At 41.5% G+C, this 61,604-nt stretch overlaps 3 protein-coding genes across 3 annotated transcripts; 2 read left to right on the forward strand and 1 right to left on the reverse strand.

Moving 5' to 3' along the window:
- Positions 1–18,347: 18,347 nt before the first annotated feature.
- chrna4b (cholinergic receptor, nicotinic, alpha 4b) lies at positions 18,348–28,213 on the forward strand. Its single transcript, XM_070968146.1, has 6 exons — positions 18,348–18,711; positions 21,435–21,586; positions 23,219–23,263; positions 23,353–23,462; positions 24,812–26,249; positions 27,167–28,213. Exons 1-6 carry the CDS (start codon positions 18,639–18,641, stop codon positions 27,290–27,292), a joined length of 1,944 nt encoding a protein of 647 aa, XP_070824247.1. The 5' UTR covers positions 18,348–18,638; the 3' UTR covers positions 27,293–28,213.
- A 6,418-nt stretch (positions 28,214–34,631) lies between these two features.
- zgpat (zinc finger, CCCH-type with G patch domain) lies at positions 34,632–38,977 on the reverse strand. The gene is made up of 7 exons (XM_070967518.1): positions 38,814–38,977; positions 37,805–38,459; positions 37,419–37,552; positions 37,009–37,173; positions 36,767–36,877; positions 35,526–35,937; positions 34,632–35,104 (listed from the first exon to the last, which is right to left on the reverse strand). Exons 2-7 carry the CDS (start codon positions 38,401–38,403, stop codon positions 34,966–34,968), a joined length of 1,560 nt encoding a protein of 519 aa, XP_070823619.1. The 5' UTR covers positions 38,404–38,459; positions 38,814–38,977; the 3' UTR covers positions 34,632–34,965.
- Positions 38,978–39,308: 331 nt separating this feature from the next.
- tti1 (TELO2 interacting protein 1) lies at positions 39,309–60,584 on the forward strand. The gene is made up of 14 exons (XM_070968729.1): positions 39,309–39,447; positions 40,000–40,739; positions 41,639–41,976; positions 42,081–42,339; positions 42,486–42,663; positions 42,961–43,253; positions 44,844–45,260; positions 46,043–46,202; positions 46,771–46,938; positions 47,035–47,186; positions 48,877–49,017; positions 49,719–49,923; positions 57,385–57,472; positions 59,857–60,584. Exons 2-14 carry the CDS (start codon positions 40,014–40,016, stop codon positions 60,041–60,043), a joined length of 3,312 nt encoding a protein of 1,103 aa, XP_070824830.1. The 5' UTR covers positions 39,309–39,447; positions 40,000–40,013; the 3' UTR covers positions 60,044–60,584.
- The last annotated feature ends 1,020 nt before the right edge of the window (positions 60,585–61,604 follow it).

The raw sequence follows: 61,604 nt of genomic DNA on the forward strand, positions 1-61,604 counted from the left end.
CAAAAATTTAGGCCAGATCAGAGGAGGAAGATAAGATCTCAGCCATTTTGAATTGGAAAATGTCAAATATAAAGGATATTGTGCATGTCCATGGTTCAAATAAGACACATCTCCTTATGTCACCTAAATATGATCTAAAACATACACAATACACAACTTTCTGAACCTTACCACATTGTACCAGGCAAATAATGGCAGTGCTGTGAAGTGTGCCTCCAACCACAGTGGGTGGTGAGGGACCACCCGATGGGGAACCCCAGGAAGTCTTGTCAAGCTCTGCAACACAATTATCGCTCATCTATCTTTAATATCTCATCCATCTTCTCCATCTCCACTGATAGAGACATACTCACCTTCTAATTATTATCACAGCTGGCATCCACAATGCTGAGTATGAACTTGTTTATTTTGCTCAAACACGGTAATTTTGTTATACGTTCATGACCACGATTCCTAAAAGTTGGAAACATAAATAAAATAGATCATTTGCGCATGAACTGTGTTTCCAAGCCCATGTATTAAGTAATATCTTTTAAACAATCATGTGTTTTGACATGGGGGCAGGTTTATCTGTGAAATAATTACATTTAGCATGTGTGGACTACTGCTATTACCAGACCTAATGCCAATGATGTGCACTGTAAATTTTACACATGGTGATGCCATATCCCTCTTCTTTGTCACTGAATTCACTAGTTTGAATTTACCCTCTGTATGAAATATATTATGTAATAATGTTGTCTTGCTTTGAATAGATTGGAAAGTGATTCTTATTTGAAAGAAGAGCAAAGAAAACCACTGAAGGCTTTTCTCATTGGAAAAGATGTTTTCACTCTTTGATTTACCAACCACTACATCATATGGTTCATTGATCTGATTGGTTAAAGGGAGCCTGTAGATGGGAGTATACGGATTGTTCATTCGGTCACACACCAAGAATTGTTTCGACAGTGTCTGTCCTTTTCCAAACATTTTCCAAGGAGAACCTCCCAGATGGTTTTGTGTAACAAACCACGTGACATGTCAGGTTAGTGAAATTTGGGCACAAAATTGGAAAGAATGGCTCTCACCAACCCCGACTCAGTTCCCTTTGTTGGTACCAAAGAGCCATTAAAGAATCATATGCTTTGTGAATGTAACATCTCAAGTGGTGAACCTTGCTCCATCCTTTCTTGTGAATGACTGAGCTTTTCCAGGATGCCCCTTTCATACCGATCATGATACTCTAACCTGTTACCAATGAACCTCTTTAACTGTGGAATGTTCCAAACAGGTGTTTTTGGAGCATTCCACAGTCTTTTGCTGTGCCTGTCCCAAATATGTTGCCTTTGAGGATTAGCAAATTATCACATTCTATTTTATGTATGTTTCACACAGTGCCCCATCGTTTTTCGGAATGAGGATCGTAGCCTGTAAGACGAACAATTCATGAACATTGACTGTGTGGCGTTTCCTCTGAAGCCACAGTTATGGAGGCATGTCTCTGCTTTAGGGTGTCGCATGTTCTGCTGCTCTGCAAGAGGTACCACAGGAGCTGTAACTGTACCTGAGGGCTCTAGGGGCTGTGACAGCACAAGAACTGTGACTGCTCAGTTGTGTGTTGCTTGTGATTGTTGATGAAGACAATATGGAACTAGTGTGAAGAAAGGCTGAGCAATCTTGTCTTTTTCAGTATGGATACACACATTGATATTTTCTGATATAGTCCACAGCCATCTTCATCAGAGAGGGTGGCAGCAAGATCAGAATGAAAGAATACGTGCAAACATAATCACTTTGAGGACACAATGAATGCTTGGCACAGTCGGATAATAGTAGTATATATGCTGTTGTAGTGGTGTATAACAGCAATTGCCAAGTGAAAATTCTGAATGAACTATAAATTCAGTTGTATCTTGGTTGTGAACACCTTCATGGAGAAGCATAAATTCAACCCCACTCTATGACGAGACTATTGCTGCTAATGCAGAGAGAAGGACATGATCCCTCCCTGCTGTCCCATCTGTGAACATGTCCATCTGTGTTGGCTGAAGAGCACCCTGGGTATCTGTGGTGCCCCTGAATCCCAGTTTGCCCCATAGCTTTTTAACAAATTGTTACATTTTGTTTTTAGGATGTTTACCCCTGTAAGTGTAGACTATTTGTAGAGATTTCTCACAAGCCTCTGTTTACCCTCATGTTTCAAAATCAATTTGTGTCTTGCTTAGCACACCAAAGATTAAACTTTTTTTTTTTTCTTTTAAAGCCTTTGAACCAGAATGTAAGATTGGTTTCTTGCTGCCCTATGGGATTAAGATGAGCATAAAAAGCAGTTGGCCCTTCAATTTGGACACCGTTGAAAGAACTTCCATTAAATTAAAAGTGCCACTGGATAAGAGCCTGAAGGCATGAGTGCCCAAGACTCATCGAATGAATTAAGAGGTGTATATAAAGACAGAGGGCTTTGGTTAAACAGCACTCTGAATTAACTGCATCACAAAGTAACATGCATGACTAAAAATAGACTGATTGGCCAAAGCTAATTGTCATTAGCAATTGTCATTAGCATTAAAAAGTTATTTTTCTAAAGACGCCAGGATGGGTTGAAATTTTTGACCGCTCTTGTCATGTGTTCATTTGTCACTACACAATGTTTCTGTGTCTCTGGGGAGCAAAACCTAGCACTTATCTATTGAGAATATGTTGGGGTATTGACAAGCTGACCCGCACTGGATCTCGCAAGGTGACCTTGACATCAGGGGAACAGCATTAGTCACTCAGGCTGCACAAGTATTTCCAGTTTAATTAAAGCTATTAAAATGGGGCACTTTTTAAATTGGGCAATCTGTAGGCATAAGTGAAAGACTCATAACAATAGGCAAATGAAAGATGAAGCATTAAAAATGTGGGGCACCAACAGCAGTTTGGTTCAGGTAATATGTTGTTTTCAGAATAGGCAGAAAATGAAAATTTTTAGTCTTTGTACGTACAGTAATACAGCACTGTAATGTAATAACAGCAATGCCAGTTACAGGGAAAACTATTTTCTTCTATTTATTCTGTTTGGAAAGATGGTAGTTGTTATATGCATTCTGTCTTAGTGGTTCAATACTGCAGCCATTCTAACTGATGTATGCATTCCACGCTCAATAATGATATACATATGCGATCCTGAGTTGCTAAACCATCAGAATAGTTGGTGCTTAATTTTCTATCGATGCACTTAGGTGCAGATTGAGCTGCATGAATTACATAAAAGGTAAATGAAGTCACTTCGCAATTTGGTCAAGGGGTGTGTTGGTTTTCTCAATAGTTTGCAAAAATTATAATTACAAATTAAAAATAAGCATTAAGAAACTCAATACCTGTACACTTTAATTTGTTTCAGAAAACATTTCCATAAAGTAGCAGGAAAAAAACGAGCACGGGGGAAAAAAAATGTTTTTATTCCAGTTGTACACGATGTAAGAGTGCAGCAAGAGCACTAATACCAGCAGCATGCTCTTAACTTACCTTGGCTTGGTACCACACAGGGGATTTACAGCTCTGAGGTCCTATTCAGAGGCAGGACACTTGATTTATTCATCTTTTTGGCCAGTTGTTTCACACAGAATGGACCTGAGCAATGTCATTCCAGAGGGATTTATTCTTATAAATAAAAGATCGTCATAAAGCAAACACGAAAACCAAGCAAACAACAAAAAAATAAAAAATCCTCCTTGCACAACTACGGTGTCTAGTCTAACATTTGATGCCACAGACTGCTGAGAGAAATACATAAGACACCAGACTGGACAGCTCATGTGACGCCGTTGGAAACGCTGCCGATTTCACCACATTTGCAACCCAGACAGAGATAGTTGGTGGTCAAGATCAAATTCAAGTTTGATGAACCCAAACCACAACATCATTTCAGTATTTGTTTGTGTTATAGCAATCAGATATTGTGTTCATTGAAAATTCCATAATTGCTTTATTTTTTCTCCCTAATAATCAGTTATATACAAGTCTGTATTTAATGCATGTCTCATTTGCCTCTTCTGTCTTCCTTGTGGCTCTTGTAAATCCCATCTGCGCTGTGTTTACACCTCCTTATCACAGGCGGAGAATTTTCCCCACAAAATTGACAGTTGCAAATGACTTGGTGTCAAAAAATCCAGTGGAATAAATAATCAGCGTCTGCTAACCAGCTCCCTCCGATTATTTGTGTGATCCTCCCTTCAGTGAATATGCAATGAGGAGACAGCTGCGTACAAATGACACGCAAACCCCAGCCTGGTGCATCTGCTCAATAAATGCAGTGTTTTTAGGGCAGAATACATCACGTCTGCATCCTCAGACGTGATGCAGAGAGTGGAAGGAGGAGGCTATGACTCCTTCAAGAGAGGAACGGATATAAACACTTCTGTCTTAAGATATAGTCAGACGGCATATTGGAATTTGTTTCAAACATACTGAACACTTTATTGCAGCCTTGTCCTGGTTTGAGTCTGAATGGGGATCATTGTTAAATATCATAGCGACCTTTTCCCATGTCTCCAATAAGCCATTCTCAGTGGAGGAAGGAAACAACCTTTTGTTTATTTCATAAGAAATTTTAACATAGGTATATTACAAATAATTACACACTGGAGCAGAAGAAGTATTCATGAATTCAGTGTTGCATCAATAGTTGAAAACCAGACGGCAGGAGGAGAGGAGAGAAGAAAGCCATGGTTACTCCTGACATGAAAAGCATGAAGGCCAATCACATTACACCCTCACATGATGTCGAGAAACTCTTTCATTAGAGACTGCCTACAATTCCCAGAGTTCCTTTGTACAGGTATGAGCTTAAGTGTGGCATTTTGTCTTCCATGTAGCACATGTAGCCGACAGCAGCAGCACCAAAAGTGAAAGCTGTAACATGTACCTGGAGCATGTCTTGTGATTGCACTGCACTCTGGTCTACTGAGGCTGCTGGTGAAGCGTTTTCTGTAACCTCCGCTTCCTCTACAACAGATGTGAATGCTGATCATTACGAGTGATTCCACAAACAAGACCTTGCTCTTCAGCTGTAGGGGACTAGCCCCTAAATCTAATATTTACTCCGCTTAGATGGATAATCTGAAATATTTAAGAGTGGTAAGCAGAAGGACAGCAAGGCTTCATTACCGATCAGTAGTAGCATTGAAAAGACTCTTACAATGAAAGTGAGTGACTCAGTCTTGCTCTCAAAGGCAAGTGTGTGTCTTTAGTGTGCTTGTTGAAAACACTACAGATTTTATAGATTTTATTTTAAATATTGAAGTGTGCTACACTGTTTTGAAGCACCATTTTCTTTTTTATATATACAACTTTCACCTTAGTTTTACTGTTGTAGATGTCTGTGCATTGTTAAAAAACATGACACACACACACGCACACATGTGGACACACACTCCCCTGACCCTCCTTATACTGAAGAGGCGACAGCAGGTGGATTTGGGAAGACAGATTGAGATGGATAGTCACCCAAAGAGGGACAGATAGTGGAAGGGAGAGGTGGAGTGGGGGAAGTTGGGACTAAAGTGGGAGGCAAAAGGTAGAAACAGAGGAAAGGCAACAACAGGACACACTCCTACCTTTGCTTTGCTTCTTTTGCAGCACTGATGCTTGATTTGGCTCTCTGTAGCCTCAGTTACTATGGAAGTTGTCTGCATGAGAGTTAGACAGCAAAGAGATATTGGAGTACAGTCAGCAGTCCGTGTTCAAGGCCTCAGTGTTCCAGACCTCCATGTAGGAAGTATTTGATATGGAAGAAAATACCACTTCGATTGGTGACGTACAGCTTTTAGGTACTTAATACAAGAAGAAAGATATTCTGCTCGTGCTGAGGCATGCACAGTATGTTTGGCTGCTTTTCAGGAGCATAAAGAGAGAAAACATTCTTCAAGTGATAAGGCTGTATATGTGCTTTGCTGAACTTCCACACTGTCGTCAACTGTTGGATAAAGTGGATATGGAAGCTGCAGACAACAAGCTCTACAGCTGTTACACCCCAAAAAGCTCAGCAGCACAAATGACTTCCTTGTCAATCACTGATGAGCCTTGCTGCCTGGAGTCAGACAGCCTCCTCCTCCTCCTCCTCCATTATTATGGAGGACGAGAAAATGAGATGGGCTCCATTATGTTTATTGTTGCTCCAGCTGGTGGGCACCCATTTGAGATACATGTCTGGTAATAAGAGCAGTGCTGAATATTATTATATTCTGTGTTTCAGTGGAGCAGGAGGTGAGGCTGTGATGGGGCAACAACGTAATATCGCCTTCGCACTAAGATGCCCCCGACCATCAGTTCCATACAGTAAATACACACTGCAGGATGTATTTTTAAAGTTTTAAAATTATGAAAGTGTGACAAAAAATGAATGACAGCCAAATTAAGGAGGTTCACAAAACCACAAACCATAGTAAAAACAACAAGGCCGTTTTCTGCAAATTGACATATATTCAAATACTTTGGATTATTCTAAAACTTAACATCAGTGTTTGTAGCTCACTAATCGCCCACTTTATATTAGGGCAAATACTGTATATTCATTTGATTTTTTTTTTTTTTTTTTTTACCAATTATTTGTGCGTTAGGGTTATTGAAAACTCACTGGGGAGGTTATTGACATTCACTTATTCACTCACATCTAGCTTCTATGCATCCGAAGCAGCATGAGTACAGATGAGACTGTGCTAACATCACACACTGTAGGTTTGTCTGCTTTATTGTGAATAAAAGCTCAGACAGAGCAGCAGAACCTCCTCGAAAGATTCATCATCACCTCTAAGTACATAAAACCTGCAACCTACTCACACTGATATAACTGGGAGGGGGAGCAATTAAGTGTGTACAACTAATTATATCTCATGTTCACACATTTGACAAGGAGACTGATGCTCCACTAGCCACTGCAGTGACACACTGTTAAGATGTAGTCTACATCTCCTCCAGCCCTAATGCACAACACAGTGCAGTGTGTGTACGTATCTGCTGCTGTGAACTGATTTCATCCTGCAACTTTTGGAAGAAATTCATACCATAGAGCCAGAATGTTTGACTTTTTGACGTATGATTTATGACATAATTAGAAGAATACATTTGACTCACACAATGATCTTAAATATATATATAATATATAAAGTAATATTTAAATATCTGGTGGGGTACCTGCCCCCCCACCTGGGCATGATGTATGTGCTTTGACTTGTCATAGTACGAAGAGCAGAGGTGTTACTCATAAAATCTGTTCTATTCCAGTGTCCCTGGAAGGTGTGACATGCAGGATACCAGGATCCTGAAACCACAGGTAGCTGGAATTCATTATTCATTTTATTTCCTTTTTCTACTGTGATGTGTCAAAATATCTTAAAAATATCTGGAAAAAGCTCTGTTATGAGAAATGCACTGTTTTAGGAGTTTTTCATGTTCTAGTACTGAGCACTCTGCCCTTTGGCCAGCAATACAGTACAAGCTAAATAAAGTTAGGGAGTGTGTGAACAGTCGAAACATTAGTTCAAGGAGTTGATCCTGCCTCACAGGTTGACAATATACTGTACAGTAGAATTGCTATAGTAGCAGTAATTTATCATTTCTAAAATAGACTGAGAAGACTAAACAATAAAAATACATTTAATAACATCACAACAACGGATTGCGGGATTAGCTCAAATTTGGCCCTAGAGCCTGCCTCACCGCAACCCTCTCATTGAGATGTCAGTAGGGCACCAGCATGGTTAAATGTTACCTGTAATAATAATGTCATTGATGGATCACCTTTTGGAAAAAAATCACATATGGCTTGCTGGGAAACACAGTAGGATGGGCGTGGAGGGATCAGAGGCTAATAGTCATAGAAGTCAGCCAGGCACATTGTGTGCTGTCAAACTGACTTGTGATGGATTACGGAGCCTGCTGCTACATGCTAGAGATAGCCAAGGATGTTCAGGCTCCTGGTGTCACCCTCTGGGCCACTCACTGTGGCCGAGACAAATGACTCTTAATATGCATTGGAGATTTCCCCTAATTCACTTGACATTTCAGAGATGTCTCGTTAATTCCACCCCGTCTCCTATGAATTACATTCATATGCAACAATCCTGCAGTACCAATTTACGCTCGGCAGAGTAGATTGGGGAATACAGAGGAAGCAGTGTGATGTTTATATAGTGGAGCTAAAGGTAAAGATACCTTCATATGCATCATGGTGTGAAAATAAAATTTCAAAACATTCACTGCAGTCACTGGAACATAATCAATTTATCTCCAGTAGTTTCTTACTTACTATATATAGTTTCAGTCTCCTATGGCTTTGTACTCCTACTATATTGTCATAGGGTATCAGGCCTATTGGCACGCTGTTGCTGAGGTTGGTGAAACAAGCTGCTGAATAACACACATTTCAATAATGTTTCCATGATTGTAGTTGGTGCATGTGGTGTATTTTGTCTTCTTCCTCATGAAGCATGACTTTGGCCCACTGTATATCACCCTTTAAGTCTGAAATTGTCAAGGCTAAAATGTGGAGAGTCTGCTTTTCTGTACTGTTCTGTGATGATTTTTTACATCTTGTATAGGAACTGGTGAACTGACAAGAAATGTTAAGAATGCAAAAAAAATGTAGGAACCTATGCAACACTGAAAATACTGACAGAGGGAGCTGATGCATGGTCGATACTCTCCCATAAGTTTGACAAACTTATCCTCACTGCATTGTTTCCATGGGAACCTTCTGATTCCTACCTGTCTCATAGTAGCAGAGATATGCAGTTTTATTTTTTGTTGTTTATGTTTACATAACTTATATGAGATATTTTTATTTAACTAGTAGATTCATCATAATGAAGAGATGGTCATAAGGAAATCACAGAGCAGAGAATAAGGGACATGATTGTCTACCTCAAATTTGTTGAATTCAAACCTTGAAGCCAAATTGTAAATAAATGTATTAATAATTATTTTGTACATTTCAATAGGAATTTTTACATTTCTTTACCACTAAAAGGCATTTCTAATATAGTTTGCATACATAAAACAATGTGCCAAATAGGGTAAAATGAAAATAATGATAATATAATAATGAAATTGAATATCCCCGACAGAAAACGTGAAACTGTGCCCCTACACTGTTTCCCCGAGGAGCCTCCTCAGCGGTTTCTACTGATATGTTGCTGACACACCAGGGACTTCACACCATACTCCCCCACATACACCACAATCCTCTAAACACATCCTCCAGATATCTCACATTCTGCAGCCATATCATTGAGATGATATATGGAGCAAATATTTATCATAGCAATTTACTGTGTGAACATCATTGGAGGGTGATTTATGGCCATGTTGTTGCCTAATGTTAGCTTTAATTGCATCATAAGGCAATAAAGAAATGTGAGAGGAACATGCAGTATTTCCCCATATATCAAAACATGCATGCCAGCCTAACCCACATATTATTATTCTCTCTTCTGCTGTTGCTTTTGTAATCACTTCAGTTGGACTCCTCTTTGATTCAAAGAGGAGCTGAAGTGGGGGGGTTGCATATCAGTGCCTCTCTCTTTGTGAGCTCTTTGAATGAGACTTGTGCTGGTAAATGACAGATGGTCTTTGTTCCAGCTCATGTTTTGTCACCTTTATAGAAGGAACATACAAATTCTAAACAAAGGTGGCACCTACATAAAACAATCTCATTCCACAGGCAAACTTTAGAAATGGATGGACCTGTGCAAGCTACTTCACACCATTATTTCTGTTATAGTTTTTTAGTGAAGCATCAGTTTTTTACTTCTCCTGTGGTTAATAAACAGAAGTAGGCGCAGCATCCACCGTGATTCAAAACCTTGCAGGAACTAGATAACATCAAGTGGGTGTGAATTCACAGTAAGAATAGTTGACATCATTTCTATCTTTTGATGACATTACATAAGATCTACAGCATACCACGCTTTTCAAACAATTTCTTTCCAAATGGGCTAGTTTATTCTTTTCAAGGTGTTTACACGGAGCATTTTTATTCTCATGAGGCTTTTATTTGAAAAAAATTCTGAACAATTCGTCTGAAAATCCAGGATTACCTTGCACATCAGGCTCTGTGGCTAACTAAGTTGAGTTGGCATATATATATATATATATATATATATTTATACATGTACTGAGAGCATACTACAAACACACCGAGACACCAAGATGAAGTAAGACAGAGTGTGACTTAAAGATAAAAGACAGTAGGTTACATAGAACATGGGTGGTTCCATCACTCAAAGAGTTAGTCAAATCAATATTGTAGTGGGTGGTCCCACCCAAGGCGGATGAACATGCATCTTTTGGGATCATGACTACAGTGTCACACTGAGGGTTGCCTCTTATTTCGCATTTGTAATTATGTCACGCCCCAAGCGTTCACGTACTCACTATGATGCAACCGTGTGTCATATAAAGCAACGCTGCGTTTATGCCAGATTATCTCCGCTCCAGGACCATGCTGATACCTGAAACCTCAAAGAGAGAGAGTGAGGGAGTGGAAATGGGAAGGGCATGAGGGGATGGATCTCATGATTAAACTCATTAAACAACAGATGAGGAAAGTTAGCCCACAATGTCGCTGAATTTACTTTGTGTTTTACACATGGCGTCCCTCTGTGTGCAGTTCAGTGGAAATTAATAGCACATATATGCCCTTGTGCTGAAAATACTGAGTCAGCAGTGGCAGCTGAGGCTTGTGGGGCTCAAATCCTTTTGTGTATAATAATTAAACTGTAATTGAATTTTTCTGCACCCACCCACACATTTTACTGTATAACCTTAAACCTCAGGTGGCTGTAGAGTTAATCAAGTCCAACGTGGATATTGCATAACCTTAAAAAAATCACTGAAAGCATATTTCCAATTACATTTTAGGGCAAGACAACTTCTAATTAGACATAATAATTATGGTTAACATGATTTTTCCATTAGTTCCATAAAGCCCACTGATGCATAAGCTTTCAATAGATGTGCTCCACTGATTAACTTAGTTTTCTTTGTGGTTGAATTTGTAATTGCTGTTTGTTAATGGATTGTTCACATGGCTGCTGTACATAGAGTAGATACATATAGAGATCTATTGTATTCACCAATCAAATGTACTATAAAGAGTTGTGATTGCTTACTATAGTATTAGGATTGAGTTTATCTGATTTAGGTGATATTTAGGTGGCACGGTGGAACGGTGGTAACGCTGTAGCTGCCTGCTGCTTGAGGAAAGGGACCTTTCTGTGTGGAGTTTGCTTGTTCTCCCTGTGTTCACCTGGGGTACCCTCCTTAAAATACCCATGCAAGAAGATCACCACCTGACCAATGGTGATGAAAGAGTCTGGTGACCAGGTGAGCAGGAAGGGATTAAGGCAGAGGACAAGTTTCACCAAAATCTGCATGGCGTGTGTGTGATGTAGTTGTTGTGTGACTAATAAAGGGGATTGTCCCTCCGATTCTTCTTCTTCTTCTTCTTCTGATTTTGGCCCATGAAGGATTGTTCTGATGGGAATGTTTAAGTCTGACCCTATTTGTGGTTATGATATTGCAGTCTGCAGTTTTTTTTAAACAGCCAGCCATGTCTGTAATTGTTGTTTTGATGGGGTGGAGGGGTAGTTACTGTATTGACGTTTTCATTGACAATGGGTGTTCTCGTAAGAGCTTCAAAAAATTTCAAACTTCCATCTGAGATGGTTTGATTCTCCATATGTATCAGTAAAGATTTGTACAGGGATGCGATCCTCTGCCCGCAGTGTTTATTTTTCAGTATGGAGAACAACAAACAAAGCTGCCTTCTGTTTGGCATGTTTGAATATGTTGATAGAGAATAACTCTGTATCATATGGAAGGCCAAGGCCATTCCCCTCCCGTTCCTGTAAAATTAGCCTGAAACGCCTCTCCAAGGCAAACCCAAAGTAAATTGAAAACTGGTCTTGAACCATTTGGAGTACATGCATGTTTTTGGCCTCGTTTGAAAGGTAACTCTCTGAAGTGTTATCCCCAGCAGTTGGAATCACTTTAAGTGCTCCTGGCACTTAAATAAAAGAAGTTTGAACACACTGAATAAGAAAGTTTTTCTCTCTGCCTCAATATTTTTTCTGCAAATAGATGCTTGCAGATGACTATATCTGGGCCTTAGTAACTGGAAAGCACAACGGGGCCACAGCTCAAGGCCTTGCCCTAGTCCAACTTCAATAAATAATTCATAGTCATACATATAAATTGTTTTCCTAATGATATGTCGAGGCATTCTCCAATTGAAGCAGCGTGTCTTTGTTTTTGGAGTTTCATTGGCCATTCAAAGTGCCAATCATTTGCCCAATGGTTGTATTTGGCTGACCCTACACGAACGAAGAGAACAAGGCACTTCTTTGTCAGCTGTGTAGATGAAATGGAAAATCCTAATTAGTCAAGTGAAGTGTCGATGAAAAGGAAAGAGTGCAGTCTCCATTTTGCTTATTGGAGTTATAATGGAGAAAATGTGGGAAATGAGCACATCTGCCAGCTAATTTGAAGTGATTAAACAGCTTTCTGCTGAAATTAGGATGTTTGAGACCATTTTTTCTTTTTTTTACTGGATTGGGTTGTATGGACCTTTGCTGATGTAACCAGAGAGTTCATATGTCAGTTGCCTGAATTTTATAGTTGTTTCTCTGTTTGTTGGCATTGGTTGAATATTCTTTCCAACAATGGATGACATAAGTACAAACTGTAATGTAGCAGTTGTGTCAATAGACGGGCAGACCAGCTAACACGGCCCATGGGCATTACATTGGCAACAGCTCAGACAGTCCAGTAAAATATTTAATCTTTGGATGAGCGGTATATTGCTAGATGTTTGTTATAATTTGCAGCCATGAGAAAACAAAGGGCATTCCAGCATCCACACTAAGAAACAAGCCAGCTCAAACTTGTGAGGATTGAGTCTTATAAATTCATGTTGGTTGTCTCCATTTTCAAAATGAATGCTCTGATTATAACATTGCACAGGTGCCATTATGAATGAAAAACATGCCTCACTGTATTGAAAAAGAATCTTTTGTTTGTATTGGCCTCCATCATCTTGGAGACGTCAAAGTGGAACCAAGTAATTTAGAAGAATGTAGCAAAACATTTTGCCAAGCAAAAATACGATACCGAAATGCAAAGATCTCTGATTAGCCTTGGCCAACACCAATGCAATATGATGCTTTTAGAAATCTTAATTGTCTTATTTTTTCTTGAAAAGTGCAGTTGTGACCTGTGGTGAAAATGGTGAAGGCAGTGTAACAAAAGAAATACTCTCCCTCAAGGTGATCCATTTCTGGGTTTTATTCCATTTGTTGATCAGTGGTTGGCAGCTGCTGAGGAATTGCTCTTCTTTTTTAGGTGAAGTTTTGAAAATGTATAGATTATGGTAAAAGAATGGAATTCCTGGGATGGGTGTGAAAGCATCAATTTATAGTTCGACAGAATAAAGGCCGTCTTCCTCCAGTAATGTGTGGTTTAATGTGAGGTGCCCCAACAATGGCATCGCAGCATTCGACTATGTGTAGTTATCATTACTTTTACTAACCTGTGACATCCATGAGCACCATGATGATGTAGCCCTAATGGGTCTGTAATATAATGCTGATGATCAGACTATTAACTGTCAGTGAATGCAACACATAAGGACAGGACTACTGCTGTTCCTGGACAGAGCATCATTTGGTTTAATGGTGTGTGTGTGTGTGTGTGTGTGTGTGTGTGTGTGTGTGTGTGTGTGTGTGTGTGTGTGTGTGTGTGTGTGTGTGTGTGTGTGCCTATTGATTTTCACAGTCAAAATAATATTGATCTCAAACAGCACAGATACCACTATCAGGCATCAGTCAGTGTGAACAGAGAGCACTGAATTGAAATGCCATTGTCTATTATCCTTACTGAGTTACATCAATGTAAGCCTTTTCAAAGAGATCAGCAGAGCTGGTGACATTACGGATGTGTCTCACAGATGGTGTTCACAGATGCTGCCCCATCTTTGCTGGTACCTGTTCACCGGCCATCTCTGCTCACCCCTGGGCTGCTGCAGGTGGATTCACAGTTTGCATCCAACTATGTCAATATTTGCCTTTGCCCACAGCATTCAAGATGACTTCGGCACTCATCCACTGCTTCAGTGCTAACTCCATCCAATTTGACTCTAACCTAAAAGCAAACTTGACAAACAGAAGACAAAAGCATTATTATTATTTAAGCTTGAAAGATCTACCCTTTCACTCAAACCCCTACAAGGCATTCACAGAGAAGTAAAAGTGAAGCAGCTTTAGTTTACACAGATAATCCAGGAAAAGTGCAGATGGGGTTTTTGTCTCGCCTTTAAAGAAGCAGTAGCCATGATTGACAGGTGATCTTGGCAACTCTAGTGTACTAGGTGTTTATGCATGCATGGGATGAATCCCTGTGTCTGTGTGGGTTTGTCTGTATGAAGGTGGATGTGTGTCAGAGTGAGAGTAGAAAAAAAAAAAAAAAAGCTGTGTGAATCACTGCTAGCTGACCTGGTGATCTCAGATCCCGGGGCTGTTTCAGGGAGCTCTCCTCACAGGAGCTGGCTTCAGTGGGAACATAGTCTGTGATTTGATCAATACTATAGATGCTTCACTGGGTTTGGAGCCCATCAATAATGCTTCTGTTCTCAGGTATGATTCAATCCCCTCATGACTACTGACAGTTGTCTGATTAGCATAAAATCTACAGCTCAGCCTCCAACTATTCTTCTTGTGATAAACATGTGCATTCAGATACATGTGCAGTATGTCTCCCTGCTAACAGCTATGTTGATGTCGGACATCAATCCTAGATCATTCTTAGTCACCAGCACTTCGCTAGCACTTTGAATTGCCTGATGTATGAATTGTGCTATACAAATAAATTTCCCTTTGCCTTTGCCTTTACCAAAGATTAATGTAGTGTACTCGAGCCTAAAGTGAATTATTTAGGCCTGATTCTGAAGTAAAAGCCTTGTTCTCTTTTCTAGATGGGCACAAATGTCTAAATTGTTGGTATAAACAATGAGCACTAAGAAAATGCGGTTTCATTCATAAAAAGTCAGATGTTCAAGACTTTAATTCAAATCAAAATCTAAATATTAATCCACAACATGACGCGTTGTGTCAGGAAATGTTGGATCACCGTTCTTAAACTGGACACCCCAGTGCTACTAAGGAGCAGATTACTAAGGTTATCATTGGTATACATTCCATAGCATCATAGCATAGTATTTCATGTGTGGGTACATTGTGTTTTTTTACCCTCTTATCTCTCACAACTGTCACTCTCCTACACTTTCTCCCAACGAGTATAACAGATAATGAGGGACTGAAGCACATTTTCACGATCATTAATCTGTGTTTGGCAGGATATCAATTCATTTCAAGGCCAGTTTTCAGTTGTTCAGTCTTAAGTGAAAGTTGGATTCCAAGTTTTTTTTAAGTATTAATCTAGATATTTTTGATTTCACACTCAAGACTGAAGTCTAGGTGCAGCCAGTGGGCCTATTAGCTGACTGATTGTCAGTGCTTTCACCTTGGGCAACAAAACCGGACTCAGCAGGCTCCCTGTGAACACAGCTGGACCTGGACTAAACACAGACTGGTGGAGGCCAGGCAAAGACACGGCATGTGGGGACTGGAGAGTCTGGAGAGGAAGGTCGGATGTCAGCAACGTGTGGCGCCAGAACATTTTCACGTCTAACTCTTTGAATCAAGGGTTCATTTCAACCAAACGAGTGTTTGTGATTGTTGTAATGTTGGAAAGACAAGACAGTTTTCTGAGATTTATTTTGTTTCTATGGAGTTTGAATGAAGTGTGTTTTAGGATGAGTTAACTTGTCAATTAAGTTTACTATTTACTAGTAAAAAAGAGAAACTTGAATTCGGAAGATGTACGGTTGTGTTTTTCTGTTTAATAAGGAAAATAGGTGTATGAGACAGGATGGACTGGGGTTAGCTAATTAGCATGCTAACCTCAATAGATATCTCTGCAACACAACATTCATAGACATTTTGCCAGAATGTCAAAACTGTTTCTTCTTCACATTCTGCTGATAATATTAGGTAATTTTTTGGAATGTTTTAAACTAATTTTGGCCATATCTTACAGATTGTGCCTTTGAAGCTACTACCGTACAATGTAAAATTTGAAATTTTCCAACTTTGCCCCACCCAAGTGGTAGCACCAAAATAGTAACTTTGGCAGATACATGATGCTATCCTCTCCTTACCAAATCCAATGAGAATCCATCCAGTGCTAAATGTGACCCTTATGGTGAAAAATCAGTGGATCTCTGTTCCAATCCAAATGTGATCTTTCACTGGATAAGCTGGGAAAACCTTGATCTGCTGGATGTGCTACATAAAAGATCAGGGGATCTCCAAAGTCAGCAGGATTCAGTGTCTTGGCACCATGGATATCTGTACCAAATTCCAGTGCACTCCATTGTTGTTGAGACATTTCACTAAAAAAAAAAGATGTACTTATGGTGGCACTAGAGGAAAACTCAAGGATCACTCAGCTCTGTAGACTTCATCCTCTGTTGACATTAATGTGTGTACTAAACTCCGTGACAATTGATCCAATAGTTGTTGAGATATTCGGCTCTATTTGAAGGGTTATCAAATGTCAAGGCACAGCGCAGTTTACACTGTTTTAGTGCCTGGTTGTTGAACTCTGGAAACCTGTTCATTTGAATTTGAATTTGGATTGCCCTTTGTAAACAAGTTGCAGTGCACAGCATTTTAGATACAGGAGCATCCAACCAAATCACACAGATGGCCACAAAGTATGTTTGAGTTGTGACCATCTGAAGCAGAGGTCAAAGTGCTTGCTTGGGGATCACCAAATCATTTCCAACATCAGGACAAGCTGAATTATTAAGGAGGCTGTTGCAAGACGTGAATACTGCCACTCCTTATATTCCCTTACCATGCGAAGAGCGCACAGATGGTCCTCTTCATCAGCTGAGGTGGCCACAGAAGGAGCTTATATGTGTCTATATGTGGGCGTGAGATAAACTAATGTCTGTGTCAGCCACCAGGCTGTAATTGGCCTATTTGTGCACCCTGCCCTTCACTGATAGTGAAATTTCCTCTTCCTGTGGCCCCCTGCTACTGCGTTGTCCCACTTACAAATTCCTCCTGGACTCCTGTCAGCAATCCAACTAAATAATCGGCTATCAAATCTCTGATGGTAAGAACATACATCTGCGTTGTGGCGGCACACCGGTGAGAGGAATCTCTTCATCTGTCAAGTCACCGTTAGTCATCATCAGATCAAGAGAGATGCGTCTTTGATTAGAAAAAATCAATGTGTACACTGCGGAGGCTTTTCTCTGTGGGCTCATAGTGTATTGAAAAGAAGCATATCTGACAAAGACATCTACAGCAGCAAAATATATCTCCGCCTGGACCTCTTTTGTTGCACTCTATCATGTAACACAGTCAGAAAGAACTGTCGGAAAGTCAAAAGCAGGCTTCTGCCTTAGCCAATCTCAAGTAAACACGACTCTTAAGTCAAGGGTATTTAAGTGTCTCCGGTTATTCTCTCTATTTGTGTCATCAAAACATGACATGTTGGCATTGCTGGGGAAAAGTAAAAAGATGTAGGACAACAGTAAATACACCTCAAGCAAATGCAACTGTCTCAATAGATGGCCAGCCTTGGCATTGAGTCCTGCTGACGTATAAAAACTGTAAGGGAGACTGGCAGTGATGCACAAAGAGGTTGCAGAGCAGAGAAACCTCTCTCTGTGTGAAAGACATTACGTGGAAGAAAAATTGACTGCAGGTGAGGGTCAGGGGTGTTTAAAAGAGAAAAGAGGTGGTAAGATAAAGAGAGGGGGGACTGGAAATATGCTCCTGGGAAACAGGGCAGGGAGGAGATTGAAGAGCATCCAGGTCCTATGACTCACCGCCACTTTCACAAGTCTGGACTTTGACAGGCATCTACACACACTCTAGCATAGCTCACATAGAAACAATTGATCTGCAAAAACACACACAGCACTGCTCATGTATACTGTATATTCTGGTAAGAAAATCTCAACAGATACATCCTCTCTTTCCCTCACACACACACAAACACACATAAACAAAAAAGTTCACTGTTTTTCATGGAAACAAGTGAAAGAGAGAAAACTGGAACAGGGAGAAAAGAAATAAGTGGGAGGGAAGGAGAGGATGCAAAGAGAAATAAGGTGTGTGTGTGTGTGTGTGTGTGTGTGTGAGAGTGAGGGAGAGAGTGAGAGAGAGAGAGATGAGATGAGGAGGCGGAGAGATGAGAGGCGAGGGAGGGAGTAACATCGACAGGGAGGGTGGAGAAGAGAGGGATAAGCCACACTTGGATGAAGGATTCCACTGGAGTGAGGAGGGACTTTCAAGTGTTGGATCAACTAAACTACACGTCTGTGGTCCTTGATGCTGACACTCACACTGAAGAGAGGAGCAACTGAAGGGACGGACAGATGGAATCAGGAGGAACACGGGGCCTGGGGCTGACATGGACCGACATGACCTCTCCATCTGGCTGTTGAACCTAATCTGAACCTCCTGAAGCCTTGCTGTTACAGGACAGATGACTGTGGGGACTGAAACCCAGCAGAAGTTGGAGAGAGTTCACTCATAGAGATGGATTCTGTTAAGGGTGCTATGGATGCATACAAATATTTAAGCTTACTTTTCTTCACTCTTTGTCCACAAGGTAAATCCTTTCCATTTCTGTCACTTACTGTTGCTTTAGCTCTCTGTTTTTTCTTCTTCTTTTTAATCAACATAAGGGACTGTGTGAAAATAATAAGGGGAGGGCATTCTGTATTTATTGGGAGGCAGAGGAAGGTATTTCAACATTTACTCATCACAAATTATAATTATTATTTTTAAATTCTGGGGCGAAAATATTGCAGTGCTCAAGTTATTCAGCACCAAAAAAGTTGATGCCTGGACCGTTCAGTGGCTGTAAGAAGTTTATGGTATTTGGGATTTTGTTATATTTGTCATAAATATATTGTTGTGACATATTAAGGGGGGTGTATTGCAGTTTCTTTCTAAGTAATACCAGGTCCAAAGAAAGTATTTAAAAAGGCAGAGGAGGGTCTTGCTTTTCTATAAAATATAAGATACAGCCCCCCTCCACACTCCAATGATTTTCATACAGTTCCTAATGAAGTTGCAGTCCTATAATTCATTAGAAAGGCTCAGATTTTTTATCTGAAGAATAATCTGGCAAGATGAGTAACACAATCACTGACAAAAATACAACCTTCAGGGCATAAAAAACATTGCCATTTTTAATGGTTTTCATTGGATAAGGAGGTAGAAACTCCATCCGTTGCTTAGTGACCTGGTAACAAGCTTTATCTGCTTGGTTCAGGAACAAGACTCACTTTTACGAATGGTGACATCTGCTGCAAATGCATTATTGGCCTGTGAGAGTGCATTGATCAAATGAGGACAGAACTGGGTCTAGTACCTGTGACACATCAAGATATCGAAGCAGAGTGAAAGTCTTTAGCTTGTGCTTTGCAAAACTGCAAACATCAGAGCATAAACATTACTAGAAATTTGTTGTATTGTTAAATTTTGTGGATGATTCACATAATTCATCTTGTTTGATTTTAAATTGTGTGCATGAATAAATCATGAGAGCATAGTGGTAGAGCATCCAGGAGAATGGCATGACTTAAAGGACAAAGAACCAGATATTCTCACACAGAAAGGAAAAAGAAAGCTGAGGAATTATATCACAGTCACCTGGAATGAAAAGGCTCACTATGAAAAGAGAACCAGTGACTGGTAACATTACAATCTGTACCGGTGCTATTTCTGGTGTCCTGTAAGGCACACCGTCCGGAGGTAAACTCATCCTACAGTTCTCTACAGTCTCCTGCACACATTACAGCTCTGACCCACTCATTGTCAAAGTCAGGACACCCTGCGAGCTCCCCTATCTAAACCCATTAGTTGCAAGGCTGCTTTAGAATCTACTGGAGCGTTCCTCTTTATTGAATATCAGCTGCATTCAACAGATATCCCTCTGAGTGGATGCATTCAAACAATGGTACCTGTGTGTCTGTGTCTCTCATCTGAAACTGCACAGACATTTCAAGGTTGTTTGGCATCTAGACATGTCAGACAGATTCAGTTGCAAACAGGAAGACAAGACGTGGGGCAACAAAAGAAACTATATCCATTTAATAAGATATTGATCTCAAGCCTTTAAAAATTGAGGATGCCAGTTTTCAGGCAACTGAAGGACAGCCCATCAGCTTTGATTGAGTGGGTCGGAGGACCCGAGAGGAAGGCCAACAGCATGACAACAAACACCTGTGTCCCTATTTTCAGAATGCAAGTTAGACCAGCAGAGCATCTTTGTCATAGATGGATAGGTAGATGGGTAGATAAGTAGGTAGGTAGGTAGATGGACAGCCTTCCTATGTGATCATGTGACTCCAATAGTGAAGAGGTATTCAAAAAGACCTCCCTAACAATACAACATAATGCTCCACACAAAAGAAAGAGTGAAATATGCAGTAATGCCAGGTATAATGCAATATCAATGAGTCCGCTGAAACACAGCCACAGTCTGTGATGTATTGCTGTGCCATTGAATTACCTGCACAGATGCACAATGTCCAGAATAGCAAAATACTTAATTGAATATGAAAAAGGATTGGAACACAAAGGACATTGTACTGTACGAGCCTCAGGACGGTGCCCGTCTCTTTAATTGTTCCCAGACCTCATTAGGTCATCCTCAGTGCTATGTGAGCTGATTGTAAAGGGGGTGTGTGATTGAGTTGCTCCATTAGAGCAGCCGGAGCAGAGAGGCACCGAGATACAGATTCCGAGAGGGGCTGGGGGGGTGAGGGAGGGGTGAGACGTCTTGGCAAATCGCTCCATCACCACGTCTGTTCAGAGACACAACGGATGTCCTCAGATTCAGATTCATCCTTCCTCTTACGTCTTCTCTCATCTCCTGAAGCCCCCCCCCACCACCTCTACGTCTCATCACTCAGATACAGTCTCATGTAACCATATGCCACCTGTATAATAGAGGTCACCTTCCCTTTAGATTACACTCTGTGTCTACAGTGGATTCTTTAAGGTGGCATGGCCACATCAGCTGAATCCATTATAGATGAAGATATTGTTGACAGTAGAAAATGTACTAAATATTAATATTATGCATTTTAAATCATGGTTGCTATTTTAAACAGGGTTATAATATAGAAGATCACTCGCAAAGTCTGCATAAAATGTGCTGAAATGAGCAGCAATATTATCTGAGGCACCTACTGTATATGCAGTCTTAAGTAAAAATCTAAATGTTTTCTTTTTAACTACTAAAAAGGCAATAAATGACACATTGTAATCATGTCATTTAAGTCTTTCAGATATATTTAATCTCTTCTTTTCTCCCCTTAGTTTTTTCCCAAGTTGGACCTCGTGGCCATGCTGAAGAGAGGCTGCTCCAGGATCTGTTCGTGCATTACAATAAGCTCTCCCGGCCTGTGGAAAACACTACAGACACAGTGCTAGTTCACTTTGGACTGTCTATTGCCCAGCTTATTGATGTGGTGAGTAAAACCTCAAAAATGCAAATGATTGGTCAGCCAGAGCTGATGGGAGAAGCAACTATAGAGATCAAGAAGGCTACAGAGGAGGAGGAGTATGATGGAGCACATTAACAGGGTTTGTGTAACTTCTCTCTCACTGCCAGAAGGGGGAAACAAAAGTTCCACGCAGCAGATCTAAACTGCATTTTTTTTTTTTTTTTTGTCTGCTACAGCATACAGATCTGCTGCAAATCACTTGTCCTGTGATCTCCTTTGAGAAAAAAATCTGAAACCAAAAGGCACAAATGTACAAAATATAAAATCTTTGATAATGAAGCCTCCTATTTTTGTATTGTCTCAGAATAACATTAGTCCTTCATCTATGTCTTCTAGACACAGCAGCATGCTACACAGCACAAGAGCCAAAGACCACGGAGATGAACTTTCCTGCTAAAGCCTCCTTGTCTAGTTTACAAACATGAACATGTCTTCTCCTGCATCTTGGCATATTGAATGAGTGACCACATAAACATTCAGCAGGGACATGTGCATTGCTAATGTCCGTCTGCAGGCTTGATAGTTTGTAAATCAGCCAGCAGCAGCAGATTATGAGGCATGTAAATTTACCTTCAAATATCTTTGGTCAGTTTAGGTGCTGGTGTGCTCCTTTAAAGGTGGATGTGTTATTATGAATTTCAAGTCATGATGGTGTTGATTCAATGCAGTGGTGTAAATGACACATTTCCAGTTGTTCTCTTTCCGTCTTTATGTATTATGTTCACTACGATCATATCAATAGCAACCAGCTCAAAGCTACTCTAGGCAGGAGAGATAAATTTAAATATACAGATCACTTATCAGCGGAAATTAAACCACAACACAAGAGATTGAATTATTTTCCTAAATTAAATTCAGTTGTCAAGTATGCTAATACAGGCAGTAAATATTCAAAACTGTCTCCAAAACAGCATCCCAGTCTCTGCTGCTTTCAACACAATGATGCTCTTATTCTGTCGTGTACCTGTGGTATCTTTGCATTGCAGAGCCTCTGAGGTTTTAATCGCACATGCAGTTTTCACAAATGATGTTGCAATGCTTCTGTTGAAGTAAAACCATTTCATAACACCTCACTTGGAGCCATGCAGAGTTGCCTGGTGCAGCTTCGAGATTGAATACGTACAACCTGCATCACTGCGGGGATGATTCACCAGATTTTTGACACACAATTAGGTGACAGTGCTTGCTCCACATGCCTGGCAGTGAGAGTCAGCTCTGGGTGAAGTTGTCTTCTCCTGCAGAGTGCTTTCACTGACTGCTCTGTCTTAGATGTTGCTGGGAGAGAGCTGGAGAAAGCATCTTAACAGCAGTGACAGCAGACACTGTACAGTGAGGGTGTTTTTGCATGAAGCACTGCTTAATACCTTTTTTTTCCTGGTGTATTACATGACTAATCTGCCTTTTTTTGGTTGTTTTTTTAATAGAGTGTGTGTCTGTTGATTTGTTCTATAACTAATTTGCGAGTGCATGTAGCAGCTTTGACTTCAAGAAAATGAGGTGTTCAAAGAAATTCAACCTATGTGATTGATGTCCTGACTGACGTTTGAAAGAAGATGAATGTCACAATACTTTTCTCTTCCCTTTTCATGAAATAAGGATGAGAAGAACCAGATGATGACCACAAACGTCTGGGTCAAGCAAGTATGTGACCATGAGTGACAGACCACATGCTAAAGATTAAGTCTAATATAAAGCTACAGCATACAAATATGATTAATCTTTTCCTGCAGGAGTGGAACGATTACAAACTCCGCTGGGACCCGGAGGAATACGAAAATGTCACCTCCATCCGTATTCCCTCAGAGATCATATGGAGGCCTGACATTGTCCTCTACAACAAGTGAGGATCTATATCAATATCCTGTATGTTCTCATGTAAAGAAACTCTAAGAGGTTCTGGGATCTTAAATGTCATTTTTCAGGCAAAAATAATTGTGTAGCAACTAATGTTCAGATTTTGATGATTTAATTCCAACAGATGGCATGACTGGAGGGAAAACATGAAGATTATGTGGATGTGCCAAGCATCTTGTCCTGGGCCAATTTCATAAAGTAATTTCGCTAAAATAAATGTGAACAAGGTCAGCCTTAATGGATGTGCTCACAAACAAAGCTCGGTGAATCGTACAATTCAGTACATTAGGCTGGGAATTAGAAGATGAAATTTAATTGGATGCGTTTCAAATGGCCTTAGACAAAATGCTTCTGCAAGCATATGACTGCCTCAGGTTGACCTGTACTTATTGGACTCTAAATGAGGGAAATCAGCTATATGAAAAACTGTATGAGAAACAGGCATGTCAGAATTTGCTAAATACAACTGTCAAATTCATATGTCATTATAAAACCATGAGTGCACTTTCTCATGATGACTCTGTGGCTCAGTCATTTATTTGTAATAATGAACTAGGCATGGCATGGCATGGCAACTTCATTTGTAAAACATATTTATTGTATGTGGTATTTCAAAGTCAGACGGGTCAATTAAGGTCTGAATCTTTGATGACACAATAAAATATTTGATTTAGTTTAACTTTACTGCACCACTGGAACAGGCTGAAGGGCAACATGCATCGGCGTCTATGTGTTTGCGTCTATGTTGTCCGCCAGTGGTATTTACTGCATAAAAACACGGCTTATATTCAGCAACAAGGAAGGAATCCAGAGGGCAGGCAGATCAGAACAGATGCAGGCAGAACAGAGTGAACTTAAAACTTCAGTTATTACTTTTATTTCATTGCATGTATTTGTGGGAAATTTGGCACATCCAATCTTTTATGTGCTTGGTGATAAATGTAAATTTGAAAATCATCAGCATACATATTTTAACAAATATGGCATCTTTGCAAGTATGCATGCTAATACAAGCATGTAGAGGTGGAATGCAAAGATTACAAGTAAAAAGATTTGAATCATAGTAAATAATTATTCAATTGTGTTATTGTATTGTATTTGTAGGCAAAAAAAACATGATCTTGTATGCTTTGCACTTGTCCTATATCGCTATCATTATATAAAAAAGTTGAATCATTTGTCCTTCAGGTGAAGTAAGTCAGTCATTCGAATAAAACACTATTAGTTTTTGCTTGTAGTTTCTCAAAGTGATTAAGAACTACCTTATTTATGACATTTTATTAAGTACATTTTGGAAAATGTTCTTCCCTTTTACATCCTGTTCTTTATGTACAGTGCTGATGGCGACTTCGCGGTAACTCATCTCACAAAGGCACATCTGTTCTATGACGGTCGGATAAAGTGGATGCCACCGGCCATTTACAAATCTTCATGCAGCATAGATGTCACCTTTTTCCCCTTTGACCAGCAAAGCTGCAAGATGAAGTTTGGCTCATGGACCTATGACCGCGCCAAGATTGATCTAATCAGCATGGCCAGCGATGTGGACCAGATGGACTACTGGGAGAGTGGCGAGTGGGTCATTATCAATGCAGTGGGCAAGTACAATACCAAAAAGTATGAGTGCTGCACAGAGATCTACGCAGATATCACTTATTACTTCATCATCCGGAGGCTTCCATTGTTCTACACTATCAACCTTATCATCCCCTGTCTTCTTATCTCCTGCTTGACTGTGCTGGTGTTTTATTTGCCATCGCAATGCGGAGAGAAGATCACCTTGTGTATCTCGGTGTTACTGTCCCTAACAGTATTCCTCCTGCTGATCACAGAGATTATACCGTCCACCTCGCTGGTGATTCCACTGATTGGTGAATACCTGCTCTTCACTATGGTCTTCGTCACACTCTCCATCATAATTACTGTCTTCGTGTTAAACGTACATCACAGATCACCGCAAACTCACGGCATGCCTCACTGGGTGCGGAGAGTATTCTTGGACATGGTGCCACGAGTCCTCTTCATGAAACGTCCGCCGGGCACAGCCAAGCAGCACTGCAAGAAGCTGATTGAGATGATGCACCATCCTACCACCATATCTGCAACAGGTAACTCACAGGCCTTTTGGACAGGGTTAGAGACAGGGTTGAGACAGATGGGCCAGGTTGAGAATACACTCCCAAAGACTCCATCCGACAGTCCAAGCATCCTTGTCTGCTCACCTTCTCCACCCTCCTCTCCACTGAAGGACTGCAATGAGGAAGATCACTCTTTGAAGGCCAACATTTTCTGCCGGTCCACATCCGGTCAGTACTCAGTTCTCTCAGAGAAACATCCCCTACGTGGACACAATTCTGCTGCCTCATCTTCTTCCCAACTGTCCTTACCCCTATCTTTGCCACTGGGCCCAATTCGTAATCTATCCAGGGAAGACCCCAAGACACTGGCCCCAAATGGCCGCTCTCTGAGTGCAGAGCAAATGTTTGACCAGCAGAAGGAGCTTCCTCCAAGATCTGGGCATCTGTGTCGTTCCCGCAGCTTCCAGTACTGCTGTCTGCATGACGAAGGGCCTGGGGTCATCGGGATCACAGGGCTGGTGAAGAAACAAGCCCCTGCAGACCACCAAGCACAGACCCTCACAGCCGAGTCCACTAAAGATGCGAGTACCCAACAGGATACCGTGGTTCCAACTATTTCTCCTGCCATGCGACGGGCCATAGAGGGAGTTCAGTACATCGCTGATCATCTCAGGGCAGAAGATGCAGATTTCTCAGTGAGTTGAGAGAAATGATTGTTTTAAAAAAAAAAATGGCAATGACATAACAGTTTCTTAATGTTTACAGAGTGCTCATATTTGGGAAAAGTCGGAGCCACAACTTAATACGGACTAATTGTGTTTTGTCAGATTCCATTCAATATTCTTGAATACATATAAAATCCCAATTTCAGCACATTCAATTGGGCTGTCATTCTTTATTTGAAATTTGAGCTTCTGTTCAAATGTGAGGAAAAAATAAAATATTCGAGCTGTAATCATCAGTTAAAAATTTTCAGTGTATAAGTTCAACAGGATGCACCTTGTAATCAAAAGGGAGCGCTCCTACAACGTACTGTAAGATTTACTTACATGACATACACTAATTAAGTTTCCTTGAGAAAATTATCATCGGACAAGTTTACTGAGAATTTACCTCATGTAGCAGTTCATGTGTCACACTGTCAGGCTTTAGTTCTGACAGTGCAGAAAGGTTACATGACTCTGCTAAGCAACTAAAAGCTTTTAAGTATACCGTACTGATTCAGTATGAATTGCTGAGTCACTGGGGGAAAAAAGACAAAGCTGTCTTTGTGCGATGGGAGAAGTTAAAAAATGTGTTCAATGATTTTAAAATCAGTGAGGGAAGTCGTTGCATTCATTGACACAAGTCAATGTCAAAACTACAATCTACTTTCAATCTCTAGCCAGAAAAAGCCTTTCTTTGAAACGATGGGACCTCAGTAATTTGACCTTGAATTTTTCATAAGAAAGACAAGCAAGGATTGACTGACATTTAGGAGATAGCTGCCTTATAATGGAAAAATCAGCCATTCGAGAGAAATCAATCAAGGGTGAAAACTGACAGCTGGTAAAAAGAAAGGTGGTGTGGTATGAAATTTGAAATGTCCCTCTCTGTGTCTCTTATCTGGTAGGTAAAGGAGGACTGGAAGTATGTGGCCATGGTCATCGACAGGATATTCCTCTGGATGTTTGTATTGGTGTGTATACTGGGATCTGTGGGACTCTTTCTGCCTCCTTGGCTGGCTGGAATGATCTAGACACTCACCATGGAGGGAAAGGGAGACCATGAACACTGACAGGAAGACATGCTGTCTTATAAAAAAGAATGGTTTATCATTTATCTTTTTATTTACTATTTTTCAAAGGAACTACAAGTCACACTCCCTGCTCTTGCCCCGGGTTATCAAAAGGTTACTCACGGAGAAATGCGATTAAATATCTATCATTGATTCCAGTGGGAATATAAATTCTTTATGAGGGCAAAAGGCCAACAGCTAAAATATCCCTCCGCATCACTCCACTTTGACATTGAGCTGTATGGCTCAAACTGTCACCTTCATGAAAAACAGAGAAAACAGACTTTGACCCATTTACAACTGCAGAAAACGGCACAGAAACACCAAAAGATGTCTATGAGACTGTAAAAGGTTTGATTTAAATGTCAACCTTAACATTCCTATTACAATGTCAGTGTTTCTTGACAATAGTTGACAACAGTTGACAGTGCAGTGCCCTCACCAAATATTCCTAAAATATTCATGTTTCTGTGCAACATGATTTGTCAGAATTCAGTGCTGGAAAGGAGTTGTGTGTGTGTTTGTGTGTGTTCAGGTATTTTTGCAATGGCTCCTGTGCAGGTAAGCACACATACATCTCTGTGATTTTCTAATCCCAGCAGTTAAATAAACATTTATTTAATTTATTCAGTATTTCTTTCAACCATTGTCTTTGTTTGTAGGGATTTAAAGTCACTTTCCCCAGTCGTTCATAGCCCTTCCTCCCCTCAACCTCAGCACCTAAAAAGCCAAGGGCACATTTGATTCTATTGCTTGAGAAATTAGTAGAATAGAAGTGGAATGATTGGCCTGATATTCATTTTTAGCCAAGCATGATTTTCAAGTCCACAATAATTCATTTTCTGGATTGATATTTATAGTTGAAGATGAATATGAATAAAATACCCTGCCCTATTAATTATGCCAACATTTGCATTATTGTTGTCGATAAAAAAAAACAGCCTCTACTCTGCATCTTACACTGTGTGCAACACAATTAGATCTGATATGTACGATGATGCCAGAGAGAAAAAGCGACTGTTTATTAGTATACTGTAAGATACCAATCACCAAAATACTGTTTCACAATTCTTTGTTTTTTAAAAATGTTGCATACCCATTACCATACAAAGAGAGGTATGTTATTAATGAAGGAGGTTGATTTTAAGAGGACTTTATAGTTGAATAGCTCCAAATCTTTGTTAACATCTTCGCATTCTGTGGATGTTTTCAGTATCTTTTAGCTTTTACAGCTACTCAGCAAAGTTAATTGTGCTGCAAGATACTGACACTACTTGGCCGAGGACAATAAGCTGCATGGAATACCATATATGAGGTGTAAGTATGGATTTGTCCTAGATAACTTTCAGGAAGCTGACCTGGCATGCTCTCTTTTGTTAGTCATGTCAGCAATGTGGCCAAAGTGATGGTAATGGTGGTTTGTCAGTTGGTCAGTCAGTTCAGCACTTTGGTCCAGCCCAAAAAAAATGTAATGAATTGCCATGAAATTTTGTCAGGTTCCCAGAGGTTGAATCCAGATGACTTTGGTGCTCCCCAGACTTTACCCTGAGCACCAAAATCAGGTTTTACATTTGTGGTTTTGGGTGACATGTCTTGACATCTATTGGATTGATTGTCATGAAATTGGTATTGACATTCATGTTACCCTCATTATATGAGCTGCAATAACTTTGATGACCCCTTCGCTTTTCATTTACTGCATGAGACCAAAATTTGAATTTGCTTACTTTAGGTAAGGTTTAGGTAATACTTTAGGTAATACTTTGGTTCATGACCACATACCTGCAGGACTAATCACCCTTCATCAGCCTCTGTACTTTGTGTTAACACGCTACACTAAAGACCAAGAACATGATAAACATTATACCTGCTAAACATCAGCATCATGACACTGTTTTGATGACACCATTTAGCTTAGGTGACCATATTTTCAAGCCCTCAAACCAAGACCCTTAAGTGTACCACACGTTCATGCATGTGCTCACCTTTTAACACCATGGACACCATGAATGCAGCATTTTCAATGCTGGGTACTTTATGAAGGAAGAAGTAAGCTTCCTGCAGCTCTTTAGAAAAGGCTGGCTTTCTTTTCAGCATGACGGCTAACTGAAAGGGCCACAAGCATCATAGCCTATGACCTTGCCTGTGACTCATTGGCTAGCAAAAGCCTTGACGACACGACACATTGATTAACTGACACACATGCAGACAAATCTGTGTTGATTCAGACATGTGGTGCATTGTCCATGTTTTTTTATTAGGTTACAATGAGTGTGACAGAGAATGATAACTGTCTATGTAAGCGCTGAACACAAGTATCATAATTATTATTTTAAATGTGTTTTGCAGATCTTTGTTAGGACTTGGAACACCCAGTTTGAATTTGAATTTAGCTCAAACCATTACTGTGCAGCCTCACAGAATAGAGGAAGAATAGAGGAAGTGTTTGGCAACACAACACAATTAATGTCAACAAGTTTCTCTGACTAATATCACAAATGCTGTTGCTGTTCCCAGACTTTGAAGCTGATAGTACTTCAGTAGTGTTCCTCCTCAGTGATTGGTCTGTTTTCTGCTGGTGAACAGGTGTAGCATTCAGGGGACTCAGACGCCACAATTGTTTCCCTCTATGTGATTTCTGTCATTGCCATGGCCACTCAGTGAGGATTGGCAGGAAGATGAAAAAGTTCAACCATTTTAAACTCTGAATACAGCAGCACAGATCTGTGCCTCTTTATGGGAGTGGCGGCTGCCCTTCCTCTCCTTGCTTCTGTGCTGCCATTGGCCTCAACAGGGACAGTGGCAACTGCTTGCTATCTGAAGGCACCTTAAGTCTTATTGCATTGCCATTACAAAATCAGGTAACGTTCAAATAGCTCTCGTAAGCACGACAACTCTAAGGACTGTCATTTACACTTGGCCTCAAGTGACTCCAATGACTGCTGTTACAACAGCCAGGAACACTAATGAACCCGGTGGTATGAATGAGCTTGATAGCTACCCCACTGAGGTTAAGTAGCTCAGACTCCCCACCAATCAGAATGAAGAAGCCTTTTGGCTCTTGAAATGTTTTCAAGCTGCCCTTCATTCAACCCTCCTTGGATAAATGTTACTCAGATAACACAAATTCCAAATGACTTCCAGCGGAAAATGAGATGAGAAATTTCCCTTATCCTTAATGTAAGTATGTGCATGTATTGTAGTCACAAGGTGGTGTTTTACTTTTCTTGTCTCTTGGGATACCTCATGCTCAAATTCTATTCACGAGGGCTTTGCAACACCCGAGGAACAAAGCTAAGATCCAGTCACTGATGTAGCTACTCTGAATTGTTTGTGTCCACCAAAACAAAGAAGTATTAAATTACTGTTTACAGGTAGTCATCAACTCTTCTCCACTTTATTCCTGTTCCCATAGATCTGCATCCTGCTGCTCAGTAAAACCTTGAATTTGATTAGATTTAAAAGCATGTAACGTTACACCTGAATGCCCAGCGATGACCTCAATTTTGACCTCAGCCAACAAACTATTGTATTTCCACTGGCTCAGCAGAAGACCAACCATTGATCATTTTGCAAAACACAGACAGGGGAAAATGGCAATTAAGCACAATATGGAAACACAGCACTTTAAACAGGGTGAAATAGGCGCTTTGCTGTATATTTATTCATTGACTCCAACACATAATCAGAAGAAAGGCTGGATGACAGTCTGAAATACAAAGTAGCACTTCGTTGTAACTCCAAATGAGTTACACAGCTTTAGAAAAAGTCAAGCTTAAGTTAGTCTTTTGTCTGTATGCAAAGATTCATATATGAACGGATATTAATTTCCATTTGTCCTTCCAGTTTCCTCTGGAAACACAATACCAGGCTATATTGTCAATTGAATTCTGAAATGAAATGAGGTTGGTCTTTATGAAACTACAAACTAATTTCCATTAAATGATAAGACATGCCTTTCCAGCAGGGACTTCATATGCATAAATTCAGGATTAAATATTCGTACAAAGGCAAATTACAAATGTGTACGTCAGATGGTGGAGCACCGTAAAGGTCCTCTGCATTGGCTGTCTCAAGGAAGCAATGTAAAATGTCAAGCAAGTATACAAAGTTGTTAATTACAACTAAATGTCATGTTATTAAATTTACCTTGAAAAGTTGACCTTCAGTGCTATTTTCAATTAAGTGATTGTCTTGGCAGATACATTCCAGGGCTGTGATAATTAATTTAGACAAGGAGAGGTTTTTGAATTTAATAACTGAATTATGGCACATGATGGACCTGATGGTAATGCTACTATCTGCTTCTTGATAGATTGCTGTATAGTTATGTATGTATTCACTGTATGGAGGTATGTTGTATTTAGGTAGGCTTGTGTTTAAGTTCTCTAATTTAGTATGATATAATATTTTTTATATATATAGTACTTGCAGATGAGCTGTATGTATGTAAGATGAGAATGAATGTATGTATGGCAATATATATACATGTGTGTTTTGTTATATAGCTTACTCATTTCTAGTCAACAGCATTGGATTTTCTGGGCTGAGGAGACTCCAGTCGCTAACTGATTTTAGCAGCAGCTGATATTGTAGGTAGCATAAGCTAATGATAATGGTAAATCTCAGTGAAGATGGTTGAAAGCTCAATCTCCAGCTGATTTTCTGAGGTTTCCAACTGATTCATTTTAAAATGGGAAGCCCGTGAAAGAGTTTTGAATGCGTACATGATGATTGTGATATATGCACTGTGATAAAACATTAAAAGACTGAGGCTAAGGCTAACAGGTACCAAGCAAAAAGTCAGCATACAGTGCACTGCACTGTAGAGCTATAGTTAGTCCTATATAACAGTACAGTATTCTAAATAAAAAATGTAATTATAATGTGAATCTTTCCAACACAACCCCTCAAAAAGCAGTTATCTAAAACAGACAGAAGACAGAAATAACATAAAAATTCAAGCTGGAGGGTCTGCTGGGGTTGAGGCCAGCGATCAGCCAGGCCAGGTGCACAGGCCTGTAGCGCCTGGGGGGCTCTACAGTCCTTTTTCCAATCTCTGTTATTTGGCAAACACCACTGAGGGCAACAATTTGATCTGTGTGTTTAGATAAAAACCACATTAGTAGATAGTGGACTTTTTCCCTTTTTTCCACATAATGTGTGAATATGACTCAAGACCATATAAAAATCCCTGTGACTGACTGACATTTTTTCACACATTAAAAAGGCAGGGGTGACATGAAGTACGTGCCATGTCATAAGGCCATCAATTCACTATGTCTCATATCTACTTTCATTACTGACATCACAGTATGTTACTGTTTCTTTGATTCCTGTGCATAATTTTTTTTTACATTTTTACATTTTTCGCTCCTCCAACACCCCTGATTCAAATGATCAGCTCGTCATCAAGCTCTGCAGTGGCCTGATAACGAGCCACTCATTTGAATCAGGGGTGTTGGAGGAGCGAACCATCTAAAGCATGCAGGGCAGGGGGGCCTGAGGACCGGAGTTGAGAAACACTGAACTAAAGTATCGGACAAATTCTGACCTGATGTTGAAAAGGTAAGGGGTCACCAAGTTTTTTATAATTCATCCAACAGCTTCACGTTTCCAGATTTGGTGATACTTCACAGGATAAGTGAGAACTTTGACCTGCTGGTGACACTAATGGATCATCTGCTGGGGAACATGAATGTTTCTACATTTCATGGCAATTCATTCTTATATTTGTTGAAATAATTAATTATGTACCGACTGACTGACTGAACCCATGTGACTTGAAATTTGCAATATCCCCATGAACTAAAATTTGGCATGGTGGTTGTCAAACAGATAAAAATTGTGAAGTGTACAAATGCATACATTTTTCTTAGCAATTAGAGTGGAAGATTGTATCTATACCTGACTGCACATTTGTACAACAGAGGGCTCTCTGTTAACATAATATAGAAAGCTCAACCTACTCTACACATTCGAAGGCCAACCCCTGTATCCTGGCAGCCTTCATCTAAACAGCTTAGTGTGAATTCCCAAGTAAAACATCTGTCAAGGTGGCCGTCCAATCAATTTTCCCATCACATCTCCTTAATCACTTAATCCAGGCTCTGATAGGTGCCGATTAGCAGCCAAAACTCCCCTAATAGGCCACCCGGAATCCATACACGAGACAGACGTCTGCAGGAGTGTGCAGCGCATACAGCCAGCCAAGACACACCAAGACCTGAACACACACACACACACACACACACACACACACACACACACACACACACACACACACAGTCAATCTGCTGCTGGCTGGGCAGCGATACCCTCAGAGACCTGAGGCTCATAAATGGGGTAAAGCGTGAAGCACAGACCCTCGTGGGATCCCATTAAATCAACACACACACTGCATTTTGCCATTTTTCCCCGACGATCAGCAAATTCAGTGTGATCCCTCCAGTCACCAACAATCTAAAAGTGCTGCCACTCAACAGATCAGAGTGCGAGCGGGGCTTCCCTCAGGGTACCGACTCAAGGGTTCAGGAGTTCTGCAGGTGCAGCTGCCCTCTGCTCCGCCAGAGTCCATCGAGACACCTCAGGGATGGCTTATGAAGCGCGCTGTATCTCCCTGCTGCCTCTATTGCTTTATCGTGAGTATTTACCATTTCTTTCCCCTTAGGGAAAGCACAATGGCTGTGACTTGCTGATGGTCACTGGTTTCCTAGTTGAATATATTCAGCCTTTGTGGATTCGGGGTCTCACTAAACCTCAGCATATTTCAGCTGGTCTGATTCTTTTGAGAAGTGTTCATTCAAAAAGACAACATGAGCAGTTTTCAGTTATTATGTTGCATCACATTCAGATAAGAAATTACTAATAAAAAGAAAAGCATAAAAGAATGAAGACCCCTACAGCTACCTAACATCACGACTTAAACCTTGAGTCTGAAACACACCCACCGCCACAGGCAATGTGTGTTCAATCTACAAGCAGACGAGCTGCTCTCAAGATTCATTATTTAATAGAGAGGTTACAATCGTAGCTTCAAAGACTGCAGTATGAGCCAGTGAGAGGCGTGGGCAAATGGAGGGCCTTCACTTCTAAACTCTGTAAAGGTCTCCCAACTCCTGAGGATGTAGTTTCAACATCAGTCAGAAACCCAGGGATACAGGGGCGGCCTGTGGCCAGACTCACTGAAACCTCTTGCAGAGACGTACTGTACAACAAAGACCACATTAAGGATTCTGTGGTAGAGAAACATGTCTTCACACTGGACTTAAAGGTGTGTGTTGAGAACGACAGATGATGCACAGTGGTAAAAACAGGGATTTTAGTGCTGATTAGGACAAATACGCTGAGACAGAGTTTTCATTGTAAATAAAATGTTGTTTGTAACATCCTTGTGAACCGTACAGTTTGGAACCAAACAGATGATCAAACAAAATGCTCAGTCCTTGGAAATAAAGTGAGAAGCAGACATGATCTTCAGCAAATGATCCATTCTGCATGAAGCACGAACCCATGACGCTAAAAAACGTCTTTAAAGAACAGTTTAGCAAATAACTGACAACAGGCAAGGGACGAAAGTTCATCTGAGGCAAGCAGAGCTGCCTTTATCCTCCGAGTCTTTGAGCGAACTGAGTTTAGAACTCAGTCATCTTCTTGTGTGTGTCAGCCTTCCTGTGCTCGCTCTGGATGGACAGCTCCTGGGCTTTCTGCTGGGCCAGCAGCCTGCGGGCCGCTGACAGCTTCTCTTCCAGCTGCTTCACTCTGGATGCATCCCTTTGCACACACAAACAACAAATAGATTAGGGGAGAGACGGGGAGACAAGTTGGTTTTCAGCTGCACTTTTCCAGAATGAGCTGGCCACGAAAAACAAGTGTCTAACCTTGAAATCTTTACGCCAACAAGCCTTCTTATTTGTTCATTCAAATGAATTAATTAATTACCGCTATAGTTGACCAGGGTTTCATAGCAACTAGCTTATATTTCACAATTAGCTACATGTCATGCCATGATTGCTAATGTGGCTGTTCCCTCCATGGAGGCGATATCAGGGAGCTGAGGTTCCACTGGAATTAGATTAATGATGTCTTGATTCATTTGAAGCCAGCTCCCAGCCTTCCGCAGACATCAGATTAAACACATAGATATACAGAAATGCACAAAAAATGAACAACACAGACAGAACTCAGTACTGACCTTCCTGTTTGTCTGCTGAGTGACTCACTCAGTTTCTGGATCTCCCTCTCGGTCTGGGACACCCTCTCAGCAGCCTGGAACAGCTTCACATTCAGACTCCTCTTTGTGCTTTTTCCTCCCCTGTAAGCCTCTAAGCCAGTTGCTGCTGATGGCGCAGCAGCACCCCCCTCAGCGGGATCACTGCTCTTGCCTCCTAGCTTGTGGTTGAGAAAGTCAAAGACAGTATGGCGGCCTCCGGTGGCCACCAGAGGCTTTCTGCGTCTCTTTGGGCGGCCCGTCTGTGTGCCATCTTTTGCGGTCTTGCTCTGGGTGCGTCTCTGGGTGAGCTCGGCACACTGGTCCAGAGACTTACCTTTGGGTAGGACCATAGCCATGACGGGCTCCACTCGACCCTCCTGCATCTTTCCCAAGCCTGAGAAAACAAGTGTGAGGAAGAGGAACACATTGCATTTTATTTTGCATATCTACTGTACAGACAGGGAAAAGCAAGAAGACTGAGAAGATTTTAAATGCATTCTATCATCCCAACACGTTTTAATATGTAAATGATCATTTCTGAATCAGAATCAGTTACCCTGAAGTGCAATTACAGTGCCAACATATTACACACATGTTCTTCAATCGCAGTGTATTTTCAGCAAGACCATATTATAAGAAATGTGATCCAACCTCTCTAATGTTACACAAACATTATGGTCCACGTCTGCCTGTTTTGTTGTTAATCATAATATCTGTCTTTAATCACATAACATGTTCATGAAAGTGTGTATAAGCCACTACAAACATGTTCAGTGTGAATGTGCTCCAAAACAGTTCGACTTAATATGAATGTTTTTACAGGACCAATGCAAGAGGTTGTCTTGGTTACACAGGTGGAGAAACACACAAATATGTACTTAAAAGCGCAAAATGAAACAGCGCCATTATTAACATAAGACAGATGTATGGCGTCCATCTTATTACTTAAATGAAATGACGTGTTTTCATTACATCTTTTGTAATCAACTGATTGAAAGTTTGTGAAAGAGTCATTTGAATTACACTTGTATGTCTGCTATTTTTTTATTTCCCATGCCATGCAGATTTCCTGGCATATACATGCTTCAGTCGACCCTGGTAGAGTTAAAACTGCCTTGCTAATGCTGGTGAAACATTTGTATGGAGTGTAGTGTATTACTCATTTTATGTTAAAAACTCAATCAAAGCCTACAATGCGCTTAATGTTGTGCACTTGCACTTACCTTTCCCATATTCATAGCCCATTTTGAGCATAAGCTTGGATCCGATGCCTCTGGTATGTGCCTCCCAGCCACCAAAACTTGCATTGTTTAATGCTACAGCAGAGTCAATAACTGTTGAGAATCAAAGGAGAAACAGTTACTTTATGAGGGAGAAACAACATCAAATAACTTTCAAAGTCAAATGTTCACATTTTTTTGAGGGGGCTTGTACTTAGGGAATGGGAACACATGCCCCAGCACACCTTTTGCATAAGCCTCGTCATCTCCGTCTCCCGGGTCGTCCAGCTCGGAGTCAGAGGAGAGGGAGTCGTCTTCCCTCAAAGGCGGGATAATGCAGTCGGCCTCGACCACAACATCTTTGAGCAGCAGTGAGTCAAACTTCACAGTGTAGAACCCACTGTCAATCTCTACATCGAGAGAAGACATTCGAGTCAGCAAAATATTCAAACTAACTGGACGCATTTCATGAACCACTGTCTTGATTGTTCTTGTGACATTGTGCAACTGCATTCAGACTACTTGATGCGGATTTTCAGCAACAGCATTTACTGTATTACATTTTTTTAATTTCAGTTCAGTCAACCTTAATGTGAATTCACTGCCACAGTCTGGCAGCATTTACTGTCAAAAGCTGGCTTGGTCAACACTTTACCTTTGATTTTGGCTGGGTACCAGATGCCGTCCTCATGTCGAGTCAAGCAGGACGAGCCCTCTTCAAGATTACTGAGGTCAAACTCAAGGAACTCTCTGAGCTCCGACACGTAGACCACTTCACCATGGGAAAACCTTCCATGAAAAGGGAAAAAGAGAAACACTGTGTAGCTCACTCGGAGTTCATACTGTTCTAGAAAACACATGCATAGTAATTTCTTTGTGCATTAAACGCAGTCATGGGACACCAAACCTCTCCACTCTCACCCTGACTACGAGTTCTTTCAGGATGAGCAGACACCTGCTGGATGATGCATCTGCTCTCACAACAAAGGCAGAAATGGGCAAATGAATACAACAACCCAAAACAAAACCGTTGCACTTTACCTGCAATTATCTGGGAAGCGACACTTGTCCTCTAGGTAGAATGGACAGGGTTTCATAGACTTCTGGGTGGGGTAGACATACAGCACTCTCACTTGTGCCTCTTCTCCATCTGGCGGTTCTGCCCCCACCACCATGGCATTGTGATACTCCAGGGTCCCCCATTTTGTCCGGTATGGCGCTCTTACTTTGGTGCCACTGAGTGAATCCTCTTCTTCTTCGTCCCCCTCCTCCTCCACCACACCTTCCTCCTCCCTGTCCCTCTCTCTGGTATCAGAGCTACTACCTGAAGATTCTCCGAGTTCAGAGTAGAAAGCAGCAAACTCACTTGTCAAATTGCTGTTTGTACCGCTCGGGTCAGCTGCTGCCTCTGAGGTGTTTGACTGCAGTCCATTACTGTCCTCCAGGCTGGCCAGAAGACGACTCTTTTTGACAGACACAAGGCTGGCCTCTGTGAGCTCTATCAGCTGACAAAGGTCATCTTTCAGTTTGAGCAGGTCTGACTGCTGGGAGGGGTCCAGGCCAGCTGACAGGGCTGTCTCTACCTGCTGCAACTGGGCACCATAGGTGGAGATGGCTGCCTCGAGGGTCTCTTCATCCATACTGACGCTTGGCACAGGGCAGGACAGGAATGGACAGCATCAAGCCCCCAAAACACCTGAGGAAAGACAAGAAAGGAAGTGGAATCAAGAAAACAGATCTCGCCACATTGGAGAGATGGACTTCCTGATGCACTCAAGCCATTCTTCTTTCTCATCACACAACACAATTTGTCCTTTCTTGTATCATTAAAGTCATATTTTAGTTGCCATGTAATTATAATAGAGTGAATTAGCTTTTCCGAAAGATTCGTAAAGCCCCCGTATCGTGCTTATTTACAATAATTTTGCCCAAAGATTTAACGTTACGTTATATATGAATCACTAACAAAGCTACATTTCAGAGCTGGTTCAAGCTAAATGTTAGCCGATTCTAAGCTAACATTTACATCTGATTATAACACTTGCGTTACCTTCGTAATCAAGCTAGCTGATCCACTGCACTGACGGAGAAACTGGCAGCCATGGAAAGATGTGCGATGTTAAGAAAACAAGTAATTAAAATAGCTAAATTCACATTCTGGCAGAGCACAATCACAACATGTACCGGTTGAATGTCTAGCTAGCTGAAGTGGATGAAAGACAGTAGCATTTCTTGTCTTTCAAAATAAAACCCACGTCTGAAGACATAAAATGGTTTTGACTGCTAAAAACCTCTGTCAGCGCAAACTTTGAAAAGGCACAAGACTATTATTCATGCTAGCTTTTCTAAACAAAGAGAAATTTAGATAAATACGTATCTAGTATCAAGAACCATCATAAATCACACATTTATACAATAAAGGCGTTGTTTTTTGCACATTTTTATACGGTTTCACAGTAAAACTCTTCATGCTTTTATTTTGAAGACAAATCGTCAAATCCAGAAGTCTTGTTTATCCTGCGTCAAACATGTGCGTCGTCGACGCAGATTTATGACGTCACCTGTAGCCACAATCCAGCAACTACATTAGTGTGTGATGTTACAAGTTTTCTGTGTATGCTAAAACCTCTTCTATGTATGTACTGCTGCCGTCAGCGCGTCTACTTCACCCTGCTAATGTGAAGGTAGGCTAGCGTTACCTGCTTGCTGTCGCGAGTTCCGCAGCGCAGCTTCAGCAGCATGCTGGATGCTGTCAGCTCACAGATAGACGACATCCGTGCTCTAGATGTTCTGCTGTCACTGCATAGACATGATGTTGTTTTGTCTCTGTTTCTTAACTTGAATAAAGTTTGAACTTTGTCACAGTGGGCAAAACAGCATTGCATATAGAATAGCTAACTTAATACTGGTTAGTCAACATCTGAATCCAGAATGTCAGTAATGTCAGTAGTAAATTAACATGGATTTCCTCCTTCAACTGAACCTCATTAGTAAGTAAGGGCCAGAGGGTAGAGCCAAGTCCACAGAGGAGAGTGGAAACATTCAGATATTGTCAGTGTGAGTTATGTCACCAGTCAACATGGAAGGTGACCATTACAGATTTATTCACAAAGGTAACACATAAAGTATAAGAACACATTCAGTTCAGTTTCTGCCTACAGTGTTTGAGAAGTCATGTGTTTTCTTTGTCCTATTCTCACATCTCCCGTTTCTCTTTCTGTCCTCTCTCATGAAAGTGACCCCTGCTGTCATGCCTCCGACCATGGATCAGATCAGTGATCCAAAGATCGCCTTTGCGTATCTGCGCCCGGCCTGCGTCCTGCTCACCCGAGAGCCAACTGTGACCAATGTGGAGACACTGAGCGCCCAGTTGAAAGAAGTCAATGATGCCACACTGCAGCAGCTCCAAGAGTACGTCCTCTTCCCTCTTCGCTTTGTCCTTAAAGTCCCCGGACCAAAGAAGGACAAACTGGTGCAAGCTGTGGCTGAGGCCATGAGCCACGTCCTGGAGAATACTTGTGTCCAGAGCTGGGAGACTCTCCATGGCCTCCTCTCAGAGCTTTGCCTCTGCCTGTGCTCTCCAACCGATCCTGGGAAACCTGCAGATACATCAGAGGAGCTGAAATCGGCCGTGCTGAGGTGCCTGGACGCACTGCTTCATTCTGCCTATGGTGACATAGTCTTCAAACTGTTTGAACCCGTCATGCTGCCCGGACTCGGAGCTGCCATATCACTGCTGTTGGCTTTAGGAGAGAAGGCGAAATCTCGGGATATACAGGCAGCAGCGCTGAAGTGCCTCCAGGCTTTGACTCTGCAGTGTGACTGCACTCAGGAACACGTGGTCCCATCCTCAGAGCAGAGACACGCTTTAGGCAGCACCATGGCTTCATTCTTACCTGGGATCACTACAGCTGGAGCCAGGATCATCACAGGAGATCTGAGACAAGGCCATGCAGTCACAGTCAGAGCCATCAAGGTACCACATCTCTGTGTTTGCTGTTACAGCTATTCATTGTGTTTCTGAGCTATTCAGTCCTGTATTAGAATATGTATGTTGAATTGAAGGATTATTTTTAGAGTTGCAACAAGTAGTCTGTCTGAAAATTAATGTGCAGTTATTTTGATGTCTAATCAAATTTTAGTTCAAGTGAACCCCCAAGTAGAAAATGTCTTATTTAATTTATTTAATCATTTTATTTGACAGGTGAGGGTATAAATTATTAGGAAATGAAAAATGCCTATCGTAAGTTGCTGGGACCCAAAGTACGGTCTTCAAATAGTTTGTTTTGTCTGAACCCACAGTCCAACACGTATTCATTTTAATGTAAACAGAGAAAAGTACCAAGACCCCAAATTTAATAAGCTAGGACAAGTGAATGTTTGGACTTTTAGTGTTATGAATGCCTTAAACTATTGATGCATAAAAGATTCGGTTAATGTTCTGTTGATCATTGCACTGTATATTAGAATATACTGCATATTAGTGGTCGACTCATATGTTTTTTTTTCAATGCGTGATGTCAATATTTGGAGAGCAGGGCGGTCGATGGCCGATATCTGATGCTGATATCATGTTGTTGCTTTTTTGCGTCTTGATAAAATATAACAATTTCATAATAATAATAACAAATGAGACATAATGGCAGAACTCAAATTAACATGTATTTAACATGTATTGTCTCCATTGCCTAATTACATCTATACTCTGCTTGCAGTGTCCTTATTTTACATAAAGTAACGTATCAACTAAATAAATGTCCACGGCCTAATTTTAATTGGTTAAGTTTAATTTGTTTGACCAAATGAAAACAAGGTATTCTAACTGCAGTGGTATCAAACCATTGTCACTTTCTGTGCTTTTGCACTGTCTTTCAGGTTTGGTCCAGGACTGTGGGGCTTGTCATGGAAGACGTCCAGCTTCAGATGAGTGAGCCTTGGAAGAGTCCCTCTGCGGACCTGGGGAGAATCGGACAGCTGGTGGTCCGTCGGACACAGGACTGGGTGAAGAGCACCGTGGAGAAACTGTCTGTGCTCCTGAAGAAGATCATCTCCTGCACCTCGGCTCATCAGCACTGGAGGGTTAGACTAGAGATGGTGGAGCTGGATGTCCACCTGCTGGCCAGGTGCAGCCAGACGCTGGGAGAGTGTGTGGGACTGCTACTGGAAGCTCTGGTGGGAGCAGTCAACGATGAGGAGCCCAGAATCAGAAAGAGGTGTGATTTGATTGACATATTAGGGAGGAGAAAGACTAAAGCCCAGACCGCTTGATAACAAGATGTCTAATGAACCGTCTCTCCGGTCCTTTTCTCCCCTGCAGGTGTGAGGTCGCTCTCAGAGAGGTATCACAGAGGAATCACAGCAGCAGCAGCAGTGCTCAGACCTTCACTGACGTGCTTTCAGAGAATCTCCACTCTTTGGCCACATCCATGCCCAGACTGATGAGGACCTCTGATGACCAGAAGAAGCTGTTTGTCCTCAATGTGTTTCTGGGTTACTTAAAGGTCCTGGGGCCACACGTCTCTGTGGTGCTAAACTCAGCTGCACACCTGGAGAGGATTTCCAAAGCCTTGATGCAGGTAGTGTTAGCTGCCATTGTATCAGATTATACTTCTTATGATTGGGTAAAACATGCCCTCATGATCATCGTTAATGATGGAGTCAGACTTTGCCTGCTTTTTAGTCTACTATGACACCCAACAGACCCTTCTGTGTGCCTTTACAGGTGCTGGAGCTGGATGTGATGGATGTTCGCATCGTGGAAGAAAGGAGTTACTCTGCTAACATAGAGACGAGCTCAGGCTCTCACCATTCTGACAGTGCTCACGTACAGAGGAAGCATTTTCTCTACTTCACAGATGAGAAGATCTTCTGCTTGCTTATGGAGATCTGTCGAGCACTCGGTATGACAGATGTTTGATATGAACTTCAGGGATAGGCTGTATCTCAACAGTCTGCAGTCCATTTCTTATCCTTCTGGATACATGACAGCACTTTACGTCTGTGTCAGAGTTATTGAAAAGGAATATAAAGAAGTTATAAATATTAAAGTTGGACTAATGCCAGTTTTTGAAGGCTTACACCTCATGGATTAAAGCTGGCTGCATTGTATGCCTGTATGTTTAAGTTTGACATTTTGTTTGACAGCTCTCCTCCTCTTCAAAAATATAACAAGTAACTTTCCCTCTTCCTATCTTTAGGTTATTATGGCAACCTTTATCTGCTGACAGACCACTTCTTGGATCTGTACCAACAGTCTTCAGTGTACAGGAAGCAGGCTGCCATGGTGCTAAACGAGATCGTCAGGGGTGCTGCAGGCATAGCTGTACTAGCAGAAGGTCAAGGTTTGGAGAGTCAAGTCCGGGGACACTCTGCCTCCCAGGAGGACCTTAAAGAGGCAGTGGTGTCTATCATGGAGGAATACACCAGTCTGCAGAACTGGCACTTGATTACTGTCAGCGAGGAGACAGAGAGAGACCGACAGGACCAGCAGGTGAGGATGGTGTCATTGATTCATTTATTTAACACTGATAGCACTCTCATGGATGCATGCTGAGTATGAAGCTGCAGCCATCAGCTGAGGGGCTGATTGGCTATTGCCTTCGTTGGTTTTGTTGGTCAGGTGTAGTAAAGAGGAATGATAACTGGAGGAGGAAGTGATGTCTTTGAATTTCACATTTCGTATTCTATGAATCTTTTCTAATCAAGTGTGACATTAGACTGCTGTGCTGCCACACATCTCTCTCTGCATTTGAATGTGAGCGTGGTCACATCACTTCACTCCAAACAAAGCACTCCAGGCCGTACTCAGAAACGTATCCACACTTTGCTCACAATATGGCCTTGGACTGATCGCTGTGCACTCTTATGCCTGAACAGACTGAGCAGAGGGGGAAGTTGCTCCAGGGTTTCAAGTATCTGCTCTAAAGTTTCAAGGCTGGATTATCGAGCTGACAGGCAGAGAAAATATCTCAGGGCCTCGGAGGCCTGAAAACACTGGCAGCACTGTGTTAGTTTGTAGATAAACTTGCACTTTTGTCTTTGTCAGCTAAAATGTGTGCCTGTGGAGGAACGGCACCACATGAAAAGCATTCTAGACACAGAAATAGACAGAGAAGGTAAAGACTGCGGTGAGGTCCTCCCTCAAGTCAAATTAGTCACATTCAGAAATGGAATAAGGGACAAATACGAACACAGTGGAAACTGCAGGCTGTATTTGTGGACATCAGTGCTGACAGTGCACAGTTAGCACAGCCACTGTTTTAACTGTACTGACACAGCAGGGTAGCAGCCAGTTACTGATGACTGATGTGAGCTACAATCATTGTTGACAGCAAGCTCAGACAAACAGTCTCTTATGAGTTGGGGTCTTGAGCAGCCGTTGGTGTGAAGTGATGTATTGATTTCAGCTGATGTTGTTGGTGATGCTGCTTTGATACAGCCATCTGGTGTGTCTTTTTAAAGGTACCCTGTCGAGTTTTGTATTAACTGTGAAGTGCGTTGCGTCTTCATGTGTGTGCGGGAGATGTTAACAAAACAGGAACGCACTCTCAAAGACATTGCTCCACAGCGCTGCTGGTGATCAAAACCTCCACAGGGTTCCTTTAAGGTTCTTGGAAGAAATATTCTCCTTGCTGCTTAATTCCTCACCCGGGAAACGTTATCCTCTAAACTGAACTTTGACTTACAGTGGGAGCGCTCAGAGACCATTCCCCTGTAAAATCATCAACATAAATCTGTGTCTCAGTCTGTAGACCTGTCTGAGGAGACATTCACTGAAATTAGACTTGGTGCAGGTCTACCGGCTGAAAAAGGAAGTAGATTGGAACCCACAGTGCAACTGCTTCTTCTGCTCTTCTCCACAACATTGTTGTTTTTCTCTTCATGAAAACAAAATGCGCCCCAGCTGTCTGCTCGTGTTTTAGACTTAGACTCTTACTTTATTGATCCCAATTTGGGAAATTATTCCGTTGCAGTAGCAGTTTAACCATACAGACAGTCTTGTCATCTTCATACAGTATTGACCTTTTTATGTCTTTATGTCTATGTCAATGACCCAGTTTGTCTTTTGTCTCCTCTGTAGCTGCTCAGCCCATCCAGACTCCTCTCCATATCCAACAGCAATGCCAGCAACACTACTGCAAACTCTCTCCAAGTCATTCCGTCTTCAGCGGGCTCCTTGTCAGCCTCATCGTCCGCCCCCACAATCCACCAGCTCAATAGCAACATCTGGCAGCTGTGTATCCAACTCGAGGGCGTCGCCTGCTTTGCCCAGGCCCTGGGGCGTGACTTCCGTCCCTTGTTGATGACATCGCTGTACCCCGTGATGGAGAAAGCTGGGGAGGAGACGCTGCTCGTCAGCCAGGCAGCGCTGGCCTCTATGTGGGACATCAGTAAGGCCTGTGGCTACACCTCCCTGAAGGAGCTGATCAATGAGAACTCAGACTACCTGCTGAATGACGTATCACTTAACCTGCAGAGGCTCAGCCAGCATCCACAGGTAAAACACAGCTGACACAGCTTGGCATGTTGATAGAGTGCACAGTAATGCACAGTAGCGCTGGAGAAGCAGGATGAATAAGAACGAAGGAAACAGTCAACATTTGTTCAGCAGAATTTCAGAAAACAAGTGCTGTGTGCACGAAGAGGAATTCATGCGTTTGAGGCAGTATAGAGTGAATGAATAACAATTATGCTCATTATCAGTATCATTATCAGTATCTTTTTTGTCTAACTGATTAATCATTTGGCCGATAGAATGACAGACAATGGTGAAAAACTGCCATCTTAAGTTCTCAGCATCAAAAGCAGCATTTTCAGATTGTTTGTTTTGTTCGACAAAAACACAAAAATATTCAGTTTGCAATTATCAACTATCAGTATTCCAGACCATTTCCTCTATATCAATCATTTCAGCACTACAAATAAATAAAGTGGCATAATAGAGTAATAATTAGTATGGTAAACCTAAAAAAATGTCCGCATTGGAGTTTACATCCTCATGTACTAAACTCAGTGTCATCTGTTGTCTTTCCACTGGTCTGCACCGTCAAAGCAGTGTGATTAGCCGCTGTCAGACTGACACAGATTATATCTGTTGTCAGGAAAATGAAGAGTTGATTAACTCCACACGTTTTTTTCTAAGATACCTCCAAGTGAGGTCACGAGTCATTAGTGTTAAAGTTGAGTCTAGCCTAATGTAAAGCCATACTGTGAGTGGGTTTATGTGGGTTTGCTGGGCCCTGAACATGTATTTCATCATATTGTCGTCTTGTTGGCCAGGCTCCACGGGTTTTGACAGTGATGTTAACTCACTCCGACCGCAGCCTGCTGCCTCTGGTTGGAGACATCGTTCAGGATGTGCTGATGGCTCTGGATCTCAGCTACGACCACACAGCTGCTCTTTTCTGCTCTGTGCTGCACGCGCTCATGAAGGCACTGGGTAAGATTTCAAAAGTGACGTGAACTTGTTTGTCGCATATGGTGAGAGTGGAAACGGGTTAGGGACAAAATTAGTGTATTTCTTATGTGAGTCTACCATACCTATACCATACTGGGCCATACCATCCCACTCTCTACCACTGTCTGCTGAAGCATTTAGCTCAGTTATGCTCAAAACATGTATGAATAAATCACAGGTTTAAATTTATTTCTGAGGATTTTTCACCTGCACAAGGATAGAATTATTTATTGGAAATACAGACTAGTTGTTTGTTTTTGGCATGAATGTGGTCAGATTTAAATGCCATGAATGTTCATGATAAAATGCCAGGGTAGAGGAATTAGGTGACCACTAAAAGTTCACTAATTTTGAACTAGGTGACACCCAGTTTGACATTATGGATGTTATAGATCTGAAACAGTGAATGATTGGCAGGTTAACTCTGAGAAGAACCGCTATAACCTCAAGGATGGGGAAAAAGAAGCAAAGGGTCTTGTCTATTACCACTTTTGTATCACACACCTTGCTGTGTTACTAATCTAACCTGTTTTTATTCTTTTTCCTTTAGCGAGGTGGTTTCCCTCCAGTTGTGAAAGGTCCAGCAAGTCTGCCAGTCCCAAGCAGACCTCCACACACAAAGAAGTCCTCAATATCCGCCAATTCCTGCTCGATCATCGCAAGCAGAAAGAGCTGGCAGAGGGCATTGGAATAGAGGAGGACGACACCGAAGACTTAGGTACTACAGTCGGTGTCTGTATGAGGACAAAACAGGAAATGACATTTCATTGTAGCATTTCACACATCATCCATCTGACCATCACTGTATTTCCAGAAATCCCTCCTCCCGTGGAATGTGAGGATCTTGAAGATCTTGATGGTCCTGATGTGAAAGAAGAGCTTCCCTCCCACCTCAGAATCACTAAAGATGTTATGGAGCGCTGCATTCATCTGATGTCTGACCCCAGTCTCAGGCTCCGACTCAAGGTAAGGTACTGTCTGCAGTCTGATGAGTGTGATAATACTGGTGAGGACACATGATACTGTCGTGAAGATTCACTAGAGAACTGACTGTTGTGTTGGGAAAGTATCGCTATAGAAACATCTGTTAAGTGCAACACACTGGAGTTAGCTAGCACTGTCTCATCCTTCTCCACAAAGTACCATGTAGAGCACAGAGACAAGCCAGGTCTGTAATTTTTGGTCAGTCATAGCTTTGCAGACTCATCTAATGTGAGTCAGACACCTCAACTCTGAGCTCTATGCTCCATTACATACCATAAGAGTTGATAACCTGATGACAACAAGAGGAAACCTAACTCTACTTATAGTTTGCTAATGTGGTTGTTGAATGAGAAATAATAAAAAAGAATAGCTCATTATGAGTTCTTACCAGCGAAATACAACTTTTTTAGATAGAAAGCGTAAAAGCTGAGGAGAGAGTCTGTCTTTATGCAGCCAGTTCCATATTTGTTAAATGGTTAAAAAACCACATTATATGTAGATAACAAGTTGACATTGCGGGGCTGCACGGTGGCACAGCAGGTAGTGCACGTGCCTCACAGCAAGGAGGTTGCCGGTTGATCCTCGGGTCGGGCCTTTCTGTGTGAAGTTTGCATGTTCTTTCCGTGCATGCGTGGGTTCTCCCCGGGTACTCCGGCTTCCTCCCACAGACCAAAAACATGCTCATTAGGTTAATTGGTGTCGCTAAAATTACCCCTAGGTGTGAGTGTGAGTGTGAATGGTTGTTTGTCTTGTGTGTTGTCCTGTGATCGACTGGCGACCGGTCCAGGGTGTACCCCGCCTCTCGCCCGTTGACAGCTGGGATAGGCTCCAGCCCCCTCTCAATCCCGAAAGGGATGGGCGGTATAGAAAATGGATGGATGGATGGAAGTTGACATTGCACAAGAAAAGAGTCCACAGCCATGCTAGCGCCTCCATGAGGCTGCACTGTGGCACAGCGGTGCTTTGAGCTAAATGCTAACATGATGACAATGCTAACATGCTGATTGTAATTTAGCATGTTCACCATTTTAGTTTAGCATGTTAATGTGCTAACATCTACACAAAGTGCAGCTGAGGCTGATGGGAATGTCATTGGTTTGCTGGCATTTGGTCATAAATACAGTATATATATAGTATATATATTAAATACAGTAATGGACATATTACTGGCCTGATGATGGCATTAGATGAAAAGTGAAAGAAACGCCAAACTTCTAACAATTCATCTTGTAGGGGACATGAATGTTGGCACCAAATTTCATGGCAATCCATTCAACAGTTTCCAAGAAATTTCTCTCAAAACCTGATGAGGGTGCTGCTGGAGGAGTCACAGGATCAAAGTGGTGGACTGAATAGCAGACTGACATTGCCATCCCCAGAGCCACTTCACTAGAGAGCCCAAAAGCTGAGATGATGTTGTGTCAGTGATGAATCAATCGCTTTGTAGTGTGTAACTAAACAGAAATGAACCCCTCTGTACAGCTCTGCTGAAACATGTTGTGCTATTAGGAAGTATCACAGTGTCACTCAGGAGCTGTGGTCCTCCAGTATGACTGACAGAGGTTGTTTTACATCAGCCAAAAGCTACCTGGACCTACCTATTGTATGTGCTGTTACACTCTATATTCAAAAGGTGTATATCAGTGGATGTGCTGCATATCTTTGTCTGAAGGTACTGGACGTGCTGGAGCTGTGTGTGTGTGTACTGAGTGAGAAGGAAAATGAAATGCTGCCTATGGCCCATCGCTGCTGGCCCGCCCTCCTCCAGAGACTCACAGCTGATGACCCTTTAGCAGTCCTCAGAGCCTTCAGAGTACGTAAAATAAGTCTTTTCCTGGAAGTCTTTAAGAACATTGTTCATGTAATGTGTTGGTGGATCATGTAGTAACATCTGCAGCTGGACATTGTGAAAATAGTCACAAAAAAGCATTTTTAATAGTTGCTTAGTTTAATGTTTCATTACATTATCAGAATCAAATGACTTGATGTCGTTGCGTGTGGCAGCGGAACAGATCTGATTTTGTATGACATCAGTTGTGCAGGCTTGTAATACTGAAATGTGCCTACTGAATCAATCAAAATAAGCTATTTCAAGGAATCAGAGAAGATGAAAAAGTTGCTCCCTGATGAATGGAGATCACACTTGTTTCTGATCATTTCTTAGAGTACATGTGTCAGTTGATTCTAGATGTCACTCTAAATGAGAGCACATGTCAAAACTTGTCAAATCTTCAGTTGGACTATTTTTAGGTCTTCTTTTTTCATACTTTCCCTTATGAATTCCTGATGAAAATCAGACATACCGACTTGTACATGTAGTCACTCAGCAGTATTGCTGGAACACTGTGCTATGGCCGTCAGCAATATGGAAGCTTGTATAAATGCGCTAGCTCATCCAGGGCATAATACAGCTTCATTTGTCTGATTTTTGAATGAAACACAAACCACAGGGACCTTTTATCACTTTCGACAACTTGCTGCTTCTGTGCGTTACATGCTGAGTCTGTCTGCCAGGTGCTGTGTACGCTGGGTGAGACATGTGGTGACTTCCTGAGGAGGAGAGTTTCTAAAGAGATTCTGCCCAAGCTGAGCTCCTCACTGGCACGGCAGGCTCCGATCAGCGCCAAGGCCGGACCCGTCTACACACACACCCTGGCCTACAAACTGCAGCTGGCTGTGCTGCAGGGGCTGGGGTCACTGTGCCAGAGGCTGGACCTGGGTAAGAGAATAGAAACACACACACACAGGTTTCCCAAGACACAACTTATACAACCCTCATTTCAAAAAAGTTGGAAGTTGGAAGTAGAATGCAATGATTTGCAAATCATTTCCGCCCTATTTTCCATTGAATACAATCAAACGACAAGATATTTAATATTCAAACTGTTAAACTTTTTTGTGAATGTACAGTCATTCTGAATTTGATGCCTGCAATATGTTCCAAAAAAGTGGGGACGGGGGCATGTTCACCACTGTGTTCCACCAGCTTTTCTTTGAACAGCACTCAGTTAGCATTTATTCTTTCCCGTTCTTGCTTGATATGCGACTTCAAGTTCCTCAACAGTCCGTGGTCTCTTGTCGCACTGTGGTTCTTAATGCGGCAAACATTTTCAATAAGAGTCAGGTCTGGACTGCAGGCAGGTCAGTCTACTACCCGCACTCTTCTACGATGAAACCGCGCTGTTGTAGCTCATGCAGAATGTGGCTTGGCATTGTGCTGCTGGAATAAGCAGGGACATCCCCGAAAAAGATCTAGTCCGGGTGTGAACATATGTTGTTCTAAACCTGTATGCACCTTTCAGCACAGCACAGATGTGTGAGTTAACCGTGCATTAACACACCCCCATATCATCACAGGTGCTGGCTTTTGAACTTTGCACTGGACATCACAATACTATCACCTTTTATTCCTCTTGGAGACTTACCCTAATCCTAGCCCTTACTCAAACTTTAACCTTTGACCCAAAAATCAGTTGTTTTGCGATTTCCATCTGGGGACAAAAGCCGTGTCCACAGTTTGACGGGCTGTCTGTAATTAACTGGCCTTCTGTCTGACGTTTGACATTTTTCACCACCAGATGGCACTCTTGTATAACAGTGCAAACTAGACAGTAACATGCACCTTATTCTCCTGCTCTGTTTTATTATGAATATATGATCCAGTGTTGCTTCTTGAAAATTGGATTGTGAAAACTTCAGAGGCAGTGCATCCACTTTCCAATACCGTTACATAAAAGTTTATTTTTGTTGCATGTCAATCTCTCGTATTTGGGACGGGGCACAACAACAGCTGTTCTCCCTCAAACACCATCTCACCACAGTGAAGCAGGAGACGCTGCTGAATCTGCACAGCAGTCATCAAATCAAGAGAAGAGGACGTTTAACTGATTAGCTCGGAAATGCATTGTTTTTCAGAGTTGTGTATTTAGTGCTTGGCATAGCTTCAGTATCATAACTGGAAATGTTCATCCAACGTGGTCTGGGGGCTCAGTGCCAGTGTGTTACCAATGATGTAATTATGAGCTGCTTGTCTAATTTTTCATCAACCATTATGTTCATTAAGCAGTGACGTTCTGTTGCGAGCGCTCCGGGTTCCGATTGCTCCAATTTTCCAGCACTGCCAAACACTTCAGGCGAAGCGCAGTACTCATAACAGAAGCACGAGAATGTTAATGCGGTGTGGGGCTTCTTCTCACCTCTATTTTGGTGTCTTTACTTATGTATGCAGGTTTGAGTGGATAAGTGGTTTTTCAAATGACGTGCTGAAAATAACAAGCTCTTCACCTACAGTAAGAAGTGATGGTTGCAATCAGCAGGAAAAATTACGGGCAAAACGCTCTTTTCATTCATTAAGTGGTAATCATAATCACTTCTACATCCCAAGGACAGCGAGTGTGCAAGAACCGGTTGGTGTGGTTGAAGCAGCGATAAATCAGTGCATAGAGAATACTGCTTTAAAAAAAATCTGGATAACAATGTAGATTTTAGGGGGGAGTGGCACAGACATTAAGTTTGCGTAAAGACCTGGGATTTGATTTCGTAGTGGTGTCTCCCGTCTGGTCACCTGCACAGGAAGCTCACACATATTCCACCCTGCTGCTGAGGCTCATCACGGATGGATGAAGAGTTAGCGGCTGGTGTCACAGAGGTAGCATGGCTGTCTGCAGTGCCACCAGCAGAGTTAGCAGTGACAGGTCTGCAGTCCATGGGGAATTCCAGATTAGGCGTGATTGGGGAAAAATGTTGGAAATTGAGATTCTTAGAGAAATTTGAAATGAAAAATGCTGTTTATAGTGTAAACAGCAGCTCAGGGGTTTATGCTCTGTCTGCTCTTTGTTGCATGGAGAGTATTATGTCATCAGTACAGTATACAGAGACAGGTACAGAGAAATGGAGGCTGATAAATATTCAGACACTGCCATCAGTCCCGTAGCCCTTAACATTGTTGTAGTTCATGCGAGATGCACACTGCATAGCACTGTGTAATGTTGCACTGTAGTGATGTTGGATTGTCCTGTGTCAGTGTCAGTGTCTATATGGTTGCAGGTGTGTGCTTTGGGCTCACGGTGGGTGTTAGCTGGGTCGGTTTAACAAGCAGCGGTGAGGAAGAGGTGGGATTTGGTGTTACATGCGAGTATTGGTGGCAGGAGAACTGTTTCTGGAATAAATACTGATCTGGGCGGGCAGGAGTGGTGGCGGTAAGCCTTTGCACTCCAGCTGTTCACCGCAGAGTGTTCTTCAGTCAGTGGCAGGATTTTCACTCTACGAGCCTCAAAGTGAGGTTCAAAGAAAAGGTGAGAAAAGCCATCAAGTGCACCAGCAGAGAAGCCATCTGCACCCATCTCCATTAATAGTTTGGTCCGATGAAGTCAGATTGAGCGGCACATTCCTCTGTAGTACCGCTCCACATCTGAAACAAGAGCGCGTTTAAGCCAAATCACTGTTTTAAGTACACACACTTACTGTACCTGAAAGGTTGTGTAACCATAGCAACGTGGCAGTCTTGCAGCAGCTATTTCAATTTAAGACTTATTGTGAGAGTTCAAAACATTCAACAACTAGAAGGGCACTCAGAGTGCGGACCTCCACCAAGGCTAATGCTCCACTCCTCTATGATATGCAAATCTGCAAGTACAGCCACTATATGTGTCTGAATGTGTCTTTAAACTAATACAATGTGACAATGTGTTTATACCGAGCTGAAGCTTCATCCTGTCGGCTGTGCATTTATTATGTACTTTTAAAGATCTATTTTACATACTTGATATGCATTTGTGAAAACCAGAACACTTAATGACCATGAACATATGTACAAATATCCAATATTTAGACAGAAATAGCATCATGAACATGATAGCTTGTTATCTAACAGATGCTACGGAAAACTGTGTTCACGTGGGAGAAAGCTTTACTTGAGTCAGTTGATTTGCATATAGATAAAAACCTTTTTACACAAACCAGTATGATTTAGTAACTTCATATAATACATATAATGGAATAGCTGCTACACGGTGTGGAAATCAGAAAACATTCCAGAAATATAATGACAGATATATCAATATATCAAACAACAGAATGACGCCATGTTAACACCCACCAACATCATCTGTTATACCTTCCATACAGGACCTCTGTTCACACAAACCATTTAGTAATTGCAGTTGCGAGATATGTGTGTTTTGACATTTCCATAGTCAGAGCTTAGCTTGAGAACAAAGCATTGTTACAGTTGTGGTGAAGTGAGAAATAACTTGTGATTTCTGATGTTCTCCAAAATTGAATGTCTTCGTCCTTGGCCCGTGCTGCACCCTTCCACCAGCACTCATGAACATCAGGACCGACAAACAAACTGAGCCGAAGCATATACTGAATATATTAACAACATACCAAATGATTAGTGAGTCAAGAACCTGCAAAGAAATAATTTACTTTTACTCCCTGAAATCTGTACTCACTAACAAACCCCCTGTATTTGATGTCTTAGTTGTAGCCTCAGTCAGCTCGGTGGGAGCAGCAGCTCTGGCTGTGTGATCAATTCCTGCATTTCTACCCTTGTTTGCCTGTTTTTGTTTTTTTTTCCTCTCAGGTCTCCACTAGAGAGAAAACATAAACTAGCTCTGTACCCACAGTTACACCATTTGGAATATAATGATAGTTTGATATGCCGGACCAGATTTTCCACATTGATTGACAGGGGCGTCGTCATGTCGCTGTGGTTACCTCCCACTACGTCAAGTTTCACCCTCGTTCTTGTCACCGACAGCAAAAGTACGCAACAGTCAACCCTGATGGAAAAAACTCGAATTGTGTCAAATTGTGAAGTCATATTAAGACAAATTATATCATTGTCAATTAACTGCACACGATGTATTAGTTAGTGGAATAGACCGCAGAACTATTCTGAGTTGGTTTGGTTTCCTTATTGGACCTTTTGAGAAATTCCTCAATGTTTTTGTCTGTCTTTATCTTCCTCTCTGCAAGTCTGTCAGGATGTCCTTCCTCTGTCTGTCTGGTGGTGTCTGGTTTCTCCAACATCAAGAGCTGCACAGTTTCTCAGCACCTTAATGTGTAGCGTGCTCTGCCTTATTGCCTTTTAAATGGTATTTTACTCTAGAAGTCATAATGAAAATAATATATTCCCAAATGCATAAATGCAAAGAATTTCTTTTGAAGCACAAATAATGTCACTATACAATGAAAGTGTCACTCATAGTAAAAATCATCATTATCAGTCATGATGCAGCTGCAACATGCTGTGTTTGTTTGTGCCTCACCCTCTTTATTTAAAGCATGTGTGAGTAAAGGAGTGAAAGTGTGCTCTCACCAAGTGTCACTGAAGAGTGTCATGTGAGTGACTTCAGTGTCATATCACTGAAGAAAATAAATTCTCTGTGTGAGAATCCCATTTGATTAAATTAAAGCATTAATTGCACATGTAGCAGAGGACTCGGATGAATTTCCACTGTTTTCCTTCCTGTGTTGAACGCTGCTGTAGGGGACGATGCATGTTGGGCAGCATTATGAGGTGAGATAAGTGTAACCAGGCCACCACATAACACCAAAACTGAGCAGAGACATTTTAACTTGTCTTAGCTGGATGAGGCAGTGGCTTTAGATGTTTCAATCGCAGGTCCCCTTAATGGAAATGGTGCATAAAGTTCAAACATATGAACACTACCACAGGTAGTGTGTGCCGCAGCAGTGTGTGCCTGATGTTTAGCATTTGGCAGATGACGCGGCGTGACAAATGTTTGTGGTCCTCTGCTGCTGTATTCTGTCCACTTCAAGGTTACAGGTGTGCGTTCAGAGAGGCTGCATGCGGGGTTGTTGCTCTCCTGACAGCTTGACCCTGTCTGGCCATCCTCCTCTGACTCTCTCTCATTAACAAGGCGTCTTTGCCCACAGAGCTGCCGCTCACACAATGGTTTCATTTTTCACACTAGTCTCTCTAAACTCTGTTCACTGTTGTGTGTGAAAACTCCAAGATTTCAGCAGTTTCTGAGATACTCAAACCACCCTGTCTGGCACCAACAATCAATCCACACTCACAGTCACTTAGATCCGTCTCTTATCTATTGTCATGTTTGGTCCAGCTTTGTCTGAACAGGCTGCTCGCTCTCACTGTCGTGTTGGAGACAGTTTATACATTTCTCATTGGGATGAATAAGTCTCTATCTGGTTAAAAAAATGTATTTCTTACTTTTAAGACCTTAAACAGCCTCTTTCCTGAATACATATCTGATCTGTTGACCTGGTTTGTGCCCTCTCGACCATTAAGATCTGAGGATGGAGCCCCTGCTGGTTTCTCCCAGGTCACGCTTTGTGACCAAGGGTGATGGGGCTTTTGCTCTTCGAGCCCCCACACTATGGAATCCTCTGAACTCAGACACACTAAGCCTCTGGCTTCTTTTAAATCTCTTCTTAAAACTTTTCTTTTTGTGAAAGCCTTTGGAAGTGTTTGATGCAGGTTTTATTCATACTGTTTTTATTCCTATTAATTTGATCTCACTCAGTTCATTCTATTGTTTATTCCCTTGTCCTTGCTTTTGTAAAGCACATTGTAACGTTGTTAAGGAAAGTGTTATATGAATACAGTTTTATTATTGCTATTACTAAAGCATTTTCTTCTACTCTTGCATTTTGGCAGTCTTGGTGTATCGTACACCAAAAGGTTGCCGAGTACAGCACAGCTTTAAAGAGTGTAAAAGCAGCCTCCACCCAATTCATGACCACTAGAGACTACAAAAAGGCAACTGCAGCAACATTACTTCCACCCTTCCAATGTTTTATGTACAAGCCACGTATCCACACATTACATTAAAAGAAAAGGTCTCGTCCGTCCTTTTAAGATCCTTGTGCTTGCTTTTCCTTGCCGGTGCTTGACGCTGTCCTCCATATCAGACCGAGAGGGATTTGGAGTTGGAGATGGAGGGAATGTGAAAGAGCAGGAGAGAAACAGTCAGTGGCTGCTGCTTTACTCGTGTGAATACCGATTTGGCTACAGCTTACCTCTGGGACGCCTGCAGCAAGCCAATTACCAAGCCTCAGTCACAGAGAGAGAAAGACAGAAACACAGATTGACTGAAGCAAATAATGCATTTCAGCCCCAGTGCTAGCTTCAGCTCCAATTTCACCCTGTTATTCATTTACCACAAAATTTAACTGCACCTGGCCCTCTCCTCTCAAGTATTTCTCACTTCTCTGCTTCCCACCAAGCACCTTGATTCCACAAAAGACTACAGGCTATGAGTGCAGCACCAGAAAGGGAGGAAGAAAAGAGATAAAAGCGTTTGCTAAATAATCCCATTTAACTCTGAAATGTGCACTGCTGCTTTTATTCTTGACACACAGCGAGCAGGCCTGGTTCAAGCCGAGTGTGGGTTGAATTGGCAAATAGAGTAAGCAGAGAGGGAGAGAGACGTGTTTTGAAATGAGGCTTGAAAGGCAGCCCAGTTTGCAGCTTAGGGAATCGCTAAATGTCTGCTGGGATAGATGGAGAGAGGGAAAGTGCGAGAGATAGGAAGAGGAGATGAAAGAGTGGCAAGAAGTCAAGTGGGTGGAGGGAGCAGGTGCTGGCAAGATTATGAAAGGTGCAGTTAAAGAAGGGGTGTAAAGAGAATGAAGGCAGGTGCATCAGTGTACATAAAACTGCAGGAAGTGAAGAAAATATATGAAGGGAAGGCTAGAGGAAGGAGAGGTGGCCCTTCTCATACACAGCCACTCTTCAAAAGGGGGAAGAGTTGAAGTGTGTGCTTTCCAGAGAGGTGGAAACAGCCTACTGTGAAATTTCTCCTCGGCCGTCTCAGCAGTTTCTCTCAGCTCATTAGGAGTTAGAAAAGGTAAAGTCCACAAATGATCTCTTTCTTTTTTCCTCCTCTTTCATCTTCTTCTCCTCTTTTATCCCTCTTCCTCCTCCCCGTCCAATCTACCATGTTATCAAGCTCTGCTGTATGCCAGCGTTGGTGATCACATGTGATTTTGATTTTGAGTGGATTGTAGGAAACAGTGTGTGAAGTTGATATTGACATTTGCAGCTTGGTTCCTGATATGGTTCAGTTTTTCATTACATTAGTATTCTGGGCTTGATCCATATTATACATTATTTGTTTTGATAACCACAATAACCACATGACTGAAATTGTTCTGTTACTAATATTCTAATAATATTTGGTTTTCTCAGGTCAAGCAGACCTGGATGCTGTTTGTGAGGCCAGCCTGCCATACCTGAGCTGTAGACAACCCATCAGACTGCAAGAGGCCAGCCTAAGGTGAGCCCTCAGCTCGCTAAATATTGAAGGTGGAGAACGGAAACAAAAGTCATGTGTACATGCACTGTTTCAAAATAAGAAATACTGTGTTTGTCCTCAAGGCCTAATAAACACGTGGAATGCATTTCCTCCCTCAATTAAAATGAATTATTTAAAAACTCCACGTGATACCTTTAAGGCATCAGTAATAATACAACAGTAAGACAGTATGGAAAGGGCTATTCTGCATAATGAGAATTTTTTCTCAAGTTCAGTTTTACTTAAATGTCATATGTACATTAAAAGGGTTATTGGATGCTTTAATGGTTCCATGCTTGCCCTGGTGAGATCCCTTCTTAATGCAGCTACTCTGCAAAAGGTGAGATTTAAAACCACAGTCCCTGTTTCATGGAAAGACACATTCCAGAGTTTAGCTGATGTGAGGCTTCATCTGTCTCAGTTAGAGTAACCACGTGGGTCCCTTTTATTAGCGGCCTTGTGTCCTGACAACAAACCTGCCATTCATTACAGCTGAGGCAGGAAACAAAAACAACCTAACCCTTGAAATATGTAACTCAGGCTTCAGTTTCAGCTGAACTGTAAAAAAGACTGGACTCTGTCCTTCATTTCTTACAGTGTAGTCATCTCTTCACAGCCAGTATGGAGGGGAGAAATGATTACAGCGACCAAGAACTCTTTCAGTGTACAGTACATATGGAGTTCTGTAGGAAAAAGTCTGAACCTATCCTTTAAGTAAAACTAGAGAATTGATAATCACATAAAATAAAAGCCTTAAGCTGTTGAAGCTTTTTTTTTATGCATTTGTTAAACATTTTGAAGATGTTTTATGAAGACAATTTCTTTTTATTCTACAACATTTGGGATGTAAAATGCAAAGAATGTCTACATTTGTATCTTAACAAAAATTCTCTGTAGCATAATGTTTTTTTTACTGTAATTTCATCTTTTGCTGCCAGGTTTTTTACATTAACATTAAATTTAAAGTTTTATTGTAAAAAAAAAGAAAGATTGCAGTATGCAACATAATGTTGAAAAAACAACAAAAACTTTATACTTTACAAAAATAATACAGTAAATTTCTGTGAAATAACTTTTTTTTTTTTTTTTTACTTTTTTTCTGCATGGACACATTAGAAAGTCCTCTTAAATACTGTAAACTGTCAAAAATTCAAACATAAAAAAGATAAATTTAGTTCACAACATCTGATATTGGTGACACAATGCCTAACCGATGACCCTTGACCTTTGACTTTAACTTTCAAAGCTGCATTAGTCCATATGCCGTACATTCAAACTGAACAGACCAAATGAAACATCAGTATTGTTATGCTCACTTTAAGAGCCATGTGACATGATGAATGAAGACATAACAGCAAAATGCACTCTGGCTAAACCACAGACCTCAGACTTGTGGAGGACCCCCCTGTCATACTGTGACATGTGTGATGGGCTCAGAGTAGAACACACAACCACACCGAGCTTCAGACCTCACTTCTAGCCATGGATGTTGGTTGACCTTAGAAATCCAGAGTGCTTCTATAAAAGGACTTACATTTACACACATTTAACTATTTAACAGTCTGCAAGCTGTGCTATACAGTATATTAAAAATACATATGTCACATAGTGTAAGGTTTATACTTGGGATTGTTCAGTAAATCATTCTTTATTAGACCTGCCACATATATCAGCATGTGGGAAACGACATACACACCATAAATATAAAGAAAAGAGTGTCAGTGTTTGAAAGAGTGTCTGGAAACAATGCTCAAGCTTCACAAAGACTGTAAAATGGATTTTAACATCATTTTAGCTTTGAGATGCTTTTGGAAAATATGGCTCTGGATGGTGAACATGAGTAAAAATGCTCATTACACAGAGTGGTTCCTTTCACAATGATGTCTATCACTGAATTATAATTGGTGATGCATTGATCTTAACTACTTTAGAAACTGCTGTGTCGCTTAATACATCGTCATTTATATTTTCTATTAATAATCTGAATCTTCAAAAGGAATTAGTGTTAACATATCAGTGTAGTGGAAGAATAAGTACAATACTGGCTTCCAGAAGTATAAACTAGCACAAAATGGAAACACTCAGGTAAAGTACTTGAGTAAATGCACGTAGTTACATTCCCCCACTGCTTTCATTGGTGGAGGTAATACAAACATCCTGAAGGTAAACAACGGTGTTGAGTTAATGAGCTTATAGTCAAGCTGTAGGACTGCGCGGAAGAGCCGGTGAACCTGCTGTGTTGTGATCAGCCTGTCACTGTGGATTACAGGACCATGTTTTTCCAAAAAACATAGATATTATGCACCTTAGCAAAACACAGCTCGGAGCTAATCCTCTTCACATGTATCTTTCACTCCTCTCTGCAGCGTTTTCCGCCACTTAATCCAGGTGGATCCGGATGCCTTCTGGTTTACTCTGAATGAGCTGCACTGCCCGTCCTCCTACGTCCCGCCTCACCCCGACCTCCAGCCCGTCCATCTGAGCGGCATGGGTCGACCGAGAGACGAGTACTCAGACAACGTGCTGAAACTGCTGAGGGAGGAGTTTGGCTGAGACGGAGCTAATAAGCCAGTGATTGATGTGATTGACTCGTCTCTCAAATGGACAGCCTATTGAACCGCTGACTCCAGCGAGTCGGTGGACTGAAAGAAAATCTGACAATTGCGCCAAAAGCAGCCATCTGATATGATTGTGATCCCCTTCATGCTGCACGCAGCTCTGATAAGCAGCAAGGTACAAAAGAAAAATGTCAATGAAGCATCTCTGCTGCTGTTCACTCTTCTGCTGCAGGTGTAGAAACCAGGAACCCTTCTGACAGGTCCTCTACATCAGGAGACATGCTGTGACAGTGTTTTTCATTTCATGCGAAGGCACTGACATGTACTGTATGCAAATGTAATGTTTGTTATTCCTTTTTTTGTTATTTCTTTATTTTCTTAAGAAATGCCTTATTCCTCACCTCCTAGTTGCTTTGAATTATTCAGCCTGTAGTTTCAGAGGAGTTCTGAACAAGTGGGGCTTCAGTACAGATGAACTTTGCTGCTGTTGACCCAGATAAGGACATTTTTTTGTGACCCTGAAATATATTAATATTAAAAAAAAAAAAATGTATTATTATGCGTCACTGCAGTCAAACCTCAGGGTGTTCATCTCTTCAGAGCAGGCATAGATATCGAGCCTAAAACATTAATGGTACAGAGAAGACATATCTGTTGCATTCAGTGTTGAAAAGTTCAAATTTGTGGCCATACTGGTGAATTTTAAAGGGGAACTCTACATCTCAAAGTGTGTTTACAGGTCTTGAAAAATATTTGGAAAAGCATTGTAAAGCCTCCAGAGCGAGCTGTGTGGAGTCTGAAAAATTGCCTTGAGTGATGTTACTTGAGTCAGCATCATTTGGGTCTGAAGACTACGAGTTCGAAAATGAAAAAAGTCTTGAGATGTGTAGTTAGAAGTGCGGAGCTCTGGAGGTGACACGGGTGAATATTTTTTATTGTGTGGCAACGACTTAGTAAGGCGAGGGAACGAGTTACTAACACGAGGTAACGAGATACAGCATCTGATGTTGACAACACTGGACCACACAAGCTTCGTAGAACTATTATCTATCAAACAAGAAGCATGGATAAATTAGATTTGATTTCATTTTATTTTAAACCTTGGATGAATTCTAATATCTTGCAATCTCTTGCGGTTCAGCACAGTGTCATCATTAGCAAAAGACACTTAATTCAGCTGCTTAAAATGCACAGGTTGAAACAGAGACTATATGCGGACACTGGGCAAGTCATCGACTAACTCGTTCCCTCGCCTTAATGATCTTGTTCCCAGTCCAAAAACTGTTAAAAACACATCAAGGAGCCACACTGGCTGGCCTGTTCATTACGAAACCATACTTCAGGGGAAAACATAGGCCACAATTTCCTTAAAACTACAGCACCCCGCTTTTTTAAGGAAATTGTTTGCCTTTATTGAAAGTGTATATGTGTGATCTGTTTTTACATGACATCTTCACTGGGAACCAGGGGGCACGTGCCACAAACAGAGCACGGAAGCCTGGTTTTGGTTAAGGGTTTGGTGATATGGCCCGAAAATATCACGATATTTCCGGGTA

This window comes from Chaetodon trifascialis, chromosome 8 (assembly GCF_039877785.1).
Source record: "Chaetodon trifascialis isolate fChaTrf1 chromosome 8, fChaTrf1.hap1, whole genome shotgun sequence".
NCBI lineage: Eukaryota > Metazoa > Chordata > Actinopteri > Chaetodontiformes > Chaetodontidae > Chaetodon > Chaetodon trifascialis.

Excerpts from the sequence above, each read along its gene's own strand:
- zgpat (XM_070967518.1), bottom strand. The coding sequence starts at position 38,403 with ATGGATGAAGAGACCCTCGAGGCAGCCATCTCCACCTATGGTGCCCAG. Across the intron at positions 36,878-37,008 it reads TGACGAGGCTTATGCAAAAG|TTATTGACTCTGCTGTAGCA; the intron begins GTGTGCTGGGGC and ends GATTCTCAACAG. Across the intron at positions 35,105-35,525 it reads CTCAGCAGACAAACAGGAAG|GGATGCATCCAGAGTGAAGC; the intron begins GTCAGTACTGAG and ends GTGTGTGCAAAG.
- tti1 (XM_070968729.1), top strand. The coding sequence starts at position 40,014 with ATGCCTCCGACCATGGATCAGATCAGTGATCCAAAGATCGCCTTTGCG. Across the intron at positions 42,340-42,485 it reads TTTCCAAAGCCTTGATGCAG|GTGCTGGAGCTGGATGTGAT; the intron begins GTAGTGTTAGCT and ends GTGCCTTTACAG. Across the intron at positions 49,924-57,384 it reads GTGCCAGAGGCTGGACCTGG|GTCAAGCAGACCTGGATGCT; the intron begins GTAAGAGAATAG and ends TGGTTTTCTCAG.
- chrna4b (XM_070968146.1), top strand. The coding sequence starts at position 18,639 with ATGGATTCTGTTAAGGGTGCTATGGATGCATACAAATATTTAAGCTTA. Across the intron at positions 21,587-23,218 it reads TTGCCCAGCTTATTGATGTG|GATGAGAAGAACCAGATGAT; the intron begins GTGAGTAAAACC and ends TCATGAAATAAG. Across the intron at positions 23,463-24,811 it reads GACATTGTCCTCTACAACAA|TGCTGATGGCGACTTCGCGG; the intron begins GTGAGGATCTAT and ends CTTTATGTACAG.